Source organism: Puccinia triticina, chromosome 10A (genome assembly GCF_026914185.1).
Source record: "Puccinia triticina chromosome 10A, complete sequence".
NCBI lineage: Eukaryota > Fungi > Basidiomycota > Pucciniomycetes > Pucciniales > Pucciniaceae > Puccinia > Puccinia triticina.
Genome location: NC_070567.1, coordinates 661,947 through 731,212, shown reverse-complemented (window position 1 = coordinate 731,212; position 69,266 = coordinate 661,947). Strand labels below are relative to the sequence as shown.

General features: G+C 45.6%; 12 protein-coding genes across 12 annotated transcripts; 9 read left to right on the top strand and 3 right to left on the bottom strand.

Moving 5' to 3' along the window:
• Positions 1-1,752: 1,752 nt before the first annotated feature.
• Positions 1,753-3,461, top strand: PtA15_10A78 (uncharacterized protein; the record flags this gene model as incomplete). Its single annotated transcript, XM_053160950.1, has 2 exons — positions 1,753-3,210; positions 3,339-3,461. 2 exons carry the CDS (start codon positions 1,753-1,755, stop codon positions 3,459-3,461), a joined length of 1,581 nt encoding a protein of 526 aa, XP_053024214.1.
• Positions 3,462-8,670: 5,209 nt separating this feature from the next.
• PtA15_10A77 (uncharacterized protein) lies at positions 8,671-9,186 on the top strand (the record flags this gene model as incomplete). Its single annotated transcript, XM_053160949.1, has 2 exons — positions 8,671-8,687; positions 8,892-9,186. The coding sequence occupies 2 exons, from the start codon at positions 8,671-8,673 to the stop codon at positions 9,184-9,186; spliced, it is 312 nt and encodes a 103-aa protein (XP_053024213.1).
• A 2,372-nt stretch (positions 9,187-11,558) lies between these two features.
• Positions 11,559-12,292, top strand: PtA15_10A76 (uncharacterized protein; the record flags this gene model as incomplete). Its single annotated transcript, XM_053160948.1, has 4 exons — positions 11,559-11,599; positions 11,688-11,768; positions 11,849-12,131; positions 12,236-12,292. The coding sequence occupies 4 exons, from the start codon at positions 11,559-11,561 to the stop codon at positions 12,290-12,292; spliced, it is 462 nt and encodes a 153-aa protein (XP_053024212.1).
• A 501-nt stretch (positions 12,293-12,793) lies between these two features.
• Positions 12,794-13,316, top strand: PtA15_10A75 (uncharacterized protein; the record flags this gene model as incomplete). The annotated part of the gene is made up of 2 exons (XM_053160947.1): positions 12,794-12,888; positions 13,157-13,316. 2 exons carry the CDS (start codon positions 12,794-12,796, stop codon positions 13,314-13,316), a joined length of 255 nt encoding a protein of 84 aa, XP_053024211.1.
• A 3,332-nt stretch (positions 13,317-16,648) lies between these two features.
• PtA15_10A74 (uncharacterized protein) lies at positions 16,649-17,145 on the top strand (the record flags this gene model as incomplete). The annotated part of the gene is made up of 2 exons (XM_053160946.1): positions 16,649-16,651; positions 16,717-17,145. The coding sequence occupies 2 exons, from the start codon at positions 16,649-16,651 to the stop codon at positions 17,143-17,145; spliced, it is 432 nt and encodes a 143-aa protein (XP_053024210.1).
• A 4,185-nt stretch (positions 17,146-21,330) lies between these two features.
• PtA15_10A73 (uncharacterized protein) lies at positions 21,331-23,361 on the top strand (the record flags this gene model as incomplete). Its single annotated transcript, XM_053160945.1, has 1 exon — positions 21,331-23,361. The coding sequence occupies one exon, from the start codon at positions 21,331-21,333 to the stop codon at positions 23,359-23,361; it is 2,031 nt and encodes a 676-aa protein (XP_053024209.1).
• Positions 23,362-24,206: 845 nt separating this feature from the next.
• On the top strand, positions 24,207-24,413 carry PtA15_10A72 (uncharacterized protein; the record flags this gene model as incomplete). The annotated part of the gene is made up of 1 exon (XM_053160936.1): positions 24,207-24,413. One exon carries the CDS (start codon positions 24,207-24,209, stop codon positions 24,411-24,413), a length of 207 nt encoding a protein of 68 aa, XP_053024208.1.
• A 9,368-nt stretch (positions 24,414-33,781) lies between these two features.
• On the top strand, positions 33,782-34,305 carry PtA15_10A71 (uncharacterized protein; the record flags this gene model as incomplete). The annotated part of the gene is made up of 2 exons (XM_053160925.1): positions 33,782-33,795; positions 33,870-34,305. 2 exons carry the CDS (start codon positions 33,782-33,784, stop codon positions 34,303-34,305), a joined length of 450 nt encoding a protein of 149 aa, XP_053024207.1.
• Positions 34,306-36,439: 2,134 nt separating this feature from the next.
• On the bottom strand, positions 36,440-36,989 carry PtA15_10A70 (uncharacterized protein; the record flags this gene model as incomplete). The annotated part of the gene is made up of 3 exons (XM_053160914.1): positions 36,440-36,484; positions 36,561-36,628; positions 36,731-36,989. 3 exons carry the CDS (start codon positions 36,987-36,989, stop codon positions 36,440-36,442), a joined length of 372 nt encoding a protein of 123 aa, XP_053024206.1.
• A 17,347-nt stretch (positions 36,990-54,336) lies between these two features.
• Positions 54,337-58,440, bottom strand: PtA15_10A69 (uncharacterized protein; the record flags this gene model as incomplete). The annotated part of the gene is made up of 4 exons (XM_053160902.1): positions 54,337-54,719; positions 54,792-55,653; positions 55,730-58,137; positions 58,389-58,440. The coding sequence occupies 4 exons, from the start codon at positions 58,438-58,440 to the stop codon at positions 54,337-54,339; spliced, it is 3,705 nt and encodes a 1,234-aa protein (XP_053024205.1).
• Positions 58,441-60,925: 2,485 nt separating this feature from the next.
• PtA15_10A68 (uncharacterized protein) lies at positions 60,926-62,801 on the bottom strand (the record flags this gene model as incomplete). Its single annotated transcript, XM_053160891.1, has 8 exons — positions 60,926-61,214; positions 61,289-61,523; positions 61,627-61,710; positions 61,791-61,867; positions 61,938-62,342; positions 62,438-62,559; positions 62,631-62,678; positions 62,766-62,801. 8 exons carry the CDS (start codon positions 62,799-62,801, stop codon positions 60,926-60,928), a joined length of 1,296 nt encoding a protein of 431 aa, XP_053024204.1.
• Positions 62,802-65,486: 2,685 nt separating this feature from the next.
• Positions 65,487-65,798, top strand: PtA15_10A67 (uncharacterized protein; the record flags this gene model as incomplete). Its single annotated transcript, XM_053160880.1, has 3 exons — positions 65,487-65,504; positions 65,571-65,705; positions 65,769-65,798. The coding sequence occupies 3 exons, from the start codon at positions 65,487-65,489 to the stop codon at positions 65,796-65,798; spliced, it is 183 nt and encodes a 60-aa protein (XP_053024203.1).
• Between the last annotated feature and the right edge of the window lie 3,468 nt (positions 65,799-69,266).

Here is a 69,266-nt window from a genome sequence, read left to right as displayed (position 1 = left end):
AACTTTGAAAATTTTTGAATTCAGGATCTCCCTTGCATCAGGAGGATACACAGACTTCAGCAGACCAGAACCACACCTCCAGACAACCCAGGATCACCAAAACAAGTCCACTACACTCCCAGTATCACCAACAGGAATATTGACAGTTATTCCCCTTTTCATTGACCCTTGATTATCTCAGAGGAGTTCCTCTCTGTCTCTTTGACTGCTTTCTCTCCTCTCTTGTTTGCTTCTCTCCTCTTTGATCACAGGTACGTATACCTCTAGACATCTACTCTCAATGACAAGGATCAATCCATTGCATATCCTTCTTTTTATGTGGTTTTTGTCAGTAACAAACCACATAGGGATCCCTTTAAAGAACCTTGAATATCCACAGAGAAGTCTAAAAAAATTGTGGCTGATTAGACCTGTCTAATTCAGATACCTTCCACGTTTCCATTGTGAGAAGAGGCTGTTGCAATCTCTGGCACAGCTTGGCAGCACTCCCTTGAGGTATAGCATTGCTAGTGGATGTTAGTTCCCACCTACAGGTCAACATAACCTTGATTATCATCTCTCAGATCATCTCTTTCTTTCTCTCTCTTTTTCTCTTACTGTTTGTTATTTCTTTATCCCAAGAAATCCAAGCAGTGCCCACCCATTTTTCTTGTGTCCTGCTGTAACATAAGAGATACAGGCTCACACAGATATCTCTGGAAAAGAAAGAAGTAGTGATCACAATACACAGGATGCTTTGCTTTTATATTGACTGAATTTGCCAGTGTAAGCTTTTTACAGGAGAATATTTGTGAGAGAATGCTGAATAATTTTTAGCAATTGTGCTCCAACCTATTAATATCACTTGTTCCACCAAAGAGAAAAGAACAGAAAGCTGCACTAAATCAGCATAAATATGGTCTACATAATCAGTTCCAAAATCCAGGGTCACAAAAATACACATTCTTTCACAAACTCATCTAAGTCCCTCCTGCGGACAGCCCTTCGCGCTTCCCTCAGAGGGACTTACACCTAAGAGGTGAAAGTTGGTGTGGCAGGAAAATGTTTCAAGCCTCATGCAAGCAAGGAAAAAGGTTACATGTGTTCTCCCTCTGAGAGTTGGGCAAGTTGCTCCCTTGATTATACCAAGAAGAAACTGAATAAATAAATTTTTGCAAAGCTGGCGCTGTCTGCAACATGGGGATCCTTGATTTTATCAAAAAAAGAAAGAATCTGATATGATGAGGGAGAAAATGGCATATTATGGAAAATTTTGTGAATTTTGCAAAAAAAAAAAAAAAAAAAAAAGTTCCTTGTGTGCCAACATTCACCACTTGCCTCTCGGAGGGACTGCGTTAAGTTTGGCTCCTTCATGTTTCTGAGATGAAGCCCCAACTGCTGGGGAGGCCCTCTCTGATGTCAGGCTTTGCGTCGTAGTGAAGTCAGACGTGAGAAGATGTTTTTAGCGCAGTTTGATTTGACATTGCGCACTATAAAGTACCATCAGAACGGGCGGACCTACCGCCGACACTATAAGATGCCCTAACGGGCTACAAATTTTCCGACACAAGATCCAAAGAAGAAAATAGGCTTAGACTAGAGAAAGGGAAGGGAGAGAGACAATGGAGAAGATAGGGAAAAATGAAAAAGATGATATGACAGCCAATCGTTTGTGAGGATGTACATATTTATGCAGAGTGTGTTTATGCTAGTCATATCCAGCCCAGCGTGGGAATAGCAGAGGTTGAAGAAGCTGTCCATATCTATCGTAAGATGAAAACTGAACGGGATTATCTGCTTTATGTCTTACCACCACTAGCACCTGCACCAGCATCAGATCCAGTAGGCGAAGAAGGTCGTTCTGAGCAGAAGGGCGGATTGTGCTGGCTCACTTTTCCTGAGCGACCGCAACCAGGCCGACAAGAAGACCGAGGGGCTGCCGCCGGCGGAGACGGCTCGGCGGCGAATGGGGCGGGTGACGAGCACTTCCCGGAGTTCCATTCCGCCCCACCATCCCACCAGATCCTCAACATCGTCCGAGAGAACTTCGTGCCCTTCTTACAACCGCAAGGCCCATCGAGGTCCAACGAACGATGGATGGTTATGTGGAATGACCGAGCTGGACAAGGGCTTGCGAAGACATGGCTCGATCGGATCGTCTTGCCTATCCTCGACTTCGTCGGCACCCCCGCCTCTGATATCCGGGTCTACGAATCCCGGCAATCTGGCTGGGAAGACGATCTTATGAAGAAGACTGACGAGAAGCGCCCGACGAAGGTGATCATCCTCGGCGGCGATGGGACAATCTCAGATTTCTTGAGCCAGGCCTATGCTAATCACCAGGAACGAAAGAAGAGTGATCCAAGTGGCTGCATGGACCAGCTTCACTTCGACCTGGTCATCCTTCCCCTCGGCACAGCGAATGCGATGTTCTTCAATACCCATCCCAAAGTGAAAGAGCTGTCTAGGCCGAAAGACATCCTGGCGGGTCTGTTGGACGCTGTACTGGAGCCCACTCGGCGGGCCGATGGAGTGCCCGAGCTTGCACCGTCCAGGGCGACATTGACGGAGGTCCAGACGCTCGATCGCAGCAAAACGCTCGTCCAAGAATTGGTCGCATTCGTCGTCACCTCCACAGCCTTACATGCCTCGATCCTCGAGACTGCCAACCGATTGGTCCTCCAACCAGACTACCAGCCTGCAGGAACTGAGGTGTTCCAACGAGCGTTTCTGAGCAACGTTTCGCGGACCTGGAATGCCACCGTGAGCCTCCTTCCGTCTGCGCTCGATGGTACGATCCAAAGATACGATCCGACGACCGAGAGACTCTTGCCGGTCAGCATGGATGGAGGAGGAGATGGTATTGGAGCAACTCCCGAGGTCCGATTGGAGGGCCCGTTTAGTTACTTCACGGGGTGTTTAGTCGACCGGTTAGAGAGCAAATTCATCATTGCTCCTCTAAGGAATCCCGACCGACTGCCACCATCCCAACAGCGTTCCAGAGCTTCGACGATCGACCTGGTCATCCTCAGACCGACCCGTGACGCCAGGCTCAAATCCATCCTTCAGGACCCTCAGTCTACTGGCCCTGTTCGCGACGATGCTCTCACTAAATTCGTCAGCCTCGTCTTACAAACCGCGTATCATGAAGGCGACCACATCAACCTGTTGTCTGATGATGGGCTCCCAATCGTTGAATATTATCGCTGCGGGGGCTGGATTTGGACTTCCGTAAGCACTTCCTTCCCTAATTCACGTTGTTTGACTATCATCCAACTTTGTCTTCCCTCCAGAAAAGTTAGTTGTAAAACTAATGCGATCTCTATTAACCTAATGATCTCTGTACCCTGATGAGACAGACTGATCAAGACCAGACTCATCAAGTCTGTATTGATGGCAAGGTGGTCGAAATCCCCCCTGATGGTGGTTCAGTAAAAGTTGAGGTCTTGTCCCCGGATCATACCAACATCACAGTTTATTAAAAACACATAGGATACCGAACTGTAATCTAGTCCATCAAGACAGAGTTACATTTTTTTTAGCTCTTGCAACTCAAAAAGGCTTTTATCCATCTTCAACTCGCGCTCATCATTCAACAAGTACCAAAAATATCTACCTACCCAACAAGAAGTCATATATTGTATTAGAACAACAGGCAAAATAGATGAACGTTCGAAGACCCCCAGCAATTTAATCAACCCAACCCAGCAACAATGTTGACCCCCCTGTCTTTGGTTGCATCATTCCCTTCAGACCAGTGTACGCCAAAATTCATAACCTTTTTTATGATCAGCTTCAACTCGGCTGGTGGTGATTTTGTGTACTGACAATTAGAGGAGCTACTTGAGAATCCTTGATTGGTGGAAAGCCAATGGGAGAGAACTGCCTCACCCCTCTGAACTAGTCACCAGACACCCAGCACTGACAGTCAAGATGGCTTCATCACCGGGTACCCGGTACCCCCGCCCATGCCAGGTGCGGGTGTATATATTTGGCAAAAAAAAAAGATGGGTACCAACCCTGTTGAACTCAACACAAGTCTCTACATGCTTGTGGCGCACAAGCACCCACCTGTCAGGGAGGAACAAGTCTAATGTCCAACATATGCCTTGAGGCTGTTCAGTTTTTTGGCTGAAATTGCATTCTATTGCACTTATCACCCTCTACCCTGGACGGGCCTGGTTGTGTTGTTGCCTTGGGCACTATTGGAATCAGCTTCATTGTGGACACAATATCACATATCTCACAAAACCTATAATATCCCCATCGCTTGGAAGTTAGTGTGATGCAAAAGAGTGGCCTGTGAAGCATTGTATGGCTCAAAACAAGAGAAAAGAGTCCCACCTTGTCCTGCAAATAGCCCAGTGGGTCCACTGCATTACCCAGCCTTCACAGTATTGCCCCATAGGTGAGCTCTTTGAGAAAGGGGATTACAGTCTCTCTCCATGGACTTTAACTATATCTTATGTGCTCTGGTAACTCCTAATAAATGCAAGAATTGAGATTTCAATTTTATTAAAAATGATTTGACAGGCTAACAAATTGTGAATCTCTCAATTGTCAGAAGAGTGAAGGTCCAGGGAGATTATATTCACAGCATCCATGATGGTATTTTAAGCTGTTTCTGGCTAGCCTGTCAAGGGTAAAGAGGATTAAAATAGCGGGGGGGCAGCTGAACCTTTGATTTGCAGCTGCAAAGCTGTCTTGAACTCCAGTAGACTTGTCTGCATGCATTGGCACTAAAACTTAATGTCTGGGTATGTGAAAGCAAAATTTGATCTGCATGGTTGAGGCCATCAATAAGTGATTTGGTATTTTGAAATTTCCTTGGACAAAAGCAAAAGTAATTTTCTGAGCTGAACCCCTTCAAGTGCACTGTGCAGTGGTGTAGCCACCTTGAAGTACAATCATCATGAAAAAGATAGGTTTAATTTTTTCATTAATGTGTAAACAGACAATTAAATTAAAAAATGAATCTATTGATGGCGCAGGCTCCATTTGGTATTTGTATATTCTTGAGCTTTCTGGATTATCAAAAGAATGTTTTCTCTATAATTTTCAGTTTCCAAGGAAGCACCTTCTTTGGATGGCTGATTTTTGTACCAAATTTCTATCAATTCAAGAGCAAGAGAGAATGCTCCAACTATGTTCATAGAATCTTCCAAGTTGATATGTTGCAGAATAAGGACTTGTCCATCATGAAATGTTTGGCTCTTTGGTAGCTGGAGCTTGAAGGTATTGATTGTACCTAGAAGAGGAGGATGCTCTCGATTTTCCATGAAGATTAGATTGTAAAACCATTTGAGAAGTGTCTTGTGATTTTCTTCTATGTTTTTCAAAAAATTTGTGTCCAAACCATGCAGAGAAAACAAGATGTGACAAGAGTGTAAAGCCTCTCCTACTTTCTATATTTTTTTGATTAAAACTGTACTAATTCTACTTGCTGACATATTTGAATTTGCGGAAATCCTGATTTTATTTGTTTGATCAGTGATAGAATAGACAAAATTATTGGAATGTTTTTTCTCAAGGATCTTCAATTGTGGATTTGTCTTTCGAAGCGCGTATAAATCTTTAATCAATTCATAATTTCCTTTAATTTTTTCTTCCAATTTCTTCCATTCACTGAAATCCAGAATACTTTGCCTTCTGAGGGCTGTTATTACCTTTCTGATTATACTTCTCATTGAATAACCATTACTTAAGTATTTTTTGTCTGATCCTTCAGGGTTTTTCTGAATTAAATTCTGATATCTACCAGCTTGATTATGCATTTGTGACTCCAAATCATTCATCATCTTAGACTTGACACGCTTTTTCCCTTTTATTTTTCTGAGAAAGGGAACTGATGACTTCTGAGCAGCTTCTTTTGGTTGCACAACATCCAACTGTTGGTGAAAATCTTCCCTTTCTGCATGAAGGCTGAGTGGAGCTGCCTCCTTGTTTGCATGAGAAACGTCTAGACATTGAAATGGACCATCACTAAGTGAGAATTGGTTTTAGGTAAAATCTTTGTAACCAAGCTCACCCTTCTGTCCCAATCTACCACAATTTTCCACAGAAATAGATTCACTTGATTGGATTGGTTCACAATGCAAGGTACCTCCTTCTCCCCAAAGAGGAACATCTGAATCAGATAAATATAAGTCAGGAAGGTTTCCTGTATGATAATAGTAGAATCCAGATGTATTATTTATCAGTTTTGCAGGATTATTGTCAGTAAAAATTATCAAATTGATTAGTACCATTCTGGTTATATGTGGTTTTGATGCAAGGGCTAGAGCTTTCATGAAGCTGTGGATAAACTTCCACCTCCCTCTGCCATTCTTCTTCATTCACCCAAAGTAAGTTGGCATTATGATCTATGCAATTGGACTCTGGATGATTGTAGGAAAATCAGATGAGTATTTCATAAATCTTTGAAATTATGAATTTTGCAGATGATTGAGCATAAAATCAACCAACGTTTATCCATGATTCCACCATTGGTATTAGAGCCAGATGTTGATACTGATCCACTCAATTCCACATCATCAAAAAATTGAGGAACAAACTTGGGAATGAACATTCCAAATTGGCTTAAAAAAACTGAACATAACTTATGAGCATCCATTAATTTTGATCAATATTGTAACTTTTTAATCTCACCAACTGAATCAGATCCATCTTCACTTGATTCTTCCATCAGGGAGCAAGGAGAATATCCTGAGGTTTTTTGCTGTTTTTGAGGTCTCCAATTCTGATCAGGAAGATCAGCAATGTTTTTCAATGTGTTTGAATCAGTGATAGATTCAGCAGAGTTTAGTTTTCTGGTAAAACCTGCAGATGCAAATTTGATGTGATGAAGGGTGATCATTTCCACAAAGGCTACTCTGCACCATTTCATATTTGGATTGTACTGATTATAAGTCTTGTTTTTCCCAAAAGTAAAGAATCAGTCAGCAGAAAAGATGGGATGTTTGATTTTGCATTGATACACTGTGCCATTTCATTTCTTTTATTCTACCCCTGTCTACCCCTGCGGTTTTTGTGTCCCAGCAAGTAATCCAGACATCAATTCATTTGAAAATATGTAAGCAATTCTGTATAAGACAAGCTGCTACCAATTTTGATTCAATCCATTGATCTTACCTGTTCTACCAAAGAGAACAAAAAAATACAGAATGCTGTACCAAATCAGTTTGAATATGGTGCATAAAATTTTCAGAGCAACAATACTATCACAATTATACACATCAGATGTCTTGAAAAAAATGTAGTAAGAAATTGCAGCTAAAAGCCATGCACACCAGAACCTAGATGATTCCCAATCAAGTCATAAATCAGCATTAAGGTATTCAGAAATATTGACTGGCATTGATGGCTATATACTGGGTCTTAGAGCCATAGTAGATATTTTATTCTTAGTAGCTAGACTGTGTTGCCCCATTCAAAATGATCAGAATTGTCAGGAAACAAATGGCTCCACCAGGAATCAAACCTGGGTTGGGCTAACTCTAGGTTAGGAAAATCTGCCATTGTGTATAGGACAGTCACCCCGATCTACTCCACAAAAGCAAACTTACATAACATCAGGCTATCAGCACTGTCAGCATCATTTATGGTGTTCAAAGTTTGTTTGCATAATTTTATCCCACTTTCTTAAATCCACAAAATCCTAGACCTTTGGATCTAAGTTTTGGGGTGTTTTTTTCTCACAAAATGTCATAAACAGCTTACAAATCTCACAGTACACGTTGAAATCCCCAAAGGCCCAAAGGCCCTATGGATGACCCTCCAGCTGTGCCAAAGCAACAAGCAAAAGTGGGCCTGTTGTTACTTTAGAGTAGTCCAGGAAGGCCCTAATCAAGTGATTAGTGAGCTCCCAGGGAGGGGATAGGACCAAACCGGATCCCCTGGGGGGACATACCTGTGCAAGTTGCTCTCCTTTAAATAAGCACTCCGGTGAGTTTGCAACAAGCACTGATCACCGCACACCGTGCCACAAGTTGCCAATGCCTTGTTCTTTACCAGTAGCCACTGCTACCGTCACCCTACCCACCCAGCGCCTTCCAACCACTGTGGCAACCAACTCAGCTATACCTCCATTTACGCCTGGTTCATTTCTCACCACAAGACACCGCCTGCCTCACCCGTCATCACCCCACCCATGGCTCATTACTAATTCTCCACAATTGTCTTACGTGCCCTCGAGTCCACTCGCCAATACCTTGCAGATGCACAAGTCCGAACCTCACTGCTCCTTTTCCACCCTGACACATGTCTTGCTACTCCGTTGGTTCACCCACCAAATCCTCCGCCCTCAAACTGTTCACTTCTAAAGCCCTGCTCTCCTTGCTTTTTGATAAGGCCCCTCAAACAGCCTCCCTCCCATGCTCCTTAGTCAACGATGGAATCACCTGAAAAACCATCAACCCGCGCTCATACTCTGTGATCACCAAATATTGCAACTTGGACTCATTCTTCATCCACTCCTCCGCTGGCTCCGGTGCTTACGGGATCATCAAACATCCCCAGGAGAAGTGCGCAGACGGACAGCCAGTCTGCTCGCCGCTGGTGATCAAGTACATCATCAAACAATGAATCCTTGCCGACTGTTGGAAGCCCCACAAAGTACTTGGTCCGGTCCCGATCCAGATCCATGTTGTGGACCATCTCAGGAGAGCCAACCATTGCACATCCATCATACCCATGGCCACACAGTACATGTAAGCCAGAGAATCCAAAGGCAATAGTACGCCTGTTGAAACAGTCCCTAACCGGACTGACCTTATTCAGCTTTGTGCAAAGTACAACACCAGCAGAGGCACTCTGTCACAACCCCACCAACAAGCCGGACACCCAAACATCTGTGGGATCTTGGACTAATTCGAGGACTGGGACTGCTATTATCTGGTCATGCCCCAATTCAGGGACATGAAAGATCTATTCGAACATCTCGAGCTGGACCCCGATGGCCTGCCAACTGCCGAGGTGCGCAGGATCTTTGGCCAGAATGGCCTGCCAATCTCCAAGGTGCGCGGGATCTTTGGCCAGATTGTCAACGGCTTCTCCTTCTTGCACAAATGTAACATCGTCCATCAGGATCTTAAAGACAAGAATATCATCCTCCACCGGCATGGTAGTGCCCAACTGATTGATTTCGGAATTGCTGCCTACGTCAGAGAGGGCAGAAAGTTTGAGATGTTTTTGGGTAAATTAGAGTGAACATCAATTCCCAGGTTTTTTTAGTAGGCACATCTTTCTGGATAATTGTTTACAGTATATAATTCCTTCTTGAATATAAAAGCTTTGTTGCTCCAGAGGTCCTCAAAGGGGTCCCAAACTGCGGAAAATAGATTGATATGTACGGGCATTGGGGGTGATTTTATTTCTGCTGATCACCATAGAATGTTTGTTTTAGAACACCAAGGAAGCGGCAAAGTGGATTGGTGAGGGCAGTCAAGGGTGGCCAAAGCTCAAGACGCAACTGGACAGCATTTGTTTTTCATAATGTTCTTGAGCTCTGCGTTCATACTTGGTGATGCCCCTTCCTCTGCAGAAATTCATTGGAATCTGCGCAGTTGTCATGCAATTCAGCTTCTCAAGGTGCTTCTCTGTTGGCTTAATCTGATCCTTAACTGAATTGTGGTGTGTCATTGATAGTTCAGTTACTCTCCTGGAGCCACTCAGCTCTTGACAGTTATTCAAACTCTTTGAAATTAAGTTCACTTTTTTGTACAAGCTCAACTTAGCCTAAGCTGTTTCTTCATTATCAACAAAACTACAATCTTGCACTTTATTTTAGATTTTATTTACATCCTTGGACTATTGTACTGGCCAGATCCTTTCTGCAAGGATCAGTAAAGCCCTTCCAATAATTGGGACCTTGATATTTTATGGGTCAAGCTACAATAAACTGAGCTATGCTTCCTTGTTTTTCTTGATCCCTGGAGCCTATACCAGTTTGCCATCACCTTCCTTGGTTTGAAAAATCATGCTGTCAAAAACACTGCATAAAATTTTGCCCTATTGTACAAAACAATCTTCTTGGCCCCATTTGCATTAAGTGCTGCAGCGGTGCAGCTGCCTTGAACTCTAGTGTTGTATCACATAATCAGACAGTCATATCCCCTGCAAAAAAGATTTTATGATGTATGCATGCATAAAATTATGCAAACTAACTTTGAACACCTTAATTGGCTTGAACGGGGTTGAGGTTATCACAGTCAAACTGGAATTCATGCAACATCTCAGCCAAGCTAACATTGGTTAGGCCCCATTTTCCAGAAGTATATCATATATGGCCAGTGTAATGATTTAAACTATTGTGAAACCCGATCCATTTTTGGTGGAATTGATTGGATCTTATCACACATGATGTTATGCAAAAGTTACATTATTATGCTCACAATATATCAATGAAAAACAGGACTCTCATATCATTCACTCCTTTATACTCATCATGATATCATTCAAATTTGCAACACTTCCTTCTGATCTTCTTGTGGCTGTCTGCTGGGTCATGTCTCTGAAGGTTCAAATCCTAAACATGTAACAACTTCATCAAGAAAACAGTGGGGAGAATAAGCCAAGATAATTAGGGTGTTCAAAGTTGACTTACATAAAATCATAACACCATTAAATCATAAAATCTAAGCTGAAGAAAATATGTAGCACCCAAACACTCAAATTAGAGCAACACTTCTAAAATGGTACATATAAAATCATCATTTGAATTTTTTTTTGATTTTATGATTTTATGATTTCAAATTTGAACACCTTAAACAGTTTTGTGGACCAATTGGCAGAGAAAATGGCAACAGTCCACACTGAGTCTGGAGCAGCACAGCAGCTCTTGCAGCTTTATGTCTTTTTTTTTTTGATGGAAGAACTTGATTAACTTGAAAGATGGTGCTTGTTTGCTGATCAAAATCAGAAGACTGAGATGAGTAACCTAATTTCTGCCACTCCCTTATCACAACGGCATCTGAGGCTTTGAGCTGATCGGCAGCAGGAATGCAAAGTTGCATAGATAAAGGCTTTTGCATGTATTCAGTGTCACACGGGGTGCCCTGCAGGCTGCTGGTTTGATGATCTTCCTCTTGCGCCCGAAAGGTTAATTTGCTATGTATGTATACATATTTATGTAAATATGTCGCTGATACACATTCATGGTGCATGTATCCAACTGATGAATGGTTTGAGATGTGCGACAGGCTGTATGCGTCGCTGTAGCTGCATATAAGCATTTCCAGTGATGGGTATCCTTGTAGGCCGGGGCTGTCTCCACCTCCGAGCCCCCTGCCAACCGTGTCACCACCCCCCGGGGCCGAGCTCAGATATAAAAGGCTGCCCGCCCTCGGCCTGCCTCGCCACCCCTGCTGTACCACATCCGCTCCTGACCATCCATCGCCCGCTCGCCCAAGCCGAACAGCCCTGGGCCAATACATACATCATACACCCTCCCATCGATCGTCTCCAGCTGAACTTGCCTTGCGCAGCTCTTACCTAGCCATCCAGCCAACCTCCTTCCCCTCCTGCTTGCCCCAACACAACCAACCCATCTCCCCTTGTCCATCAGACACTCCCACCCGACCATGTCTACCGCTATGAACCTCGACCGACCTCTCGATGACATGTGAGCTATCAATCACCAACAGTCACACCCATTCCTCACATCAGTCGCTCACCACCAACCCCACCCCGATCCTCTTCTGCCCTTGTAGCATCTCTGACAAGCGCAAGCAGCACAAACGCTCCGGTGGCGTTGCTCGCCGTGGAGGCAGGACCAATGGTACAGGTCCAGTGTACGCCTTCTGGCTATCCCCATCGTTATCCCACTCCCTGCTAGCACTTACTTACCCACCATCCCGTTCGTCGCCCGCAGCCGTAATGGCCGCACGCCTCGGGCTCAACCTGCCGTCGCACCCGTCCCAGTCGCCAAATCTCTGCAGCTTCCCCCACAGATGGGGCAAGGAAGCAAGATCATTGTTTCCAACTTGCCTCCAGATGTGACTGAGAATCAGATCCGGGAACTCTTCTACACCACCGTCGGTCAAGTGACCCGAGTCACCCTCAGCTACGACAGCCGTGGCGCCTCGAAGGGTATCGCACAAGTCGAGTTTAAACGGAACGAGGATGCTACCAAGGCATTTCAACAGTACAACAAGGTTACTTACAAAGCACCCATTCTTCATTGTCTCGGCTGGCCTGTCTTTCCTGCGTACTTTAGTTTCCGAGACATCAACTGACACCTCTTCCTACGATCTCTCAGCGTCTCATTGACCAGAGTTCGTTATTTCGTTCTTTTTTCATGAGCTTTTTCCTTTAGGCTGCCCCTTCATCAGTCGCACTTGAGCTTGTCCCAATCCGAGCCGCACGGCCGATGGTCTTCTGCGCTGCTCGTTCCGAGCGAACCGAGGATCCGGCAACCTCAGCCCCTTGTGGGCAGATGGATTTCACCTGTTCCAACACGGTCCTTGGATGGAGCTGGCTCTCTGAAAAAAACCTCGGTTTCTTGAGGCGACCGCCAGTCTTCCATCCTGGCTGTCAACTACAGTGGTTCATGGCATCAGCAGACACTCGTCACAGTAGTGGTAGATCCAGTTGGCGTTGCTAAAGCTCCTTCGAACGGCAGTCGCAACTTCGAGCAATCTCTTGCCTCCGCTCTTGAATACCTGCAGCCAGTCGCATTAAGACCAGCCACAGGACACTGATGTCACTCTCCATCTTTCTCGTCCAATCTACCAACCTCACAAAACATCTGCCCGAAAATCACTCTTCGCCCTTGTATCGATTCAATTCTTGATTCTCACAACTCTCAGACCGACCCATGAAAGTTGAAATCGTTGTCGATCCAAGTCGTATCCCACCCCCACCGCTCTCAACAAGGGTCGCTCCTGCAAACAAGCAAACCGCTCCTGCAAGGTGATTACCGTCTCATGCTTTTGAAAGATCCAGGCCGTCTTGATCCCACATCGACCCGTATGATGGAATGATCGCGCCTTGGACGGTTGAGAGTAAAATACTGAAGACCCGATTGACTTATGCTGCCTACGTGTCTACCTCTTCGCATTCACATTCGAAATCCAATATTCTATCCAAATCCGGCACAATCGTCATCCTCTGCAACTTCCGATCATCATCATCATCATCATCATCATCATCATCATCATCATCATCATCATCATCACAGTGCTGGAGCAAATGGCCAAACGGTCACCAATGGCACCAATCGACGATCTGGTCGTGGACGAGGCAAAGGTGGTAACAAGGGCCCCCAGAAAAGCGCTGCTGAGTTGGATGCAGAGGTACGTCGTCGTTCTGGTATCTCTACAGAACATTCCCTTGGCTAATGCTCGTTTCTTGTCACATCAGATGGAAGATTACCAGAAGGCCAACGAGTAATTGTGAGGTGCTCCTAACTGCCATCGTTTAGTATCAGAAACTCGAAGACTGCAAAACATTTCTCAACAAAAAAACTTAATGGTTGTATTCCTATCTGAGCGTCGAATTGAGTCGTATCTGATAGCCCCCCACAGTGTGTGATCAAACACGGGGAACTGTTACAGTTTTTCTTAACTATTCCGGTTGAATTCTCGTCTATTTTAAATTTGTTCTCTCCCTCCCCTCCTCTCACCATGGAATCTACGCTCCAATATCGTGCAATTCTAGTTTGTTGTCCAAAAAAAATTCAGTCAAAAAATTGCTACATTTCCTCCTTTTTACTGTGTTGTTTTCGTCTCATTGCCATGATAAAGCTTGCCCCGTTCAGTTTGATTGGTTCGAAGGGGTTGCCTATGCGTATCAACTTTCTGAGAGATGGCTCCACGCGCTACTGATCATCTGCTTCGCCTTTTCGCCATCCGCTCAGTAATTTAAGCTTATCTTCCGACTTAGGCCCCGTTTGGAGCCAATATAGGTGATATAATCATTTGTAAATTCAATAAAAAATACAAAACTCAACATAAAGAATCCATTTTTTTTTTTTGTAGGAAACCTACAGTACTGGTCTCATCAACTATGAAGTCAGATTTAACTGATTCAGCCATCTTCAGCACCATAATACCATTATATTGCTTTGTTTTGGTCAAAAGCGATATAATGGTACTGCAGTATTGAATATGGCTGAATCAGTTGAATCTGACTTCATAATTGAAGAGACCAGTATTGTAGGTTGCCTAGAAAAAATATTTGGAGGCTTTATGTTGAATTTTGTAGTTTTCATTGAATTAACCAATGATTATATCACCTATATGGGTTATCAACATTGTGAACTTTTGTTCTTTCTATTTCTATTATTGTATATTCTATTGCCATACCTTTCTATTTGTTTCCTCACTCTGTTATTCCATATACCCATATGCCATAGAACCCAGTCTATATATCACCACAGGTGCACTAAAAGTTTTCTGATGGGGTCCAGAAATAATCTACAGGCTTTTGGAAATATTCAGGGAGATTGTTGAGAGAATATATTCCCAGTGTGGAGGCGCTGGACCAACAAAAACGGCCAAGTTTGTGTTTTTTTTGTGAAATGCCAGTGAATCCACAACAAAATGGACAAATGAACCAACAAAGCGGCCATTGTTATGCTTTCAGAGCAACAATCCGGCCACTTTGGTGTTGGTCTGACGGCGCCTCTGGCGCAACAAAACAGCCACCATGGCTCTGAGCCAACATTCCTAGCCAAACATGGTGCCTGAGCCGACACTCCTAGACATAAATGGCTCTGAACCAGATATTCTGGTCAGTCACGTTTCATGTTTTGAATCTAGCCATCTTTCCTTGCTTCCGCTTTGAGCATCCGCCAAACATGTGGGATCAGTATCAGTCTGTATCAGTGTATGTATACAATGGTAGCAGTACTCAGACACATGTCAGTGTCAGGATTGGTTATAAATCCTGTAATAGTACAAGTACCTTGCCAGGCAGGAGAGCAGCCTGATTCCTATATATACCTCTTCTGTTTTAACCCGCTCCAACCCCCCCCCATCATTCTTGGCAACTTCTTTATCACTCAACAGGGGGTTGGTTAGGTGCCCTGAAGAGTTGGTCAACTGTTTACATGCTGCCTTTTATGCTCTCTCTATCATGCTCCTCTCTGACTTGATTGGGGGTCAGTTAGGTGCCCAGGAGAGTCAGAACAGCATTTCAGAGCATATAAGCTGAGGAATTGAGACCACCTCTTCCTTTTATTCCAGCAAAAAAATCATTATTGACTGGATAAGAAGAAAAATGGTTGTCAAGTGATTTGCCAACTTACACCAGACTCTCTTCGGAGGGCCTGGTGCAGCCTGGCTGACGCAAAGTACCCCTTGCAAAGGGAGCCTCCGCAAATCACTCTAACTTAACTGAGTCAACGGGCCCTGTCCTGCAAGGACCCAAGTCCACTCAACAAGCCGTTAACCTCTGCAAGGACATCCAGCAAGCTGTAAGACTCGCAGGACATCCTCAGATGGCCTTTGTGTTTGGTAAAGGCATTGCTTTTGTACCCATGTGGTGCAGAAAGTAGGTACAGTTGCCACAATAGCCCTTATGTACATATTTATGTACATATTGGTCTGTATATGTAGCTGTGGCACAGTGTAAATCAATAACCCAATAGCTTCTGGCCATCTTGGAGAATCAATTTGTATAAAAAAAATGCCAATGCAAAAAAATTCAAGACCCTGCAAAAAACAAAAAGCTGTCCGACATGTTGGTCCAGCGCCTCCATATCCCAGTCCCTTTGTACATATTTCCTCCAATTTTTTTTTTTGAAATGGAATATTTCCCACAATATCTATGCAAAAGAAAATATTTCCTTCAAATGTTTCCAAAAGTCACAGGAAATATTTTCTTTCCTCTGGAAGTTCAAGCAAATATTTCCTTGCACCTACAAAAGTCCCCAGAAATATTTTCCATGACTCTGGAAAGTTGAAATAAATATTTCCACTAATTTTCACTCTTCATGCTGGGATAACTGGCCCAGTTCTCTCCCACAGAACACAACAGTTGGGTCTAATTGTGGTGAAAAACCTGCTGAAGTGCTGCAGGTTGCGCAGCTGTGACCATCTCCTTCTGACCGGAGTTTTGAATTGTGAGCCAAGCGCTCAGAGTCCTCCCTGTTGTGACCTGACACAGAAGGTCACAATCTGTGACACTTGCCCACCCTCAAGAACGGTTATTAGCGGGAAACTAGCTGCAGAGCTAGTTTCACTACTTGCATTATCATTCTCACTGTTCTGGTCATCTCACTCCTGCTCCAGCAGTACCCAATAACTTCCATCTCCTTGCTTCTACCACCAGCTGATCTCTTTAGAGATCCGCCCTCGAATCTTTCCATTTTTCCATTGGGCAGTCAACCGGTTGGAACACTTATTCAATTGTGCGGCCCACACACAGCAATCTCCTCGCCATCTCCGGCGGCGGCTACTAGCCTGCGCCCCTTGCGCTCCTCAAAAGACAGCTACTCGCCTCCTCCTCATTCTCCTTTGTTGCTCTAGGTGCCGCGCGCAGATTGCATCAATTGGTTGGAGCCGTCATATGAGCTTGGATCGCTACTCACTAGGGTAGTTGATGTATGCTGACTATTGATTGATGGGGGTACAGAAAAAAAAGTCTTACTTGGTCGTTGACAAACAGTCTGAGGCAGGTGAGTTAGCATTGACTGACTAACTTCAAGGTCTGGGGAGTCCCCACAACAATGGTCAGTGGAAGATGCGCCTCTAGCAATCACCAGTAATCTAAATTTGCCCACGATTTTATTTCCAGATGCAATGCAAATGGTTAGGAGAACAAGTAGCCACACCGTTGTTGAAGCTAGCACTGCACAAGCAAGAAGCGGGCAACTGGGGCCCAAATGCAACGCTCAAGTTCTCGGAGCATGGGGGCACAGGTGCAATCTGGAAAGCGGTCAGCCAATACATCCCGCAAGACCGGTTCCGATTCGGCCGCCAACTTGGGTCCATTGACGGCCAGAAACGTGTCCCATCCTTTGACAACAGCTTCCAAGTCTTGTACAAGAACATGATCAGCTCAGTCCCTTTGGACCTCTTCTGCGACTTGATCAACCAGGAGAAACAGGTCACTGCACCCTCCCTGAACACTTCTACCAACGGAACGTGTCAAGCATCAAGTCCTCCCCTTCCTTTGGATCCATCTGCTTGGCCTACCGATTACCCGCACTTCTGGTGGTGGTAGCAGTATGAAGGTGCTGGACCGACAAAAACAGCCAAATTCGTGTTTTTTTTGTGAAATGCCGGTGAATCCACAACAAAATGGACAAATGAACCGACAAAGCGGCCATTGTTATGCTTTCAGAGTGACAATCCGGCCACTTTGGTATTGGTCTGACGGCGCCTCTGGCGCGACAAAACAGCCACCATGGCTCTGAGCCGACATTCCTAGCCAAACATGGTGCCTGAGCCAACACTCCTAGACAAAAATGGCTCTGAACCAGAAATTCTGGTCAATCACGTTTCATGTTTCTAATCTAGCCATCCTTCCTTGCTTCCGCTTTGAGCATCCACCAAACATGTGGGATCAGTATCAGTCTGTATCAGTGTATGTATACAATGGTAGCAGTACTCAAACACGTGTCAGTGTCAGGATTGGTTATAAATCCTGTAATAGTACAAGTACCTCACCAGGCAGGAGAGCAGCCTGGTTCCTATATATACTGCTTCTGTTTTCACCGGCTCCAACCCCCCCATCATTCTTGGCAACTTCTTTATCACTCAACAGGGGGTTGGTTAGGTGCCCTGAAGAGTTGGTCAAGCTGTTTACATGCTGCCTTTTGTGCTCTCTCTATCATGCTCCTCTCTGACTTGATTGAGGGTTGGTTAGGTGCCCAGGAGAGTCAGAACAGCATTTCAGAGCATATAAGCTGAGGAATTGAGACCACCTCTTCCTTTTATTCCAGCAAAAAAATCATTATCGACTGGATCAGAAGAATAATGGTTGTCAAGTGATTTGCCAACTTACACCAGACTCTCTTTGGAGGGCCTGGTGCAGCCTGGCTGAGGCGAAGTACCCCTTGCAAAGGGAGCCTCCGCAAATCACTCTAACTTAACTGAGTTGACAGGCCTCTTCCCGCAGGGACCCAAGTCCACTCAACAAGCCGTTAACCTCTGCAAGGACATCCAGCAAGCTTTACGACTCGTAGGACATCCTCAGATGGCCTTTGTGTATGGTTCAAGGCATTGCTTTTGTACCCATGCGGTGCAGAAAGTAGGTAGAGTTGCCACAATAGCCCTTATGTACATATTTATATACAGTGCCCGGAAGAAAGTTTTCATTAAATTTCTTTTGACAAGAACACATACAAACCATGCCTGCTAATTTCTGATTTATTAGGAGGATGGACAGAAAGGTTCCAAAAGAATGAATATAAGTAATGTTTTTGGAAAAAATAAGTGCATACTAGCTGAAAATATTTTTTTCATTAAATGATAATTTTGGAAAATCTTTAATACTATTCCAAAAAAATTGTGAATAATCAGAATCAATAGACTGACATGTGACGTGAATGATAATAAATGAAAAAAATGAATCCCAAAATCCATCCTAAATTTTTGTGGGCAGGGAAAGTACCTCAAAAATTGCAAATTTGCACTGCAGGTAACAAAAAAACAGTGTCTGAGGTGTTTTCACTGCCAACTAAAATTTAGGATGGATTTTGGGATTCATTTTTTTCATTTATTATCATTCACGTCACATGTCAGTCTATTGATTCTGCTTATTCACAATTTTTTTGGAATAGTATTAAAGATTTTCCAAAATTATCATTTAATGAAAAAAATATTTTCAGCTAGTATGCACTTATTTTTTCCAAAAACATTACTTATGTTCATTCTTTTGGAACCTTTCTGTCCATCCTCCTAATAAATCAGAAATTAACAGGCATGGTTTGTATGTGTTCTTGTCAAAAGAAATTTAATGAAAACTTTCTTCCAGGCACTGTACATATTGGTCTGTATATGTGGTTGTGGCACAGTGGAAACCAATAATCCAATAGCTTCTGGCCATCTTGGAGAATGAATTTGTATAAAAAAAAGATGCCAATGCAAAAAAATTCAAGACACTGCAAAAAACAAAAAGCTGTCCAACATGTCGGTCCAGCGCCTCCATTGTACTTTCTGCCTGATTTGTCTTCCTTGTTGTAACCTCACCCTCCCTGAAAACTGCCGCAAAATATTTTACGCAATAAATTTGGTTCTCTTGAATATCTTGTGCAATAAAATATGGATATCAGAATATTTTGCACAATAAAAAGGGTTTATCAGTATATTTTGTCCAATAAAATTTGGTTAACAAAATATTTTGCCGGATATATGGTGGGATTGGAGATATTTTCCCAAATATTTTGGATTTTTCATCAAGAATATCTTCAAAAAAATTGTAAAAACCACTCTGAGTGGTTTCTGAGATATTTTCAAAATATTTGGCGGGAAATGGATGACTTCCCGTCAAGATCTGGGAGTCTCCCAGAAACAATCTAGAGCCCAAAAAGTAGATTTCCCTGCAAAAATCTAGACTTTTCGGGTCTAAAGCGGCATCTTGGAGGGTGCCAGATCCCACGGGAAGTCACCCAATGGAGGACTTCCCGTTGAGTCTGGGAGCCTCCCAGATCTCAATTTACACACCCAAATCCTTAATTTTTGACAAAAAGGGAAATGTTTTCCTAGCCCTACAGTTCATTACTTTCATGTGCACTGGTTGAGTTTTTGATGGGTGTCTTAATTTAGGATTTAGAGAGGCATCTAGAGCTCTCTAAATGATGACAGGAAGTCATCCAATATCCCAGAGAATATTTCCTAAATTTATGCAGAACATTGGAGGACTTCCCGTCGAGTCTGGGAGCCTCCCAGATCTCAATTTACATACCCAGACTCATAATTTTTGGTAGAAGGGAAAATGATTTCCTAACCCTACAGCTCATGACTTTCATGTGCACTGATTGTTGATTTGGTAGGGGTCTTAATTTAGGAGTTAGAGGGGCATCTAGAGCTCTCTAAATGCCGACGGGAAGTCCTCCATTGGAGGACTTCCCGTCGAGTCTGGGAGCCTCTCAGATCTCAATTTACACACCCAAATCCTTAATTTTTGATAAAAAGGGAAATGTTTTCCTAGCCCTACAGTTCATTACTTTCATGTGCACTGGTTGAGTTTTTGATAGGTGTCTTAATTTAGGATTTAGAGAGGCATCTAGAGCTCTCTAAATGATGACGGGAAGTCATCCAATGGACGACTTCCCGTCGAGTCTGGGAGCCTCCCAGATCTCAATTTACACACCCAAATTCTTAATTTTTGACAAAAAGAGAAGTGTTTTCCCAACCCTACAATTTATTGATTTCATGTGCACTGGAGGACTTCCCGTCGAGTCTGGGAGCCTCCCAGATCTCAATTTACAAACCCAAATTCTTAATTTTTGACCAAAAGGAAAATGTTTTCCTAACCCTAGAGTTCATTAACTTCATGTGCACTGGTTGAGTTTTTGATAGCTGTCTTATTTAAGGATTTAGAGGGGCATCTAGAGCTCTCTAAACAACGACGGGAAGTCATATTCCATTTCAGAAACCACTTTGAGTGGTTTCTGAGATACATATTCTCAAATCACAAACGCGGATGCTGTGACTCGTTCCTGGCGACGTCCGTTCTGAATGAACTGGAAAATATTTTGGTGCAGCTTGTACCCGCGGCTGGATGTATGAGTTTCCTCATCTCTCTTGGCTCATCCATCCAGTCGCGGACCATTAACATTTGTCCGACTCCTTACACCCCTCGCTGCCCGTCACCCGCCCGCTCGCATCCACTGCGCAACAGTCTGCAACAGTCCCTCCCCTATGTGCATATATGTACACATGTATGTAGAATGTGTATACACATACGGTCGTTTCCAGTCTACAGGGGTGCGCATACATACCCGCTGGTCCAAAGGAAACTATTATTTATTTTTGGAATGGAATTCCAGGAACCCCGGGGGAGGGAAGCGGACCTGAGGGACTGAATGACTCGCCGTCCTACATTCGGCAGCCGACCGGCCAGGTACTCCGGTTGCACCTGAGTTTTCAGGCTCAATCGAAATCGGTATCAGGCAGCGGACAAGACGGCCCAATCACTCGTCTGGGGCCTCATGCCCTGGATATAAATACTGAGAAGCTCCTCCTGGGGTGCCCCAACTTTTTGCATCGTTCCCACTTTTCTATCATCATCCTTGAAAAATTGCTTCACCATCATTCCAGTTCTGTCCCTACAATTCTCCTTCTGTCTATCTGTCATCCGTCCTTCGTCCAAAAACAACCCATCCTCCAGCCTTCTCCTCACCTGCGAACATCTACATCGAGGCAGCCCGGCTCTCACAAAACCCTCCTAACGTCCTTCAATATGACGACCGCTTCTGCCACATCTCCATCGTGCTATATGTCGGATACATCCAAGCAGGATGACTTCCAGAACAACTCGAGCCCGCCAACGTCGCTACTTAGCCTGGATTCAACGGATCCATTTGAGCATAGCATGAGCGCTGACACCTTCCTTGATTCAGACTTTGGAAGTCAAGGACGAAGCCCAGCTGGAAGCATACACTCCAGCCTATACTTGGATAACCAAGTCTTGTACCAAGATTACTTGATACTGGATTTGTTGGCCTACGGCCTTCCAGCCATTGAAGTAGATGCGCCATTGCCGACTCAGATGCTCCCCTACCCAAAATCTACACCACTAATCACATTGGGAACAGGTGGCCATCAAGTGCAAACGCTTGATGAAACTCCTCAATTAGATGTCCAGACATCCCTCAATGTGCTTGCACAAAGAGCTCCTGATGCTTACCTCCAATCTCAAGCCATCAAGGACTGGTCCGGGGCGTGTTCCACCGCTCTGTCGACTGAGAGTGCTCCATCACCCAATTCGTCGCTACCACAAGAATCGCAACACATGAGAGCTAGTGCTTCTATGGATCATCCGCCCCCAGCCACCTCCTCCCACGACTGGAGCACGAAGAACAAGCTCAACCTGACTGTTAATACGAATATGTCAGCTTTCAACGCCACCGACCGACTCTCTCCGAATTGCCTCAATCCGTTAACTCCTTATTCGGATTCATCCGCTTCTTACGTCTCGCCATCGGCCCCCTCGTTCTACTTTGAGCCTCAACATTCCAACCATGCCTCCCACCTGGCGCCCACGCCTCCGAGCATCGTTAACTGGCTACACACCAGTATCAATGCGCCCCAATCTGACCCGGGTGTGAGCTACTTCGGGGGCCTTCCGACGCCGTCCTCTGCGACGTTCTCGGCGGTACCTACTCCTACGGGAATGAGCTTCCCAACACATTGTTCTCATCTTCCCCTCAAGGAAAACCCCGCCATGGACTTCAACGTCAACCAAGGAAGGATTTCCCTTCAGCCACCCATCCAATCGAATGCCCTTCTTTCCCCCACAAACATTGACCTCACCTACGGATTGGGCTACCTTCCTGCTACCGGGGCAATTCCTCAGATGTCCTATGGTCAATATGAGAGCAGTGTCAATCAGTTTGTCAATAGCCCTGCCAGCTACACTAGTGCCTTGGATGGCCAGACGGATTACTTTACCCGTCGGCCTCAATTATCTTCAAATACTTCCAATTCACCATTCGACCACGCTTCCACCTTTGGACATCTGATATCCGGGCCGGGCTTCTGTGGCCGATTCGGACAAGGTCCTGCAAGTATTGACTCCGTGTCGATGGCTGAGCCCCACAGCGTGCCAATGTCACTCAACAACTCAGAGCATCTCAACCGTTCTGAGCAGGGCAAACGAGGTCTCTCGCAGCATACAGACTCGGAGGAGTACCCTGCCTACAAGAGACGCTGTTCCGCCACGAGCTCCAACTCGGCCAACGAAAACGTTAACCCCTACCAGGCTGGCGGATTGAGTTCCCTCATCAAGCGTGCCCCGCTCGTAGGCTCGCGGCTCAAGCCGGGGCCAAAGTCGAAGTCGACACTCGTCCAGCACCCCCCACCGGGAGCAAACGTCATCGGGTTGAACCCGTCCAGAGAGGCCAGTGGGATACCCAAGGATATCCTCAAGTGCCTTTACGACACCATCTGCTACCCCGCCGAGTCCGCAGATGGGTCAATTGCAAAGCGCTACGTCTGTAAGCTCCACGGCTGTGGCCGCTCGTTCCCCCGCAAGACGGCCATTGAGAGCCATATCCAAACCCATCTTGAGGACAAACCGTTCATATGTTCTGTCACTAACTGGTACACCATCTCGTACACTATTCATGCATTGCTTAATGAGTATCCTCACATCCTGATTATTCTCTTATTTCTCCTTTCCCCCAGTAACGCCGCCTTTGTGCGTCAACATGACCTCCGTCGCCATGAGAAGATCCACGCAAAGAGCAAACCCTTCAACTGTATTTGGTAGGCTTTTCATCTGAAAACTCTCAAACACCATTCCACGACTGACTTGTCTTCTCTACCCAGTGGCAAAGGTTTTGCCCGAGGAGATGCATTAATGCGACATCGCCAACGTGGTATTTGTGATGGAAGTCTTGTTCCCAGACGAACCTGAGAACCATCATAAGCTCAATCAAAGACAATCATTTCTCCTGGTAACTTTTATTTTGTTGAATTCATTCCTGTTTTTCATTATCTCTCTCTGTTACGGACCACATTTGTTGTTTTGTTTTTGTGATTGTCATGAGTGATTGCGACTGTTGGAGTTGCTCATCTCTTACCTCTTTTCCTTTCTTGGCAGTTTTATATCCTTGATTTTAATGCTTGTTTCACAAGTTTACAATTTTACAATTGTGAATCCCAGTATTCATATTGTACTGGATCAAGGCAATCAATGGTCTTCATGGTACTGATTGTCTTGCTACACAGCAGCCATGCTACAGGTTTGCGCAGCAGCTTCAACATCGCTGGGTTGTCAAGCTGCGTTTTTTCGCAGAAAAACGGTGTTTTTTAAGGTGTTGTTATTTGTTGAATTACATTCATTATGGCCCGAGGACCCCGGTCGGTGCAAATTCTCCAAACCCCGCGGGTTCCTCACTGCAGTTTACTATTGCCTCGACGTCCCCTTCCCTTTCCGCTGGGCAAAACCGACGCCACGCTCTCCGACTTTTACCACTTGAGGGTCTACTTTTCGAACTTCAATAGCATATTCAACTACTTACACTTATTTTAATAGGTTGCTGAGCAAAGGTAACTACAAGGTAGCGAAGGAAATCTTTCCAAAAAACAACAACTTTACCATCCTTTTCAAAGATGTTCGATGTGTTTCCGATCATGAAGACAACAACCCAAATTGCCCTCCGGTACGAAATTTTCACCAAAGTTTTACATCAGTTGGACGAGGTAGCGATCCTACTTCCAAAGAATCCAAGAAGTTGGTCTAATGGGTACAATCTACTCCGCCGAGGTGGTGCTAAGCTCGAGTCGACCAAAGCCAAAAAACCGATGGATGCCCCTTAAAAACTTCCACGTGATTGCTATAATGAAGAATACTTAGATGGAATCCTGCCCATCAAACACCGTCACCTTGAAATGAAAGACCCGATCAATCATCAAGACTTCCTTATTTCACTCTATCGATAAACGGTATGTGGTTACAAGAATCCGGACCAATCAAATGCTGCAAGTCAGGGTAAAAACACTGTTGAGGTGGGGAACTCGGGCCTGAAAGGTAATCATGGAGAATCAAATGTTTCTGGAGGCTCTACCATGCAAACCGATTGAACCGCTTTTCCTCTCACACTCCAATGATCCAAATTTTGAAAATAAATAAAAAAGGTTCTCAACATTCTGATTCAACTCCTGATCATTTTTATTTGCGCCAACAGAAATATTGAGACACTATCTGTAACTGCCGTCTATATATCAAGACACTATTTGTAAATAGATGTAAATAGCCTTATATGCCTTATTTTAATCTGAGGTCATAGAAGTCAAGCAATTGGGACCAAATATTACACCTCCTCATTTGAATTCAACAGTGGCATCCAGGCAATTTTTGCATCTTCTACTGCAACAACACCCTAACGTCCTTGAGCACTACTGGCTCAAGTTTTTTTTCTGATGAGAGAGATTTTCAGCATTGAGATGGATGGCTTTCATGTCAACAAGAGATCTTGTAAAATCTTTTTCTTCTGCAAAGACCTTGGCAGAGAAAGGTGAATAGAAAGTCTGGTTGTTGAGGTCAAGAGGCTGGGTCAGCAACTGGACTACTCTGCTTCAGGTCACCAACTGGAGGACTTCCTGCCACTGGAGAAAGCTGTGTATTTTGTTTTTTCTATTTCTATTTTATATTTTTGGTCAGAGGAGCTGCTTGAGAATATAAAATATCATTTTTCTGGCGTCCCAAAACCAAAGGGAAGTCCTTCACTGTATTGGGCGGAATTGGTCACACCAACCAGATTGTCAGGTTTGAGCTTTTGCCTCTGGCAGAAGCAGTATAAATCCTGACCCTCTACACACATCATTTGGTTAACCCTGAGGTTCTCAGAGTTTGTGCATATGCCTCCTCCAGAAGCAGCATGCAACACACAGCATTTTGTTTTCCCTGAGTTAACAAAATTGGTTGATATATAAGCATGTTTTTATTTTTTTGTTTTTGCATATTTGTTTACTGGATAGTGCAAGAGTCCCCTGGTACTCCTGAATAGTGCCTCTGGCACTATGAGGAGTCCCCTGGTACTCCTGAATAGTGCCTCTGGCACTATGAGGAGTCCCCTGGTACTCCTGAATAGTGCCTCTGGCACTATGAGGAGTCCCCTGGTACTCCTGAATAGTGCCTCTGGCACTATGAGGAGTCCCCTGGTACTCCTGAATAGTGCCTCTGGCACTATGAGGAGTCCCCTGGTACTCCTGAATAGTGCCTCTGGCACTATGAAGAGTCCCCCAGTACTCCTGAATAGTGCCTCTGGCACTATGAAGATTCCCCCAGTACTCCTGAATAGTGCCTCTGGCACTATGAAGAGTCCCCCGGTACTCCTGAATAGTGCCTCTGGCACTATGAGGAGTCCCCTGGTACTCCTGAATAGTGCCTCTGGCACTATTAAGAGTCCCCCGGTACTCCTGAATAGTGCCTCTGGCACTATAGTTCCTCTAATAGACTATAGTGCCCTGACAATTGTCTCAAAAATCATGGGTTTTCTGCCATGTCACCATTACTTTTAGAAGGTTTACAGTCACAGTAGAATTAGGGATGGCATGTGGCACCCGGTTAAATTTTGCAGGTACAGGTACCCCCCCCCCCCCCAAACAATTTCACTCATGCTTGAAATTCACACCCGCCGGTGGGTACCTGCAACAACAGACAGGTACCTGCCTACAGGCGCCCCGCGCCAGGTACCCGCCAGCTATTACCCAGGGCCATCCCTAGCCTGTATGGGAGGCATTTTGACCGCAGGTAACTGACAGCACCTGCCTCAAATTTCACTCAGACTGGAAACCCGCACCCACACCCGCTACCTGTCTGCAGGTACCTGTCAGTGCGGGTGGTAACCGCCCACAGGTTCCAGGTAGCCGCAAACAGGTACCTTTGTGCCATCCCTAAGTAGAATCAAGATTGATAAAGACAACTTTTTAAAAACCATGAGGGAAGAATATGGAATCTTGGGGTGGTGCCAGTCCCAGGTCCTTTGGATTCATTCCCCCATTTTTGCCCAAATTTACATTTGTCTACCATCCCTTAGGCTTAACCATTGAACATTTTCACCTGCAGGGATCTTCAAACGCAAATCAATACTTCAATTGGGGTTGAAATTAATTTTTCACAAGGGTATTTGCTTGACTTCTTTTGAACGGTTCCATGATCAATGGTTCTTCACCCCACCTGAAGATGCAATTGTGGACCCATACTATGAGTCCATTGGACGTGGTATCATCCATTCTTTGGTTCACCCTGACCTTACAGCCATGTTAGAAAAGCTTGCTTTTGGGCTGCTGATTCCAGCCTCAAAGCCTGTATGGCTCCTGTATGTCAGGAATGCCATTGGAAGAAAAAACCTAGTTTCTTTTTTTTTTCCACTTTGGGGCCTTGAGGGCCCCACCATTGGATTCCTGGAGCAATTTTACTTCAATCCATCATCCGGCCCTTCGCCGCCCCTGCCTCCCTCGCCCCTCGCCCGGCCCGGCACCCATGTCAAGCAAAACCGGCTGCACGAACGGGTTTTGTCTGCCTGTACAGTGAAGCTGTACAGGCCTGTGGCTGAAACGCTGAAATCGTTTCAGCCACACGAGCCGGCAAGCTTTTCTAACATGGCTGTACCTACAACTTGGTGAAATTCCAGTTGTCAGCAGAAGTGTACAAACACCTCCAATCAAAGTTTTGCATCATCAATTGTACAAAGCAGCTCCAAACTTGGGAAGACATGAAGAAAATATCTCTCAGCGACTATAATAGCTGCGCCAAAGCAATTGCGGCAGTCAACCAGTGTGCAAGAACTTTCCATGAACAAGGTGTTGAGCTGACTTGAGACACAATCATAGGCTTCCTTTTCCAAGGAAACCTTTGTGACCAAATTGGAAAGGTTGTTAACCAGAAGGTTGACCTTTTCATGGAAACCCATGAGTCTGAATTACTGATGTCCGGAGATATTCTCAGGTTTTGCGAGGCAGCCTGCACTGAACACCGGCTAGCAACGGAAACAGGACAATCAGAGCCATCTGCAATGGCATTGAATCTAGCTAGTCAGAACTGATATAACGTTTCAGGAGCCGCTTTGGGACCTGTTCCTGGACCCGTTTCAGGAACTGAAGATAATGAAAGTGTCTCTGTGTTGGCATTTAGCAAACCGCCAACCTGCTACATTTGCAAGCAGCTTGGCCACATGGCCAAAAACTTTCCATCAAGCCGGAAGAACAACCTTGCCCCCTGCACAATGTTGCAACGTCCCAACGGTCAACAAAACTTTCCCCCTTGCTTGGTCACATACAACTTTTACAGCATACCCTACGTGAAGCCAATCCAACCTGATTTGAGAGTTCCCAGTGGTCCCAGACAAGTGAACCATGCGTACAAAAAACGGGAAACAACCAAAGCAGTTGATACTTGCCAAATTGGTCCAGTCAGCTTCAGGTTCAATCTTCAAGATCAGCCCTCAAGATCAAGACTCAAGCCTCAAGACTCATCTTCCCAAGCCCTCTCATCTCCCCTTCCTTTTTCCTGCCTCATCTTCTCTTTCTTGGTCCTAACACAGACCTGTCTGTGGGTTTATTCCTAGTTGTTGTCTTTTTCTGGTTTTTGTTTCTTCCTTGTCTTTTTCAGTCATGCTTATTTCCATTTCTCCTGGTTCCTTTCTCATTTCTTATGGTTCTTATTGGTTCATGTTTTCAGCTCTTGGTTCTATTTCTCTTCCTTTTTCCTTCTTTGTGTTGTCTTTTTCTTTCTTTTTCTCTGTTGTCTGTTGTGTGTGCGCGGGCATGGCGCGTGAGGAGATGATGACATGCTTGTGACAGGCCTCCTGGAATCCAAGTTCCGGGCAAACTTGGAGGATGGGAGGCCATAGCATCCTGTTCTGATCCAAGTCAGGGGTTATCAAAATTATTGATCTTTTTCTGAATCTGAGTCCCAAGAATCCCCAGAGTCCCTTTCCATAATCCTTTTTCCCAAACCAACACAACCACCGCCGAGGATCCAAACCCCAGCAAAAAAACTTCAAAACCACTTCCACAACGCTATCCATTTGAATCTCTACGGCTTATCTACCGGACCATCCGTGAGGGCAGTCACTCGACACCATTCCCCTCCCAGCGCTGCTGCCGGCCTAGCACCAAGCGGAGCTCCATAACGTTAGCTACTGTATCATCACTTTCAAAACAGGGCGGCTGAGAGGTACAACAGGACTGTTTCCGACAAGGGATGCAGAATTCTCTACAATAGCAAACTAGGGAAAGAATTCTGGGGGTATGCTTTCTTGTGGGAGGCTTGGACACTCAATTGCATTCCAAACCGTGTTAGGGACCCCATACAAATTCTTCTTTGGTGACAAACCACAACTTGAATGCACGCGTATGTCTTGGTGGCTCCGGAGAAACAGAAGAAATTGGATAACAGGGCAGTTGAAGGTCTAGTAGTGTTGCGAGTGGTGGCACCTGTAGGGTGGAACAGTCAATCAAATAGATCACCCACACCGTTATTCACTTGAATATCTCCGGAGCCGGCTGGAGCTGAGTGGTTGTTTTTACCAGGGGGTGCAGAGCTCCTGCTTAAGTGATTGGAAATCACTGGGTTACCACTATGTTTGGACTGGAAAAAATTAAGAAGAGAAGTTTGACGGGCCAACACTGCAGGACGTACGGCTTACTGGTGACACTAAGCAAGTAATTTAAATGGAACCGTGGTGAAGAAAAACTGCACCACCAAGTTTTCTGTCAAAGAAAACTAGGAGAAACAAAACAGAGTGTCAGTTTATAGACGCTTGTTGGGTCTGGGAAAACTTTTTCCCGATGAGGCCCCCAAATGTCAGGGTGTGTCTCTAAAGCGGTGAAGCCCTGAATAGAAATGAACAAGATGTGAGTTCCTGAAGAGAAAAACACGCTCAACTCAACCGCGGTGCGGGAGAAGAAAGCCGCGCCTCCTGTGGAGGGGCTGGTAGAGCTGAGTCGTACCTGAACCTGAGAAGGTTTGTATAAAGGAGCTCTAGCTTACCGGGTACGGTAGCAAGCAGAAAGAAGCAGAAAGAAAGGATAGCGGGTAACGGCGGAGGTGATGGTGGAGGCGGAGGTGACGAAGGCAAAGAAGAAGGGTCTTTGAAGGTATGAGAAGAAGTTAGATGTAGCTAGATGAAAAGCCCCAGTAGTTTTAAAACAAGGGTGACGGGCTTCGTAATCCAAAAATAATCTGCTGGACCTCCAGTGGGGCGGAGGTCCCAGGCCCTTTATAGCCTAAGAGAATGGCAACTCGTAGAATCCATGTACTCACGGTATTCTTTCTTGAATTCAATCCACACGTGGAACATTTGCATGGATTATGCTCACTCAAGCATGACAACCAGTGAATTGTGATGGTTACCCAGCCAAGTATGAGGCTTAATGGCAGGTGTTCACACGCGGTTGAATCCTCCGCTCAGTAGCGCTGGCGCGCGCACGCGTTGTCCTGGATGCGTGCTGTGCCCTGGGCGGCATTATGCGCACACAAGTCCCCAGGTGTGCGCGCCGTGTCAGTATTGGCGCTTTCAGGACTAGCCAATGGCTGACAATGCGCCCACCCCTTCATCTTGCATTTTTTATAGAGGGCGCGTACACCCCATCTCTGGCCATCAGACTATACATGCATGACTGTACATAGCTAATCTGTCTGCCTTCTAACATGTATCTGTTGGCCTAGTTATGCCACCCACACTGGGTCTGAGCACCTCTTGGGACCGTTGTTGTTGTTTCATTAATGTTCATCCTCTTTTCCCATGTCCGAACTCCCACCTTGCTTTTCCCGTTATTACTTTTTTTCATCTCCATCTTTGTCCCACCTTGCTACACCTTGGCCATAATAACATTGAGTCACTTTCCACATTGCATTGCCCACCCCATCAAACCTTAACAATGCCAACCTACACAATATCAAGCAACAAGTACAACACAGTTGTCCTGAAGTCCGTTTGGCCTAAGAAAACCGTGTCAATCAAACTGGCCCTCCAAGAAGACTGCGGCTGGTTTAGCAACATCGGTGTGGTATGCTTTATGGTTACCCATCTAGCCCATTTCAAAATTTCCTTTTTTCTCATATGTACACTCTCAAATCAACCCATACGGCTACACCACTGGATTCTACGGCCAAAACTACACAGGACACCATGGACAACGCACCTTACACCCCTCTGGATCAGAAGATACAATCCCTTCAAGACATTATCATTCAGTTACATACACACAAAATACCATACTCAGGTCATGTAATCCGTTACATGAACCACACTTACCCAGGACATGTAATCAGTTACATGTACCACCCTGACAGTTTTTCTACCCTTTACATATACTTTACCTCATCAGCTGCACCGATTACATTGTGCTATGCACATGTCATGCAGTGTCATGCAGTGTTATGCACACTTGATGCAGGCTTATGCAGTCTTATGCAGGTGCATGCAGACTAGTGTAATAGGAGCTGCAGTCTGACAGTTGACAGATGACATCATGCAGGTGTCAAGATAGCAAAAACCCCTCATGCAGCTTGCAGATGACATCAGTTGACAGGCCAGGCCAGCTAAAATATCTCACCTCCTATTTCTCACTAGCTCAATTCCCTCATATGACATCATGACCTCATGTGACCTGTCAACCCCCAGCCAAAATACCTCATTGTAGTCTTCAGGGCAGCTAAAACCCCACATTCTCTTATTCCCCTGGAGCTAAAATGTCTCACTCTTTTCTATTTAAGGAGGCTCTCCTCCCCCCCAGTTGTAATTTCTCTCAGCAAACTACTTGCACTCAGCTTACCCCATAACAGTACAATACTTGCTCACTCTACAGTATTAGCCCACTCTATATTGTGGTTTTACACCCTTACATATAATTTACAACCTCATTACCACACTTACACATCAGCTACATTACCATAACCCTTAAGCCACCTGCTCAAAGTAGGCTATCTTTTGATACACCTCCACTATCACTACATAAACCTTCCAATCGTAGATTGGGGGGCTTGTTTTAGTGTCTAGTGACCCAGGAAAGGCAGAGGTAACCTCATTCATCCCTTTCCGCACTCAGCAAAAGGTTCTCAGGAACAATTTTGAGCTTTACATCGGCCCTAACAGTTTTTTCCTTATGCACAGTGGGCAGAAGATATACACCCCTGAGAGCATCCGCATCCGTGGATAGATTAGCCTGGGCTAACTAGCTCGGATTATGATTGGAATAGGCTAATCCAATTGGCCATCCGCATGGGTGGGGATTAGCGGGTCCGAGGCTGTTGGAGGTTATGTGTTTAGGTGCCTATATGTTATGTGTTTGGCACCTAAACACGTAAAGTTCATGCTAACAAGCATGATGAATATTCATTTTGGGATTCTCTGTGCCGTTGTTGGCGATGATTTGCACGTAGCCTTCTCCTATTGATTCAAGGTGGTTACTGTCTGCAAGTGAAATCTGAGTCGACCTGCTGCAGTAGTTGGTGAAGCGCTTCTTATTGCTGAACATGTGGTGGCTGGTGCCACTGTTGAGAAAACAGATGTTGTCGGTCTGAACCGCAGATAGAGCCTTGCGAATGCAGAGAAGTCCACTGCTCGTGGTGCTGATTGAGGAGGTATCAGCGGCGTCGTCGTCGCCGCTGACTGATTGTTTAGAGGTTGCTGCTTTAGAAGTTGGCTTCTTCTTCTTGAGAGCCTTGCAATCGGCTGCCAAGTGCTTAGTCGCCGGGTTGTGAGTCCCGGGGGCACAGAATAGAGGTGTGGTGGTGGCCGACATCGCCGACTCTTGTTTGATAACCGGAGCTGCCCCAATCAAGGTGGTGTGGTGAGAGACCAATAATGACCCGGTGCGTTTGTTTTCAAGAGCTGTTTTGATCAAGTCAAGGGTGATTGGACGTTGATTGAACAAACTTGCCTTGAGATGCTTGTAGTCTTCAGGTAGTTTTTTGAGGATGATTTTGCAGAGCAGAGACTTTTTGAGATTGGCTTTTTCTGGTTGGCCAATGATGAGACCAACCGAAGCCACTCGGCTCAGACCGGCGTTGAGATTGTCAATGAAGGTGGACACGCTGCCCCTGTATGGAAAGGTGCAGAAGTCGAGGTAGACAACCGACTGGTTCTGGGCCGAATGGGATTTGTAGTACCCCACGAGTAGAGCCCAGATGAGGTTTGGTTTCTTCTCATTCTGCGGTGTGACAAACCATTGGTGATTGATTTTTCCAATGGATTGGTGGAGGATACCAGCGACCTGTTCTTCTTTATCGAGATGATCAGCCCGGAATAGCACAGCCCTTGAGGTATTTGGCCAGCTTGTGCTGCATGCAGTAGCCGCGGATTTTGAGCTTCCAGGCATCCCAGTTGGTGTCGTTGAGGATTGGAAATGACTTGTTGTCAGACATGATTGGCGTTATGATTTGGCAAGAGCTAAATGGAGCGCGGGCTCATAACCTAATGCACGACAAAGGGGAGTGCAACTGAAGCAGCGCAGAGGCTGTGAGTAACACAAACACGCTGATGAAAAGCTCAGATAGGTGGAGGCACACCTGAAGCAGCGCAGAGGCTGTGAGTAACACGAACACGCTGATGAAAAGCTCAGAGAGGTGGAGGCACACCTAAGACCGAGTGAGAGATGTTTGAGTGAGTTGATTGATGTTGGAAACAATGATGAAGATGAAGGAAAACAACTATACAAACCTGAAGCAGCGCAGAGGCTGTGAGTAACACGAACACACTGATGAAAAGCTCAGAGAGGTGGAGGCACACCTGAGATGAAAGACAGTGAAGATGTGAGACCACGACAAAGTGAGTAGAATGAAGGAGAGCATACCTAAGACCAAGTGAGAGATGTTTGAGTGAGTTGATTGATGTTGGAAACAATAATGAAGATAAAGGAAAACAACTGATGGGAGTAACGGTTGAAATACTAAGTCTACCATTAGGTTTCACAGTCTCATCAACTAGGTTTGAACTCAGTTGGTCTAACTCCGCAGCACGGCGCATGAGAGGATGCCCGGCCTATGCCTCAATAACAAGAACTTGAAAGATCTGGGCCCAGCCGGGCGCTTTCGAGCTATCGGCACAGCACGCCGGCTGTCCGCCAGAGTTATCTCCGCAAGTTTAACCAGCTGATCTTTTCGAATGCCGAAGACCTGGGCCCGCTGATTGTGACGGAGACTCTCCGTCACAGGGAGAGCAGGAAGAGCTGGAAGGATGCGCTGGGCGAGGTGAACTGTGCGGCAAGCTTTGTGGACTGGTTCGTCGAGGAGGCTCTTCGGACCGACGGGATCATCGTCCCCAGCTCTACCCCTGCCGTCAGAAATCTCGTCATCAAACAGCCCATCGGTGTCGTCGCTGCTCTATGTCCCTGGAACTTCCCGGCGGCTAATATCACCCGCAAGGTTGCGCGCACTGCGTGCACAATACGACCTCCAGCAATGGCACCTCAAGCGGCCCGGCTTCCTCGCCCGCCGCTCCCACCACTCGGGCTCCGACTCGGCGACCCAGACCGAGCCCCGCAAAAGCAGCAGCGGGGCAAGGAGAAGCCGGGGCCGTCGTCCCGGACACGCCCAGTGGTCGCCGGCTCCGCGACCAGTCCTAGCCTTGACAGACTCTGGGAGATGTACGGGGCCCGGACGGTGGAGATGGGGATCCGCGGGAAAGAGTGCTTATTGCGCGCCAAGGAGTGTTTCAAGTGGGCATGTGCGTGTCTCCCTGGAAACAGCGGATTTTATTGATGTACTTTTGGTATGCAAAGGCATCATTTGGGTTTCACAAATTATATGATGGTTCCACTGTTGAATGTAATATTTCTGCAAAGTAAACAAAGTTGAAAATATCCTCTTCTTTTTTTGTCAGAGCTGTTCATTCAAATTACAAGCATTCCCAGTCACAAAGAGAGAAAGAAAATGTCAGCCAGTATTAGAGAAACTAACATGTTTTTGAAAAAAAAAAAAAAACATTCCAAATACCTTGGGGAAATATCCTGAAATATGGCCAGTAAAGGTGGTCAGTGAGCCTTCCCATAGCATATATTTTAGCTTTTGAAGAAGCTTTGATTTGGAGAAACCTCTTGGTGTAGTGAACATACTGAATCACCATTTCCCCCTTGATGACGGTGTGATAGAGATGGGGCGGTGCAAAGAGATGGGCACCTTGGTCAAATCTTACTGTTGATGGCACTGAGACCCATGCTTGGCCAATAATTGGTGGGCCATTGGGCTTGGGGCTCTAGATGGAACAAACTGAAACAGAGGAGAGATAGCAGTGAATGTTAGTTTTTTGTTGTGAGATTGGATTACAGACTATCCATGGCCTTTCCTGATTGATGATTGGATGTTATGCTAGGTTATATCTGGTTGTATTGGTATGAGATTCGAGAGCACATCAATGACAACCCTTTGACGGTTTGCAAGTGTTCAATAGTTGATCACTAATTACTGATTGATTGATCAAAACTTTGCTACATACTCCCTTTCAAAGAGCCTTGATCTTTGTTTAGGGTTGACCGTGGCTAGCAAGGCTCCCAAGCCTCATCTTTACATAATATGAAATCCTGTGTTGAGCTGAAATTTATCCCTGGAACTCTCTCCTAGCGCTCTATTGTTTTGACCCTGTAGTCAATTTAGGGACTTTTTAAGCAGTGCCCGGGGTTTTGTTTGCTACGGGCCATTTTATGGAGGCTGATAAACTTGGGGTCGCCTGCGGGCCTTGCGGCCACAGCAGAGGCCTTGTAAGACCTTAATGAATGTTAAATTTGTTGTGTGGCCCCTGTCTGTATGCCCTGCAGCGGCGCAGCCGCCTTGGCCTCTAGTAGATTATTCGAAACATGGAAGATATTTTCTTTTAGATGTCGTTTTTCTGAATTTTGCAAAAAAAAAAAAACATAGCTGATTATTAAAATTGAAGGCAACTAATTCAATTCATCTACTGAGTGAAGGGGCAAAGCAAAATCAGGAAGCAGGAAGCGGTTGTATGGCCTGACTGCTTGAGAGATCAACTGAAAATATCTTTCCTTAGAAAGTTTGAATTTATTTATTTTTCTGAATTCTTCTTCATACCAAAATTCCAACAAGTTTAAAGCTATTACACGGGCCTTTTCCTGCTCAACTATGCTTGAATCAGTCGTAACTCTTGCCAAATAGATCTGAGCATGGCTGAATGATTCTTTTGAGATGTTTTCTAAAGAGCTGACTTGGACCTCGCCTAGGAGAGGAAAATGCCCGTCTGTATTTTTGAATAAGAGACCTTCAAACCACTCAAGGCACTCTTTATGGTGATTTTCTGATTTTCCAAGGATTTCATCATCGAGACCATTTAAACTGACCAGATTGTGAATAGAGTTCAAGCCCGCCCGAATTTTTCCAATTTTGTACTCATGATGCTGCTTCCTCCTAACTCTCCCCCACTTGTTCAGCAAATCATATTCAATGAGCCTGATCCAGGTATTTTGATGGTGATCATCATCAGGAGATTCTTTCAGTGCCCCAACCAACACAGGTAAACCTTCGATTTGTCGCGAAGATGCCATGGCGCACGAAGATTCAAACAGCTGCTCCACGTTCTTGAATTTCTCAGCCAGGCAAATTTGAAGCTGTTTGCTTGCTTCTGCATCCTCCGAAGCCTGCCTGGAAAGGGCTCTTTTTGCGCGGCTAGTGATCAGTTTCAGAACATCCGGCCCAAGGGCAAGCTGCAAATTTTTCCTCATTTTGCCTTCATGATTATGATTATCTGTTGCTCTATCATTGACATTTTCTGTGGTAAAAGCTCTCTCAGAATCCTTCTCGGATTCCTCTATAAATTCAGGCACCTGGGCTTCTTCCGTATTCAGTTTGTTATTTTGATCAACCTTGGCACTCTTATCAATTTGGTCTACTCGTTGTGACTTGGCAGTGCGACGTGTCCCTGAGTAGATTTCTATAAATCAAACACTTTTCAGCAGCCAATTCCAGGTTGTGTGAGGGTCTGATTCTGAAGGGGGGTGATCTGTTACCTTTTTCGCTAGATTCACGGCTTGAGATACAACTGTGCGTGGATTCATTATCTGGTTCTCTAGGGTGACTAAGTAAGGTATTTGCAACCAAATTTAAGCCTGCAAAATTAGCCCAAATGTCAATTGCCGGGAATTTCACGTCATGCGGCTTGCCTACTGGAGTATCTCACCATCCTGGTCGCAGTTATGTGAACGTCGGTTTGGGACAAAATAAGACTCGTCATCAATCAACTTGCGTTTGTGAGTTGGAGCCGGTGAGGGCAAATCTAAAAAATCGAAACCGAAGTCTTCGAAATTGTATTCGAATAGCTCATGGGTATCGTTCCATAAAGTTGCCGCTAATTCGTCTTCAGGAGTATTGGCAATCGCTAATTTGAAGGAACAAGCAGCTACCTTCAAGCAGAAGAATCCGCGCCGCCGCCAAGTCATAATCGGATCGCAAGAATCAGGCTAGGGAGATCTGCAGGCAATTCCTGTTAAAAGCAAAAAGTGCCCATGGGTACGCTTCAAGTCTCTATATACATACAATAGTACAATATACATACAATAGCACAAGCCCTCGGCGTAGGTCTACCCTATCAGGGCAGCGTGATTTTTTCGACCACTTGACTGCTACCAGTTCCAGAGTTGAAATCTTTCTTCGCTGATGTTGACCAGCTGTAAATACACAACATAATACTGTGTAGCCGCGCTCTTTTGTTGAAGCAACATTCTGATTCATTTCTGAATGATCTTGAATGCTGTCAGAGAAACGTACAAACCAGGATACAGGGCAAAAATTCAAGTTAGATAGCAATACTGAGGAAAAGCTGGACATGAAGTTCCAGCTGGGTCGATGAAGAGGTTAGAATCAAGTCAACTTGTACCTGACAAAGATGAAAATGGAAAAAATGTTGTTTGCTGTCAGCTGGCTACTATGTCAGAACCACCATGACATAATATCAAAAGCAAACAAGAAATATCATTACATAAGAAAGAGACATTATTACTGCTATTACTTATAATTACACATACTAGAGTCCAAGGCGGCTACGCCGCTGCACTCACAGGGACCAAAATAAAAGTCACCCACTCCAGGCCACCACCCCGCCGCGCGCCCCTGTCTGCCCAATGTAAAGATGCAAAGAGTACCTGGAATTTCCTCAGCAATGGAGGATATTGAGCTCTCAATTTGTTTGTAGAGTCCAAAAGTATAAGTATCAAATTTGTCAAACAAGAGTAAATAAAAAATGAAAACATGATAAACCCCATGAAGACAAAACCAACCAAGACTAAAGACACTGGAGTCTTTATAACAAATGATACAACAGTTCTTACTCAAACATTTCTTGACAAATCCTCACAACTGAGTTTGTAACAAAAAAGGAACTACTCTAACAATCCTCAATTTGTAACAAAAGAGCTACTGTACTGTTTAAACAAATGTGTAAAGAATAACTACACTGTCTGAATTTAAATACCAGAGTCCAAGGCCACTACGCCACGGTACTCCCAGCGTAGCTGCAGAAATTCACCAAAGCAAATAACCTTGTAGCTCCCAGCCCACCCTCAACTTGAGAGCACAAAAATTTTTCAAACTCAAGTGCTGCCAACTTGCAACACAAAGGGAAATTGCCAATCTAAATCCTACTCATGCTGCGCATACAAACTTTTCCCGAGTCAAGAATGCAACAAGAAAGATGTTGTCTGAAGAAAATTTTCAATTGAAACTCGTCCCAAGTAGACGGAGTAATCCCTATACACATCCAATTGCGGTCCCTACACCAGAAGAATTGATCATGGAAATCATACACATAAAACCACCACCCGTTTACTCCTAGGAGTGTTGAGAAAAGAGCCGCCGTCAAAATTGGACATCAAGTCAGCTTGAGGTCCCATCGGAATCATTGTCCAGCACATTGTTGGACAAAACCACAGCATGGGTTATAGAGCTGGCCCCTAGTACCCATTGACGGGTACTAGGCACCCGTGGGCAGGTACCTGTCGAGGTGCACAGGTACCCGCCAGCGGGTGCCAGGTGCGGGTGCGGGTGTCTGGTTTTACCCCCAAAAAATGGGCAGGTACCCGTCCAGGTACCCGCCAGATACCCGCCCAGCTCACTGGGGAATACAGCTAGCTGCGCGTCTTGCCTCCTACGGAAATTTTCCGGTCTCAGCACGGGGGAAAAGCAAGCCCGCCACCACCCCAATCCATTGGGACCTCTGCTCACAGCCTCGCCCGATTGAAACACCTCACCTCGTCATGGCGAGAAGCAAGAAGCAATCTCACCCCTCACCTCGATCCCCGGAATCGAGTGAATCTCGCGTCCTCAGCACACATCCTCGCCATCAAAAAAAGAAAACTAAAACAGTTGACGATTTAGTGGACGATTCCGAATCCGACGAAAGCAACAAACAAGCAGCCCCCACTGAACTTTGCAGCACCAATCCTGGAAGCACTCAAGCAACATTGTCTTCTGGAGATGTTTCTGATGAACAAGAGCTGGGTAAGTGTTTCTGAAATTCTGTCTTCCTACATGCAATTACTGAAAAAAATTGGCACCTTTTAGCAAAGGCGCGGAAATTGCATCAGAATCAACTCAGCTCCAGCTATTTGTATTACGACAGCCCCCAGCTTTCCGACCAACTAGACAAAAATGGGCGGAAGATGATTGCATTTCCATGCAAAGCGTGAGTCATTTTCCTGTCACTTTTTTTCTTTTTTTTTTTTGATTGACTACCAATCATTTCTTGTTTTTAAATTTCAAGCTGTGGCACCAGGATTCACCGCCCTACGTATGACACTTCTCCAACAAATCTCTCAAAGCACGTTGCAAATTGCCTCAAGAAACAACAACAGGTCAACCAAACTAAGAATCTTGCCGCGCTGGGGGTATCCGGAACCGGCGATATTGATCCACCTGAGGTAAGTGTGATTTGCTTAATTTTTCAATTCAGTCTACTGAAATTTTAATGTAAAAAGGTGGCCCAGCTATGTGCAATCTGGTGCGCCGAAGCAGCTCGCCCTTTTTCGGCTCTTGGTGAACAGGCGCATCGCGGCATTCTGCACCCGACAGTCTTGAAAAATCTGCCCACACGCAAGGCAGTTTCACGTGACATAAACATCCTACATACCGCCGTTCAGGACTCGTACATCAAATCACTTGAGGTTTGTTTTTTTTTGCTCTTGATTTCAAATTAACCATTTCGTTTTCTGAGGTTATTTTTGAGCTAGGATCATAAGGGAGCGATGTATTTGGGACTTGATGCCTGGCAGTCGCCCAACGGCTACGATATTTTAGGAACGGTTATATACCGATTGATTCAGCACGAAGGTAATGTTTTTGAGTTAGAGGCAATGCCCCTTGACTTCTTCAGGTTGAAGGAAAGACACACCGGTGTGTATTTGGCGGAAACAGTCCGAGTGATTGTCGAGAAATTCCAAGTGCAGAATAAGGTAAAAATTTCAGTTTCACTTTTGCTCGGGACCATTTTTGGATCTTTTTTAATTATTGCTCTCTCAGATTTGTGGCATTGTAACAGACAACGCCACAAACAACCAGAAAATGATCCAGCAGATTGCGACTTTCAGATGGCCTTGATTCACAGGCGAGGCGCAATGGGTTCAATGCTTTGCCCATATCTTGAACCTGATCGTTCAAGTAATTCTACGACCTTTCGGAAGCCACAACGCGCAGAAAAACATCAACTGCCAAGATGCAGAATGCAACTCTGACTCCGACGAGGACTCAGATCCAGAGGACCCACAGAATCAGATCCAAAGGTATAAATTTTTATCTCTGTTGCAATATTGAAATCTGCTGATAATTACATGATTCGACCTAGGTTTAACGAAGATACACAATATTCTGAAGATGAAGAGACAGATTGTGATACAGGCGAAGATCGAAACATCGCAGGCGAACTGATCAATGACAAAGAGCTGGAACTGGAGACTGATGATATCAACGATCTGAGCGATGAAGAGGATGATGATATATATACTACCAAATCCTGCAAAGAGACATTGGCCAAGGTAAGCAATCATCCCCCACTCTTGAATAATCAAACAATTGCTGACAATCTAAGCAATTAGTTCAGGGCCATTGCTCGGAAGCTCAACAAGTCGCCGACTTCAAAGACTCTTTTTGTTGAACTCTGTCGGGAGAATGATTGTTCTAGGCCGCATTCGATCGAGCGTGATGTCAGGACAAGATGGAATTCCACACTGGTACAACTTTTGAGCATCCAACGATGTTCAAAAGCGATGTGAGTCAATATTTACCCCCTTCCAGAAATCAAACCGGTGGTTAACAATCTCTTTTCAGTCTTGAATGGCAGAAAGATAAGCGCCACGAAACTCGTCGATCATATCACATCAACAAGGCTGATCTCGACCTAGCTGGCCACATGATTGACATACTACAACCTTTTCACGACATAACCCTCCAAGTATCAACTCGCGGAGGTGCTCAAGTAGCCCAGGTGGTTGTCTTCATCGATCAGATCACCAGTCATTTGTCGACTGCCATTTCTGATCGACGAGATGTCTACCCCCCGGCCTTGAGAAACGCATGCCGCGCTGGGCTTCAACTAACAAATAAATACTACACTCTAACAGACTGCTCACCATTATATCGAGTTGCTATGGGTGAGCTTCCTTCATAAATTCATATCGATTAATTTAAATAGATGCTTACTCCTTTTCCGTAGTGCTACATCCTTCATTTAAAGACAAATATTTCAAACTAGCAAAGTGGAAAACTGAATGGATTGAAGAATCCATCAGACTAACCCGTGAGATGTGGGAGAACCACTACAAGCCCGATTCTCAGCCAACCATAACAAAACAGACAACTTCGCGTCCAAAGGTAAGTGGAATCGCGAACTCTTTTCTTTTTCTGTCTACCTTCGTTGAGGCTCAAACTCTGCCAACTAGGCACAGATTGGTGTGCTTGCTTGACTCAGCAGCGCTTCTCAAGCTCGTTCGGGAGGTAGCACAAATGATCCGCTCAATGCATGGCTTGCAGGAGGATTGGCTTTGGATGATGATGGCCAGCCAGTCAACCCTCTCAAGTGGTGGACTCAACAAGGGCGGGCAGGTAATGACCACGGCGGTCTGCTCCAGATGGCACTTGATGTGCTAAGTTGTCCGGGTGTGTTTTCTTTCAATCTTATTTTTTTAGTTTTTTATGAACCCTAACCAAATTTTTCTGCAACAGCAACAACCGTTGACGTCGAGTGATCTTTCAACTTTGGGAGGGACTATGTGTCATCCAAGAGACACAGTCTCAGCGCTTCATCTGTCAGTCAAGGGATGACAGTTGCTTTTTACTCGAAGAACGGAAAAATTCCAAGTGGAATTCTGCGGAAGTGGAAGATAAAGCGGAACAGCGCCAACAAAAAGGGTAAAAGGAACTAGATTTTGTTCCTATTTATATATGAAATGCATCCAAGCACGATTTTTGCAGAGAAAAATCAATAAAAGTGCCTCACACCCGCGGGTACCTGCCACCTGCACCCGGGTACCTGCCTGTGCGGGTGCGGGTGCGGGTGCGGGTGTCCAGTTTGAGGGAAAATTCAGGCTGGTACCCGCACCCGCCACAGGTACCCGCGTGCAAAGTGCCAGCTCTAATGGGTTACCTGCAGCGGACAAAGTTCAAGTTCAAAGCACATCACCTTGGACTCGCTTGACACAAAGGGCACACCCTTTTTTTCCTATGCCCGCCCATACATTCCCATTGTTGGGCGTGGGCGTGGGAGTGCGGGGGCAAGTTGGGTCAAGCTTAACACAGCCCCTCTGGAGGAGAGCCCCGCAGGGTCTCTGTTTCACAGAGAGGCTTGCCTCCAAGCCGCCAATTCTGGCGTGAGAGCTGACGGGCCTGGGGCCCGGCCAACCCCCCATTTTCACTTTATTCACAAACAGACATTGCTCTTTTGCAAAATTGATTCATGAGTGGTACGGCCTTATAGCCTACCTTCTTGCGCAGCCAGCCATCCATCCAGCAGCCATCAATCCCCCCTTAGTGCTGCAGGACATCCTTTCAAAAACCATAATGATTTCTTTTCCAAAACCCAAATCAGGGGTTATTTCACCCCTGTACACCGGCAATTTATCAACAAATTGGCTGTATACATCCTTTGGGGTGACAAACAAAATAATTTTACAAGCTTTGTAACTTCATAACCGTTTGAGTTAAAAATGGGTGGCCTATGTAGGATTGAAGGCAAGATCCAGGCCTTCAATCTGGCACCAGGGCGGCCTGATTGGCCCACAGGACGCAATTTTGGTGTGGTGTCAAAGTTTGACACCAGCCAATTGCCGAGAGGGACTCTCCTCTGGGTCGAACCGGTCATCCAGAGCAATACACATCCTCTTGATGACCGGTCAAACAGGCCATCAAGAGGGGAACACACCCCCTCCATGGCCGGCTTGGCCGGACATCAAGAGGAATCCTCTCAATGGCCGGCTTGACCGGACATCAAGAGGAATCCTTTTGATGGCCAATCAAACCAGTCATTGAGAGGAATATAACAACCTCATGATGCCCAGTTTGACCGGCCATCTTGAGGAGAAATGTCAGCCTACATGATGCCAAGGATATTATCCTTCTAGCTACACGTGGTGCAAAGCTAAAGATTAGAGTTATAAAACTCTAAGACAAGGTTATAAGGGATAATTCCAACGTAATTGTTGGGAATTATGGCGTAAGAAATAAGGCAATTTGGGCCAATTTGGGCCAATTTGACGTAATAAAATGAATATAATTAATTTTAAGAGGGGCCTGATAAATCAGGGGTGTTTAATCCCTCTAGAATGAAGAACTGGGGCCTGTAAACAGGTGTGGTTTAAATCCCAGAAAGAAATGGCAGAGAATCTCAAGAGAAGGGGCTTTAAACTTACTAGTATAAGACCCTAGAGGCACTTGAGGTTCTTCAGGCGTGAAGTTGGGCAGTTGGAGGCGCTCAGAGGAGGTAATCTTGAGGGCAGGGTGGTTACTGGGCAGCTTCAGGGCGGAAATTGGGGCTAAAAATCACGAAAGTAGGTATTTTACCTGGCAAATCACAGGCTAATGAGGCTGTTGAAGGCGGGTGAAATTCTAATAGGTAATGTAAAGCTGGGGAATCTCCTTTTGGGCGGAGAAAGGGCCCTTTATATAGCCTAGGCAGGCCTCCAGGGGCGCCCAGGGGACATGGGGACACTTGTGGGCGCATTCTGAGGCAATTTGGTTGCGCTAGAAGGCGCTGTGGGTCGTGGAACCTTGGGGCTTGGATACAAGGGTTGCCAAGGACCTTTTACAGAGGTTCTGCGTGATTTTACACGTGCCTTACACGTCATGGGGGCTGGTTTGGGGGTTCTGTGACGCTCATTTCCGTGAAAATGTGCCACAGAAGGTACTAGAACTGGCTTCTGTGTACTAGTACACGTGTAAGCAGTGCTTTATACATGTTCTGGAGGCGCTTATTGATTGCTCCAGTTTATTTGACCCCTTCTACATATTTACTACAGTTGTAATTTACGTGTAGTGAGGCTTGGGAGAAGCTGGGGCGCTTTCTAGTGTCTCCTGTGCACGCTGCAAGAGCTCTTTTCAGTCTAGAATGTTTTTATATTGAATGACGTGGTAATTACATCTTGTTTGGTGATTAATTACATGTGTACAAGCCCTATAACACATGTAATATTGTTATTGGGGCGTATTCTGGCCCATTCTTACTTATTGGTAACCTGAGCGCTTTGGTTGCGGGCTAGTTTATGCATTATGCATATATTTACACTAGGAGCGCGGGCTTGAGCTCTAGGCAACAAAGCACGCGGGCTTGGGTGCGCCACGCAACAAATAAAGCTATCTTTTGAACTGTACACAACACCTCAGTTACGTCACTGAAAATGGTTGTAAATATATGTACTTATATATATATGTGCATACAAGTGCATCCACGCGGGGCGTGATGCACTTGCGTAAACTTTGAAGTTAGTTTACACAAGGAAGGGATAATAATTAAGGGTACATGTAAGTGAGGTACCCTAGGTTATTTTACCCGTAGAATCAGAATCTTTCATAACATTTTACTTATTAATTACACAAAGCTAAGTAATTAATTATTTATAAGTGTTTTTAATGTTTTTTGCATAGTTTTACATATGTAAGAGTAATAATGTCTCTTTCATATGTAAAACTACTTTTCATATTTTATTTGTATATTTTTATGTCACAGTGGCTCTGCCATAGTAGCCAGCTGACAAGAAAACATCCTATTGATGGTTGGTTTCACGGGTCATCAAGAGTATATTGTATTCCTCTTGATGACCCTCAATGACCGGTTGACCCGCTGGTCATGAAGAAGATGTGTCCATCAAGATGGCCAGTTTGACAGGTCATTGAGAGGGTGTTTTCTCCTCATGATGACCGGTCAAAATGGTCATTGTTAGGATGTGTATTCCTCTTGATGACCAGTTTCATGATTGGCCATCAAAAGGATTCCTCTCAATGTCCAGTCAAGCCGGCCATGGAGGGGGTGTGCTTGCCTCTTGATGGCTGGTTTCACCGTTCATCAAGAGGATGTGTATTCCAATTGATCACCGGTGCAATCAGCCATTGAGAGGATATTGTATTCCTCTTGGTGACTGGTTTGACTGGCCATTGAGGGGATGTGTTCCCCTCTTGATGGCTGGTTTGACCGGTCATCAAGAGGATGTGTATTCCTTGTGATGACCGGTTTGACCGGCCATCAATGGGATGAGAGGGGGTGTAGGCTGGAGTCTTGTAGTGAGGGGTGTTTTTTTGGTTTTCTTGGAGTCCGAGCTGAGAATGAGATCCTGAAGCTTGTGTGAGACTAAAGCAGCCCAAAAAGAGTGGTCTTGCGACCGTTTCCAGAAGGGTTGCACGCATGCGCTCCTGTTTGAAGGGCGCATTGAAACAGGAGCCGCTGAAACTGTGCATTGGGAGGACGGTCTGAAACGGGAGACGCTGGTTCCCGAATTGGGCAAACCACACCAAATGCAGGTTTACATGCTCCTGCAGCGAGTTTCCCGCCGGAGTAAGTAAACAAATATATAATGACCCCCCCTCACCAACTGTTTTCCCCTCCACGGGTTGAGCTCTGCTGTTGCATTTGCACAGTTTGAGCAGACCTTGTCCTCTCCCCCTCCGCCTTTGAATTTGCATTGGGCCCGGGGGGGACATAACCCCTTTTACTGCCCTGTCGCGTTTGCACAGGTTTTCAGCCCCTTCCCCATCATTTGCAGTTGCAATTGACCAAGGGAGGTTCTTTTACTCATTTTGGTTGGCGCTGGGCGCATTTAACTTTTGCCCCCCTCCTGCCCTTGCATTTGCAACAGGCACAAGGGGGTTGAATCCTCCCCCTTTTCATTTCTGGTTCAGGAATTGGGGGGCAAGTCCAAGGCATTTATGTTTGGAGACTTTAAATTAATTTTCTTGCGGTATTCAGCGTAATATGCTGATACCTGAGAAAATTGGAGGTTGGAGGCAAGTGCCAATTTTCCATTTGCGCACAGGGGGCTCAATTTTAAGCCCCTTTTCAGAATATTGCAGGGGAAACCCTTGGTCCCAATTTCCACGAAAGTGTGGATTTAATATACTTAGATAAAACCTGGAATATTATTCCATATTCTGAATCTAAGCCTAATTTAACCTAGGGTACCTCACTTCAAGGTACCCTTAATTGTTATTCCTTCCTTGTGTAAATTGACTTCAAAGTTTAACAGGTGCACCACGTCCCGTGTGAGTGCACCTATATGCTTATAAAAATAAGCACATATGCTTTTAACCCAGTTTCAGTGACAAAACTGAGGTGTTGTGTATAGTTTAGACACCTATGACACTGGAGAGCTGAAATCTAAAAGGCGGGCTCACAGATGTCTGGGAAGGCACGTTTTAGATGCCCTTCTCAGAATTGGTGGGCGGCTTAGAGCCGCTCAAGCTGCACGGAGCGCGCCTGCGAAATCCCAGCTGCCCCTCCAGACTCCATTCCTGCGCCACCAGCCCCTTCCCCACCGGACACCTGACACTCCAAACTTGATGTAAATAGTACACCCTGAAACAAGGGGCGGGGGATAGCCAACTTGTGCATGGTGTTATTCTGGCGCCTGGCTTGTTTGGCCGAACTCACCTACGGGTTGGATGAGGGGCCGATTCAGTCAGATCAGTCCCTGCTGTCATTGGATGTCTTGTTCTTGACAGATGCTGCTCTGCCACCGTTACGCCCCACGCGGCGAAGACGCCTCTGCCTGGTAATCCTCAGCTGCTCATTTTGAACAAACAATGGAACATACTTTGCCCAGTTGCAGCAATATTGGGTCAGCTACGTGAGACAGGGGATGAACCAATGTCTTTGTTGGGATACAATGAGGCAAGTACTTGGCATCAAGAAGGAAAACCACCGCATTTTAGGCCATAGCTTTAGAGTATGTGGCGCGTCCTTCAGGCACTCTTGAGGGATGAGCAAGGAAGAAGCCTGCTGGTAGGGTTGCTGGGTTTTGTCCAACAAAGAGCAGCACCAGCACCAAGGGTGGGCAGTTACATTATGGTACGTTACGGAGGGCTAATTGGATACCGTAACTTTTTTTTAGTTATCCAAATTAGCCATTTGGGTAACGTAATGTAAAGTAACTTTTTTTATTTTTGAGTTTTGGAGGTTTTGGATAACGTAACTTTTTTGGGGTGGAAAGTTTTTGTTAAATACTTTCCAAAAAATTGTTCATTTGAATAATGAAGTTAGCATAATGGTTAGTGCTTGCGTCTTGTATGTTTTGCAACATTCAGGTTGCGGGTTCAATCCTCACTGTTCACCTATTTTGACCTCACACCCTGGGCAGAAACTGGCATCAGTGGCTGTTTTACATCAACTTGAGCCCAATATGTACTCATATTGAACAAAAAAAACCCACAGATAGTCATTTCTCTTGGCAAGTTACGGCAAAGTTACCCAAATTTGGGCAAACCTGTAACATCACCCATTTTGTTGAAAACTTTTGGATAACGTAACTAGAAAATAAACAGCCCTTTTTCTGCGGCAGATATTGTAACTAAAATCAAGGTATCTGTAACTACTGGGTAACGTAACTTTAAAAGTTATGTTACAGTTACGTTCCCAATTATGGGTAACGTAACGGCCCACCCTTGCCAGCACTCAAATGAGCACACACAATCTTGCCCATGCAGAACTGCCAATCACAGCATCACTAGAATCATTTAAGAAGGACTCTATGGTGTTGGGATTCTTGGGACTCATCATCATCATTGACTTGTTTAGGTCCAATTGGTAGTATTTATCTGTTTGCATTCCTTTTTAAATATATCTCCCAGTTGCTTTTTTATGATGTGAGCTCAGATCAGTAAATCTTGGCAATTGAAATGTGTAGAATTTTACTGCAGAAACTCTGTTACACATTCACCTGTACTGCTAGCTGCACATAGGTTTGATAGCAAATTTGGATGTCATGAATAGGTGTAGATCACATTGAAGTTTTTGTTCACATGGTGGTTCAACTGTCAACACCAACTTGGGAAATCTTCAAGATTCATTTCTATTTGAAGAAAAGTTTGTTTTTACAGCCTTTCTGATTTTCTATTAGGTGAGATAAGAGTTTGTAAATTTACAAGCCAAATAGCATATGAAATAATATGCCTCCATGTGAACTGGGAGTGGTTAATCATCACTGAGTAATTCCAAAACAAGGAGTTATGATTTTTATATCTATGAAAGATCAACTAATACTTTTGCATGAATCATCTATATTTGTTCACTCTCAAGTAAAAATTAGATCACTGTAAGTAGTGCACACTTAGTTTAATGGAAACCCAATGTAACTCCGGTGTGAACCAAGAAAGCTGGGGAGTCAGGACATTTTTTTGTTCACTCCCAAAGTGCAATGAATATATGTTCAGCATCAAATGAAATTTGCACTAGATTTTCTGGAAGAACTTATTTGTTATCATTTCATTTTTATAATACCTGAAAATAGTTTGAACAGCTCACTATGTTGGGTTACCCTCAATTAACATGTGGTTACCATTGAATTATGAGTACACCATTTACCAGGGCCTCATGCCACTTACTAGTAAACCAACATTGGTATGTCATTAAAAAGCATGATTAATTAAATTTTGGATAAAGAAACAATAAATGATCTCTTCTATATTTCTCATTTTTGTTGGTTCACTGTCAAATAAGGCTGATTCAAGTAGAGTGAATTAGTCATTCAAAATATAATTTTTGAATGTTTTATAGCTACACAAATGAAAATTCATTGCTTTGTAATTTCTCAGCTATTTGTATCACTCCCACCTACTCCCACACATGGGTTCATATTATTTCATGTGCTACATATTTAGGGAGGACCCTGGCACGCGCGGCCAGAGGGTACGCACGAAAATGTATGAATGTTTCAAGCCACTTTGGCTCATAACCAAAAATGATAAATGTATTCTGAAAAGATGGGCACATGTACGCTTAAAGGGAGAATAATGTACTGCTAATTTCTCCTCAAAATGTGGTGAAAGTTGGCAAGAAAAGCCGAAAATATTAAAAACAGATAATTGCGTGGATATGACTTTTTTTTTTTTTTTGGCAGCAGTCTCCCTATGGAAGCTCCAACCAAAAAAAGTCAAATATCAACGCAATCACCTGTCTGAAGGCACAATTGCAGGGGAGACGATAATTTGGTCAGAGCCAATCAATACACCCCAGCGGCCTTGGGATATTGCTGGTCTGTGTCGCCTCCTTTTATGTCATTTGAAAATGCGCTCAGCATGCCCGTGTCATCTCGCCGCCACACAATCTGTTGCATTCTTCCTAAGTCCGGTACCTGGCTTTTGGTGCTGTTCAGTTTCCTTTTGTGCGTTGTGCATTTCCACCTGCTAAAACAGGCAGTTCACACTTCCTTTTTTTCTGTTATCTAAAGAGTTGATGCTCCCAGTCACCAATCAAATTTCCTAAATAATAACCTCTTTTTCCCTACATCCTGAAAGCCTGATCTCTTCATTATTCACATTTCTTTATATGGCTTGGCCTCAGTTGCTTTGCCAGTGCTTTCGTCCGCCCATAAGAAATACTAGCTATTTTTGTGTTCATGAACTCATGCTGCATTTGCTTTATTTGTCCCGGTACTGTCTGCTCCATTTGCTTTATTTGGCCCGGTACTGTTCGCTTTTGCAGTAGTGCTCGTGAATTATGCCTATGGGCTTTTGTTTTGATCTCCTCAAGAGAGCGGGTGCCATTTCTTTTCCCGGTTCCTTGATCTGCATAAGTCAAGATACTTCTGGTGCTTTTCAATCTATAACCTCGGCTGTCCATGTGACCGAAGCTACATATCCTTGCGGGGGAACAAGCTGGGCACCAAGAGTTCCCCTCTGTCCATTGAGGCAGCTAAGTGGGTGGCCCTGAGTAATTGAAGCTGGGTAGGGCTCGGACCGACACAACGGAGCCCGACTCATATATTTACCGTTGCTTGTTGTCCCTTTGTATCACATCCTCGTTTTTACTCTTTGTGTCTCTATTACGTTCAGCATTTACATTTGTTCCTCGTTGTCCTTATGCCACTCGCGCCATGGCACTCAATCCCTCAAGCTCTCTGTTTCCCTTCTCAAAGATAATGGAATTCTTATCAAACGGGTCCATGCCCCACACCCCATCACTAGTAGACCTCGTGATGCTTGGGGGCTGGAAAGAAGCGACAATTGTGCAATAAATGAATTCTTCAAATTCTGTGACTCTTGCGACGGGCCCCTCGGCACACTCCCCACCTCGGCAGAAACTCTTGAACGATTTTGTGTGGGGCAGGTCACAACTACTACATAAAGAACGGTGGAAATATTGAAATCCTCATCGTTGCGCAATTAAATATCCGGCCTCAAGGCCTGGCACATCTTCCACTCTGCGACGTTCCCGACTTGGAACAAAGCCCGGATTGAACTAATTCTTAAGTCGTCGGCACGGGTCGACACCACGTTGACCAAAAGGGCAACAAAACCCCCTGTCATATTGTGGCAGCTTATTGCCATAGCAAACATCCGTTTTGGGAGTAGCAATTTCGACCGTGCCGTGGCAGATTTGGCCTTTGTAGCATTCTGGGGCTTGGCCCGCCTGGGAGAGCTGACATACGCAAAGCAACACGGCCAGCTCTCCCGGGCGACGTCTCTACTGACGACGGAAGTCACCTTTTTGGTAGACGACGCCGCGGGAGAAGTAGCAACCCTCACTTTGCGTTCGGCGAAAACGGCCAAGCCAGAGACGCTGCAACTCATTGTCCTCGCCAAACAGGCAGGTATTATGCGCCGGGAAGTTGGTTCCCCGAGAACCTTCCTGTTTGGCTACCAAAAAGGCCAACTGTGCCTCCACCTCACCAGATGCAAAGTCCTCGCCCACATCCAGGCCGCTCCCATGGCAAGTGGGCACTTGAGCGTCCTAGGCCACATTTTCCGAGTAGGCAGAGCTTCCCCAAGGCACCCGTTGGGCATGACGGCGGAAGAAATTTGTGCCCTAGGCCGCTGGAATTTCAGATGTTACAAGTTGTATATACGGCCATATGGGCCGTGGGATCTGAAACGCACATGTTGTGTTCTCGCAAACTTCAAGGGAGATGGGTTGGAGATTGCTGGTTTTTGGCGCCTTCTTTTCATTCCTGCAGCATTTTTTCCGGAGTTTGTGGGTTCATGCGCGGCTCAGGCTCCCTCAAAATCCCTGAGTGGTGGGTGAACACCTGAAACCCAATCCTTTCCTTTGTTGCAGTAGGTATGCTGGTGGTATGCCACAAAAGCCTGACAAAAGGGACAGGCCTGTGCAATGGGACTTGACTGCTGGTTACCAGCGTTCAACCACATGTTTTAAAATTTCATACATGACGGGCCTAACTGCAGGGATTGGAAATTGCTCTGCCAAAATTCACCATCATCCATGAACCGGATGAGGTGTTTGCTACCAACTTTTCACAATATCAGTTCCTGGTGGCCCTGGCTTTTGCAATGACTTTAAACAAGGCTCAGGGTCAGACCCTTGGGTGTGTTGGAGTATTCTTGCCAAGTCCAGTGTTTGCACATGGCCAGTTAAATTTTGCTTTGTCAAGACCACCAAACCTTCAAGGTTTAATGGTAGTCTTAGTTGAGACAAAGCCAAATTATATTTAACCTCAAATTTCATTCATTTGGAACTTTTCAATGATGCAGTTAGGAGATTGGTTTGGTATGTGAGAATGGCCCTAGCGTGAACAGGTGTGGGGGCATTTCATTATTTGTGGTAGAATTTTGTTGACTTGAGTTTTTTTTACTGTATTTGTACTCTTGTTTTGTGAGGTTTTTCTGTGAACTTTAGCTATATGCATTTGCAATTGGTGTGCACTGGAAAGAGTGCGGCTTGGGTGTGGCCCGCGGCGGAGCCGCGAGTTCCCTAGTCTTTTAAAAATGTATGAATCCCACGATTTTTGAATTGATTTTCGTGCGTACCCTCTGGCTGCGCGTGCCAGGGTCCTATTTAGGGTGTTCAAAGTTGGCTTGCATAAAATCATAACACCATAAAATCATGAAATTCTGAGGTGAAAAAAATATGTACACCCAAACACTCAAATTAGAGCAAAATTTTGAAAATGGTACATATGAAATTATCATTTGAAAGTTTTATGATTCTATGACTTTATGTAATGAAAATTTTATGATTTCAACTTTGAACACCTTAATTATTTCATGTGCTACATATTTATTTTGCCTACAAATCCACAATACCAATATATCACATGATACATATTCAACAACTTGAAAAAGGCTGAGGAAGCCCAGTTTTTATCAAAAAAGAAATAAATCATCCATCTACATTCCCCACTAAATTATTTTCCAATCCTGACATTGGCCAAGACCACAAATTCCAAATCCCAAATGCCAAAAGGTCTCAGGTAATCAGAATCAACCCCTGACATCACGAAGCTATCTCAGTTCTGTCTCTTGATACTGATCAATATTTCTTCTACATCATCCAATTAGAATGATCTGTAGCCAGATAGTACTCAGAAACATTGGGCAGATTCAGATCTTGGGTTTTATACCCTGCTTGTTAGACCATCAACTTTAAGTGTCTGCAATGCTGCCATCTCATCCTCAAGTGTTGTCCGCATGATATGCTGCTATCTAATCCTTAGCTTCATGTTTCTTTGTGATTTGGTATTGCTTTTTTATGGCTACATCCATACTACACTCACTAAGGGTGTTCAAAGTTGAAATCATAAAATTTTCAATGCATAAAATCATAAAATCATAAAACTTTCAAGTGATGATTTCATATGTACCATTCTAGAAATGTTGCTCTAATTTGAGTGCTTGGATGCAACATATTTTTTCAGCTTAGAATTTTATGATTTATGGTGTTATGATTTTATGCAAGTCAACTTTGAACACCCTAACTGCATAAACCAACTGGCCGGACAGGACTGCCCGACCAGTGACCAGTTGTCGTACAGAGTCTGTCCGACGAGTTCCGCAAGCAGACCTGGAAAATCGCGGAACTTGTTGGACAATTGTTCAAAATCGCCGGCCTAATCTCGAGTTACTGTTGAGACGCACCACACTCCTGGTCCTTACTCAAACAGTAGCGAGGGAAGCTCAGGACAAGCTTGCTTCACAAGAGATCTCTCAATATCTCTTTCTGCCCACCCCCGGAGCCGCATACAGCCGAGTAGAGCAGATTTTCAGGCAGTTTTACGGTCAGAACATGGGCTTCCAAGTACCCCCACGTTCCAGAGTACTATCCATCCTATGACGAACTCGTTGGCAACTTCCGCAAGATATTTGACTTGGATAAAAACGACAACACCGCTTATGTGGAGTCTATTCTAGGCTCTTGCCAGCTTCAGGCCAACAATCCATCCAGGTCTCTGACATACAGCTTTCACACCAATGATGGCTTGTTGAAAAGCATACTGTTAAATGCTCTCAGCACTCCCGCAGGGTACGCACCTCTGCATCGGGATTGTTTCCAAGGAAGACGTTCAACGTGTTCAAGTCATTTAAGAGCATCCATTCTTGCTTAATCTTGCCAACTCTTCTCCCTCCCGAGTATCTGATTCAAGTACAAAGAGACAACCACTTTTATCGCCTCCCATCTACCAGCCTCATCTCTCTAGCGATTATTCGATTCAAACACAGACAGACAATTACTTTTATCACCCCCCCACTCAGTTCTGGTCTCTCTACTCAGTCTCCCTCTGTAGCTGAGTTCTTTTGATAGTTCTCACTCTTGTCTCTCTGACTGTTGTTTCTTCTTTTGATTTCAATTCTCAGTTTTGGCCTCAATTCCTTTTCTCTATCTTAATCTCTCTTGCTATCTCGGCCGAGTTATCTTATCTCATCTCAATTCAATTGTTATCACACTCATCTTTCTCTATCACAATGTTACTTTTCTTTTCATAATTTGATCACTCACACTTTCATCGCTCAATTTTAGTACGTCGAAAAATATTGAACACAGAAAAGTAAATGTGATTGTCAAAGGAAAGATGTGTGATAATGTAAATAGAGGGCTGATAAATAAACAAGTTTCTAATAACTGAGAAGGAAAGAGAGGACAGCAAGTGCAGGTATCGCGGAGAAAAGGGAAAAAAATGTTGTCACAAGATCAGTATAAAGATACATAGTCTTCTCAAGCGGTACAGATGAATAAAGCGCAGGCCGAAAGAGCAGAAGATGGGAGACGAGAAACCGACCAAGAAACAAAAAAGAAGGAAGCAAGGTACACATGATAAATTAATAACAAGAATTGTAAGTGTGAAGGTAAGAAAAGAAAGATGAATGTATCTAATCAACCAAGTTACTCATTGAACTAGACTTTTTAATAGCAAGGTCGATTCTCCCGGTAGTAGACCTCCTCCTTTTCTGCTCAGAGTGTTTGAGCTGACGATGAAAAGTATGATGAGTGAGCACCTCGAGTTTCCTGAATTCTTTGAGCCAGTTCTTCCAGTCCTTTTCGGCGCCGAGGGAGCTAGGGGCCGAGGGTGCGAGGGTGCCCCAGATCATCGGCGATGAGTGGGGGGCTGGGCCGCTGCTCAGATAGATCGAGTGCTCTTGGGCTCGAATCGTCTCTTCCTGGCACGCGCTTGGCGTCAGTCTCCTTTGGATCTCTGCGCGTGGGATTCCTCCCAGCGGCTTCAGATCCAGCTTGACCAGGTCGTCGAACTCTCCTGTAGAAGCAAAGACAGGGAATACGCGTTAAGGACAGGTCACTCGGTTAATGTTGAGCGGATTGTGCTTACCCAACTGACCCCCCAGGTCTTCAACGCAGGTCAACCGGCTTAACCCAATACCGTCGATGATGCGGAAGCGGTCAAGATCTTCAGGCTTGCGCGAGCTGGACCTCCAATTCTTCTTGGGTGGTGCTTCGCGCGTGCATAGGATGAGCATGTCGGTGAGGAGGATTACCTCGACGGGCTCGGTGGGAATCCCGCGTGACTTTCTGAGCTTATGGCTGCTTCGTTTGGACTGCAGAGAGCGCGGAGGCTTGAGCTTGATTGGATCGGGGTCGTTGGACGGCTCGGAACGGGGGGCACTCTGAGTGCTGCAGCCCGAGAACGACCTGGGTTGGTGGGAAATTTCGGATACCAGGGGCTGGGGTGAACTGGTCGCGTCAAAAGTAGTTTCGGTATTCATCGAATGGAAACTCGAGCGAGAATGGGTCGTTTCGCTGGTCTCGCTCGAGTCTGAGACTGGCGAGAGTGACCTGATGATCCCTTTGGTGGTGATCCTGCTGTTGAAATCACTGCGCAAACCGAGACTAGAAAGGTGCGAAGAGCTTGACATCCTTCGACACGTCGGCGCCATCTCGCCGAATGTCTCCCTCTTGGGGTCGGGAGCGGTGAGCGAAAGCTTCAAGATATCTTTGTGCGATGGGTAAACCATTTGCAGCGTGCCTCGGATTACGATCTTCCTCCTCCGATTGGCGAGCACCAATCCCTCAGGTAGGCCCAGAAGTTGTTCTTCCAAACCTCTGAGTGACTCATGATCATCCTCAAGGCCTTTGATGTCCTGCATTGACCGGATGATGCCATCTGTTGCTTTCCAAAGGTTGGAAGTAGACTGATGATCCGGATGACCCAGAGGTGTAGTCTCGCACAATTGCTGTCGGAGAAGAAAGGTAGAGCAAGATGAGATTCGGATTATATTTGCTTTCGGTGTACGTAGAAATCTGACTTACTCGAAAAAACAAAGGATACTTCATCAGACGCTGGATAGGTTTGAGGAGATGACTTGTCAATGTCATGGCACCGAAACCGGCAATGTGACTTTGCATCCTGACGAAGGAGCCAAAGGGATCGGCTGGGTCGATCGAGAGACGGTCGATCAGCTGAGAAACACGTTCGAAGCACACTAGATAGCGCTCATAAATCCGCAACCGAGGAACGAAGCCGGCCATCATGTCCGCGAACTTCATCACCACCGGAGCTTTGTTGCGCTTCTTCTCGCACATGCGATTGTAGCTCATTCCCATTACTATCTCCGAATGGAAGTTTGCAATTTGATCGAGATCGCCAAACAACTTTTGGACTGGTTCGGGCACGCCAACCACCCATGTTCCGTACTGACTCTCCTCTCTCAAAGGGATGATGAAAAGATCCAATACAGCAGCGATGCTATCGAGAAAGGCGGTCTCCGTTTGGCAAAGCTCCCAGATCAACTGCTGGCGATGAATTTCCGTAGGACCCCATGTCTCGAGGATGTGCCGGTATTCACGGTCCGAAAGTGTAGTCCGCCAGTTGATGATTGCCATTGGTGCCGCGCTCGGTTTCTGAGAGCTGATGACCTGTGGCGTGCCAAGCGCCGTAGATGAAAGTTGGCGCGATGGCACCTCGGAGGACGCCTCGGAAGATAGGCCAGTTGAAGACATCGGTCTGGCTTCCATGGGAGGTGATGGGATTTTGGATTTCGAAGAGCTCGCGGGAGTATACTTAAGGGTAGGAGATGGAGTAAGAAGCTGAGCAAGTCGACTAAGGTGAGTTCGCACCGACTTGCGAGGGGGTGAATTACCACCAGTCGACTTGATGGGCTTGCTAGCTAATTCCGCCTGCAATGAAACACCTGATAGGTGGAATGCAGCGGTCGGGCGGAAGTTCAGGCCGGGTGTGGATGAGCCTGCACGCTGGTGCATCTCATGCGCCGGCCGTTTGCCCATCGCACTTTGGCTTCGGTTACCGCTCAAGGATTTCTTGTGATATTGTCCAGCCATGAACGGCTGGGAGGAGGAAGAGCGTAGAGGAGGAGCAGAGTGAGCGGGTACACCACGGTGATCAAGTAGGGATTCGACCTCGTGCTCAGCATCTAGCATGTTGAGCGGTGGAGCAGGGTCGTTCGTAGGGGCCTGAAGGTTGTCAGAAGTATAACTAAAGGGAATAGAGCGATAACAGCCAACAGTTGTAGACGACTGATCAATCTCAGTCTGGCACAGTGGCGCTGCACTAGAGTACACGGAAGGAGCACTGGAGGGGTGTTTATGTGCGGATAGTAGCGATGAGGACCAGGAATGGGAAATCGAGCGGCGGGCGGTTTTTTGAATCTTTGACTTGACAAAATCCGTGAACCTGGTGGGAGGCGAGGTGACGGGGTGCTGGGAAGGGAAGGGCACAAGCTCAGAGGGGCATGGATGATATTCATGAAAATCAGGCAGTTCAGAGGGGGGATTGGAAAGAGGGACCGGTTGATGAGAAGAGCTATTGTCCAAGGGTGATGAGGTGAGTGGGGTGACTGAGCGAGACTGCGAATTGCTGGAGTGATGTTGGTGAGCAGGATGACGAGACTGAAAGCCAGTGTTCTGTTTGGTAAAATGGAGCGATTGATAACTCCTCAGAGGAGTTGAAAACCTAGAAGATCGACGACTCGACGAGGGGTATTGAGGGGGTATGGATGGAGCAACCTCATCTGCTAGGGAAGAGCACGAGGAGGCGGATGATGCAGAGGAGATGGGCGAGAAGGAATTCGCCGGGGGCGGGCAAGGAGCCGGAACAGGGGGGCGGCGATAGGTGGATTGAGTGCCGCGATGCCTGATGGAATGAGAGGAACGTGCCTTCTTCAGATGGTGCTGGTGCTGAGGCTGAGGCTGATGCTGATTCTGATGAGAGCCAGCGCCACGCCCAGCACTTGAAGTCGAGGGGATGGGACGACGAGTAAATTTAGCAGATAGCGAAGAAGCATATGAACCGGGCAGCTCGTGGTTGGCCGCCCGAGCCGAGTCGGAAGTCTGATCATCCTCAACATCATCCAAAGCTTTGAAATTCTCGGAGGTGGTACCACTGTTCGGATCCAAAGCCAAAGCCAAAGCAGGGGAGGAAGTAAAGGAGGGCAGGGTTGACCTGGAGGAGGGTTGACGGGTGTGAAGAGGTCGAATGGTGTCAAAGTCGGTTTCGCAAAAGTTCCGCTGTTGATCCGAGTCGAACGAGCCAGCAGCCCCGATCAGGGTGATACCCAGGCCAGAGGCAAGCAAGAATCTGGGCTGGCCCTGAGTCCGACGGCCATATCGGTGTTCTTGGTGGTGGCGAGGAGACCAGGTGCGGGCAAAGGTTTGATTGCGGAGAACAGGCTGGAGGGCTACCTGGTTTGAATGGCTGATATCTGACGCGTGGAAAGATTGAGAAGGTTTTTTGATGGGAAACAAAGAGCTGGTCAGCGACTCACTCAACCAGGATAGCAGGAGACCTCTGAGCCGAGTTCTCTCTCTCTCTCTCCTTCTCAGCTCGTCCATCGACACAAAGCCACCAAGGCTCTGATGGCAATCTCATAGCAGAGCGGCCTCAGGCCAGCCAGCCAAAGGATGCCGACTTCCAAGAAGGGAACGAACGATCAGGAGAGGAAGATTGACTGACCATGGTTGAGGATGGCTCTGAGTAATGAGCCGGGAAATAATCTTGCGGACATGGTTGAAGGATTTTGAGGAGGATGAGGGAAATATGTATGCAGTCCCCAATTAGTGGGAAGGAGAGGTGCTGGTGAGGAGTGAGACAGATATATTCAAATGAGTCAAAAATAGGAGGGCGCATCGCGGCACCCACCCTTAGAAGCAGTGGGTCCAAAAGCAGACAGCCTGGATCAATACTGTGAGAAAAAAGAAACTTACACGGTACTAGCGCTTGGGTGTTTGGAGCTGATTATGATTATCGAATGAGAGTAGGTCGTAAACCGCCCAGAGGTTGAATAGTTCGTTTAGTGTTCATCTAATTATGGGAGGGGACTCTATGGCAAGCAGAGGGCTGTCGACTCTGTCTTGAGCTGATGGGGGCAGCGGGATGGATGGTTGAGGTTTGTGAATGCGGGCTGATTAGGAAGCAGTCTGATAGAGCCGTAGAATACAAATCCAATCTTAGTGCTTCCCAAATAGAATCGGCGGCAGCGTGCGTCAAGACACAAAAAAATCAAAATCTCCGACCCGCGAGATGGTGAGGAGGTGGCGGGAGAGGGACGGGGTGGGTAAGAAACGGGGCCTCTGTTCAAGAGAAGATCTAGGACAAGCAAGCCAGAGTGCTACAGCAAGAAGACCTTGGGAAGAAGGGTCGAGGTAACAGACGCGCCGATTGGATGTTAGCCAGAACTCCAAACTCCAACAACTATAGGTGGGTGTAGATGGATACGGTGGGTTTCTAGTTAGTTACAAAGGATAGAAGACGAGCATTTGTATGTATGTACTTTAGCGACTGGAAGGCGAGCAGACTGTCTCATCTTTGAATCGCCGCCGACGGCTCACCAACTCTTAATGGCTTGAGACTGCAAGTCGTCCGAAAAAGATGATCAATAATTGGGTGCAAGGGACTCGAACAGTCGAGTCGAGCTTGGGAGGGGCCGGTGGGCCTCCGTGTTTTAGGGCTAGCTGGGAAGGATCTAAGTTGGACTAGAGGGAAGCATGATTGGCAATGCCATCGACAGCTTATCAGCAAGTTTCTAAATCTGGAAGGCCGCCTCCGGCCTAAACAAATTATGTGTGTGACGAAAGGCTGCCGAACATACATTACGATGCACTGGGACCCACCCCCAATGGGGATCGATGGGATGGGAGAGAATTCAGTGAATCTTCGATGGCCAGTGGGCAGCACTCCCTACAGCTTCGCAGAGAAAGAGGGGGACGACCGGGTGTGCAGCTTGAGGATGGCAGCGCCTGGGAGGGACAAAACAATAAAAGGGCTGGGTAACGGGATGGGCACCGGAGTCGAGTGGGGTGATGTGAGGCGGGGGGTGGTTGATTCACTTGGGGAGCGAGCATACATCCAGCCGGCAACTGATTGCAGCAAATCAATTGGCGAGCTAAGCGACTCACAAAACTGCCCGCTTCCGGCACCAAGCTCGAGGGAATACCACGCAGTGCACCCAAGGTGTGGGAGCGATTCCTTAGCGCAGAGTTTCGGCCCAGGGGGCACACGGCATTCCAGAACACCAGAAGACCGACTGTGAAAGACTCCAAAAGGCGTGCTCCCGTGGGGTCCTGGGCTCCCGGTTGACTGAAGATCCAGCCGGTTTCATATGAAAGCCACCCGTGTCATGGCCACGACTGCAGAGCCGAAGCCATCCCGCTTGTCCTCAACTCAACCACCCAACACGTCGTCAGCCAATAATTATGCAGCTGTTGTGGGTACATCATGCATGTATGCGCTGGTCTCCTTGGCTCTTCAGGAGCCTCCGGTCCCCATTGAACTCCAGTGGGAAGCCGCGTGGGAAGCAGACTGACTTCATATCCACGGCCTTCACACAAGGGAAAATACGTCAGGCTTTAATCTGCGATTCTGCGTTGATCGGAAACATAACCTTGATGGAAGGTGCTGTATGCTTCTATAAGTCTCAAATTATGCCTATGCAACCTCTTTGGTGGTGCGCCCCTGGGGGACAATTGTACACCACACCCTGATTCGTCGTCGAAATTCTGGGAGCCACCAAGCCCGAGACCCGCCTGAGGGGGAAATGGCCCTTAAGGCTCGGGTGGTGAGCGGGTTGCGACGAGGGGTTGCGAGCCGGCTTGACCGCCGTGCAAGTTTTTGTTGGCTTGACCTAACCGTCCGACACCGGCTTGCCAAAAGCGTGTTGGACACCAAAACCGCCGGCTCGACCTCCACGTCGGCCTCAGTCATTTTCTTCAGAACAAGCACAGATTGCTGCTACCTGCAAAGCCTGCAGAACTGCTGACGACTCCTGTGCCAATCTCATGACACACTTTTGCATCCGCTGAATTGCACAATCAGGGCAAAAAAAGGAAACATTTTCATGCATTGGTTTGGAATCAGATGGAATTGATGATGATGATGATGATGATGAAGACTGCGAAACAAAGCAAGATCAAGAAAGGAGAGAGAGAAAGACAATGCGACGACAGAGAAAAACACAAGCCAAAGAATAAAAAAGAATAAAACCCAGCAGGGATTTATTTCTTGTTTTTCTTCGCGCCAGCGGCGGTCATTTTGACAGACTGGGAAGAAGACCCGAGGCCACCGGAAGTCCAGCCTTCATCTGTAGGCTCGAGCTCCTTAAACCGGGTGCTATTCTGGTCTTCCTGGGCCGACTTCTTGGACTTCTTGTCGTCTTCCTTACTGGGCTCGTCCTCTTCCTTCTTGTCATCATCCTCTCCATCCTCCCATCGCCAATACTCCTGTGTGTCTCCCTTGAGGATGGCTAACAGAAGAACACTTCCGGTACATGCGGGACTCAAATACCTAGTGTTGTGATGTTAGCTTGTTTTTTTTTTTTTTTGAGTGACAGGCCAGCGCAGAGGAAGGGAGATACTAACAATAGAGCAGGTTGGGCGGCCTTGAAGATGTGCATGACAGTCATGGTGATGCCTAGACCGAGGACATACGAAGCCATGCAAGCGTAGAAGTACGGTCTAGGGAAATTGCTGGCAGGTGATAGAACCGTCTTCTTGTTGATAGGCCCGGTGGTCGACTTGACGATTTTGTCATAGGCTTTCTTGTAATCATATCGCAGCGAAAGGGCGACGAAGATTCCTGGCATGACGATGTCACCTGTTAGGAAGGAAAAAAAAAGTTAGCTTCCTTGTTGGCCACTCTTATCTGAGGTCGCAAAAATTCTTTGGGATTCTCTGGATCTGTGGAGACCAAAGCTGACCTAATCCCAACATAGCAAATTTCTTCTCGTCGTTTGAAAAGATATCGGCGATCGCACGAGGCCAAGTAATCTTGATAGGAGCGGCTAATCAATCATAAAAAAAACATGATTGATAAACCGAGCGGATCGCACTGCTAGTAGTGTTTGAAAAGGGTGAGACTTACCAAAGTTCTTGGCGACGCTAACCATGACACTTTCACCGAAAGCATGGGACGATCCGAAAACCCACCAAACATCATATCTAGAGGGACGAGGTTCGTCAATTAGTTGCATGCTTGACTGAGACAAAAAAAGCGGTGGAAATAACTGACATGAACAGACCAGCAAGTAAGACGGTACCAGTTTTGAAGCTGTCAAGCTTCAATAGCGTGATAGCGTTGAAGGCGAAGCTGAGAGCGAACAAGTTGGAAAGCATCCATTGTTTGGTGTACCATTTGACCGCGGAGAGGATGACGGAGATGGCGATGAAGCCGATGTGCCAGTTGGTGAACCGGAGACTGAACAAGACATCCGCCGTATTCCGGGTCAATCTGAACTTGTATTTTGTCTGTTTCGCCCAGGTCGTCGGGCCGAGATTCGTCTTGGCGATCGTCACCAACATCGTCGCTAGCGCTCCCGAGCCCATCAGCGAGAAATATCCGGCGAACAGGGCATTGATGAGGTCTTTGTTCAGGTACTTGAACACGAGATACAATCCTAATAACGCGCCCGAGCCCCTGATCATCGAATTTCAGATGTAAAAATAGATATGCAGGGAATACGTTAGATTGGCGGAAGGAGTGGATAGCATGGGATGTGCGAAATGACTTACAAGACCGGAAACCAGTAAGCGTCTTCACTGGTCATTCGCTCGATAGCTTCCTCTTCCTCATCGGACGATTCAATGGAATCAGCAGAATTTTTTCCTCCCTTTTTCTTCAACACGATTGGAGCCTAAGTCAAAGCAGAATGATGAGATCAGCTCGGTGTTCGGGGTCGGATTTTATGCTCGATGTCTGACTGACTTTTACTGATGCATGAGAGGCATACCAGATGGGGATGACGGCTGAAATCTGATGGTGGAGAGAGGATGTAATCGTGGAGTTAGTTTTCAAAGGTGTTCATTTTTTTGAGTTAGTACCAAGAGAGGAAGAACTGACCCCCAAGGCCAAATAGGCCTGAATGATTGGGTCCATCGGAGTGTGAGGTGGGCGAGTGAGGGGTAATACGGGGCGTGGTGTGTGGTGGTTGTTCGGCAACACTTCCTAGGTTAAATCCAGATGGCCGACAACGTGGAGCAAGTCGTGTCAACTTCCAAGTCACCAACCACGACGTGTCAAGTGTCTCGACTCCGCTACCTGTATTAATATGTACACTGCCATAGTCATACCAACAGTGAGCATATACTGATCCTAAGACTCGACATGACTATGAACATGCTGCAAGTCGCAACCAAGGTGATCCCCCAAGTTCGCGTCGTAGCTGGCCCTACGCACTTGGGTGACTTCCTGTCGAGATCTGAGAGCCTCCCAGATCTCAATTTGTGCACCTAAACTCAATTTTTAGTAAAAATGAAAATGTTTTCCTAAGCCTGGGGTTCATTGGAGGACTTCCTGCCGATCTGGAAACCCAGATTTTCCCAGATTTCGCAGGGAAATCTGGGAAGATCTAGGATTTGGGAAGATCGAGCCCAGATTTCCCCGCAAAATCTGGAAAAATCTGGGTTCCCAGATTGACGGGAAGTCCTCCATTGCTTTCATGGGCAATGTTTGTTGTTTTGGTAGGTGTTTTAATTTAGGAGCTAGAGGGGCATCTAGAGCTCTCTAAATGCCAACGGGAAGTCATTCACTTGAAGGACTTCCAGTTGGCTAAAACACTTGATCTGGAGGAAAAGGCTAAACCTTCCTGGAGGACTTCCTGTCAATCTGGGAACCCCTTCCAGATCCAGACCTGAGCCAAATTTTTCAGGGAAATCTAGGCTTTGGGACTCTGGGAGGCTATTGATCCCAGATTGCAACGGGAAGTCCAATTTCCTGTCATGCAATGGAGGACTTCCCGTCAATCTGGGAGCTCAGATTTTTCCAGATATTGTGGGGAAATCTGGGCTTGATTATCCCAAATCCTAGATCTGCCTAGATTCCCCTGCAAAATCTGGGAAAATCTGGGTTTCCAGATTGGCAGGAAGTCCTCCAATGGAGGACTTCCCGTCAATCTGGGAACCCCTTCCAGACCCAGATCTGAGCCCAATTTCGCAGGGAAATTTAGGCTTTGAGACTCTGGGAGGCTCTCAGATTGCTCCCAGATTGCGACGGGAAGTCCTCCAATGGAGGACTTCCCGTCGATCTGGGAACCCAGATTTTTCCAGATTTTGCGGGGAAATCTGGGCTTGATCTTCCCAGATTTCCCTGCGAAATCTGGGAAAATCTGGGTTTCCAGATCGGCGGGAAGTCCTCCAATCCGTGACCCCCACAGATGTTGGTTTAGACCCAAAAAGTCTAGATATTTGCAGGGAAATCTACCTTTTTGGGCTCTAGATCACTTCTGGGAGGCCAGACAAGAAGTCATCCAGTGGTGCTTTGTAATCAAGCCACAAAAGCAAGTCAGGGGTCAATTCACCAGGGGAGATATGTTCCCACTCCCCAGGGAGTGCCAGAGCTGAATTTTATGTGAGTTTTGGTTGGATGTGGGCCTGATGTGAATTAGTAACTCATCCCTAAATGAATTTTAAAGTGGATGGAGAAGTGATTCAAAATTCAGTCATAACTAGGGAAATTGCGGCTGCGCCGCGGAACATAGATCACAACTGTACAACGAGAACAGTCCTCAACAATCGACGGGAACATAATTTACTGTTGCTATCATAGCTGAACAGCCAAGCACCTGTCAGGATGAGGTTGTTCCCTGGTCTGGTAATGTGACCCAATTTGTTTTGGAGTTGTGATTCTTAGATTCAACGGTGAACATAACTTTCTGTATGATGCCGGCCTGCCGCCCTGCAATGGGGACAATTCCTGTTTACTGAGAAATCAACAACCAAGTCACGAATTAAGCCAAAACCTTTTATGGTGCATTATCTACCCAATAAATGTATGTACGTTGTTTAAGAGCCGTGCATATTGCCTGATCGCTGTGTTGAACAAACAGGGAACAGTCCAAATATACTATGACAACACCACGGTGTTGGAGGGGAACAGGGGTCCTCAACTGGAAGCTTCTCCGTTTTTCCTGATTTGTGTTACTTCTGAACAGGAGGAATGGTGCTAACTCATCCATCAGACTCGACGTCAGGGCCAGTTCCAGAACACGTAGCCTATTCCCTTTGCATGACAGGTCCCACACTGACTCCATCCGGCCAAACTGGGCAACTGAAACCTGTGAAGCCCTGGAGTCGGTTCAAAACAAGATCCTTCTTAGGCCCTGTCTCAGACAGTTTTGCTTTCCTATAGGGCCTCACAGGGAAAGATTGTATTTCATCTTCCAAGCAAAGGTAGACAAATACACTCCGCATCGAGATGAAGATTCAAGGCTGTGAAATATTAGAAAACATAAAGTACATTCCTTCAAATCAAACATATGTCTTAACTGTTCCAAAACAAACTCGGCGCAACAGTGATGGGAAGTTTCTAGAATACCAATCCCCAGAATACGATTTAATCTTCCACTGCAAAAATGAGCTTGGAGTCAAACCAAAGCGGAGCACTTGGATTTCCTACAGTGGAGAGTTGTTTACAAAGCTTGACAGTCGACCGATTACTGTTCTAGCTCATGTGGTCCATATCTCTGACGGACCGCCACCCAATTTCGTCGAGTACTCCACCGCTGGGCCTACGCTTCAAGGAGAGATGAGATATTTGTGCAGCGGCATACCTCCTTTTGATGCGATGCTTGAGAAACCCAATGTGAGTCGGGACCGTTATGTATAAAAATATTCCTGCTTGATGCAACTAACAAGAATAATTTACCAGGCCGGAACACTCTTCCTGAAAATTCCAAAGGTTGTATTGGACTTCCACAAGAATCCAATACCATTTGAATCAATGGTCTTCCTCCGGGAAAAGCTCATTGATGTCGAGCAAAACCTTGATATAATACCAGTCTTGGTTAGTGACAGTCCCAGAATCAGGTCTTGTTCGGTCTTGTTGATTAACCCTAATTTGTGTCAGTGTGATTCTATCTTACCAACAAACACTTGAGGCTCAGGTTATAATCAATGCTTCTTCCGGATATTGGCAAAGGCAAAAGCTCTGAAATAGAACTGTCATCACTTTTTTTGCTTTGCTTCATTACAAGCCTCTTCATCAAAACTTTTACAGGTCTACGACCCATTGTATAGATTGAGTCAACCACGTGTATCAGGCACTTGGTTAGGATCCAGTCAATAATTATTATTCATTGGATATGGTTGTTTTGTATTGGTGCTGCACCTGTCTGTTGAACCTGCAAATCATAATTGAAATTACAGTGCACTAACATTTTACCACCTAAGGCTTTTTCATAGGACAGATAAAAGTCTCTGCGATAAAACTAAAATGAATCCTTCAATGTTCACGGCATATTTATCGGTTGAGATCCTGAAACAAAAAATTTCCTTATGGCCTGTCACACTGTCATCAGTGTACCCGAACTCACCATTCTATGCTTGTAAATAATTGTAGAAAGGGGGGGAGTCAGACAGGGCTGATTCAAGATGTGTAGACCAAAGAGGAACTATCCTGAGCTCAGGTTGCACAGGGATGGTCTTGATAGAGGATGATTTGGCCACCTGCCTCCCTTTCGGTGATGAGTAGATTTTTATTTTTTTGCATTGGGATTTGTATATAGTACAACGAATGTGAAAGCTACACTTTTGGAAACAACGGGCAGTTAAAATAGTCGAGGGAAATGAAGGAAATAATATCTCTGGGACTGATTGATGGTATAGAGGTCTTGTGCTATAATTCAAATGCTATGTTACAGGAGTTGAAGGACACATTGTGTGTTTATGAAGAATGGGGCCGAAGATTGTAAGAATGAGGGGCCTGAAAGTTAGAATAGAGGTGTATGGAATGGACCTAAAAAAGCAGGTAACGCATAGATGAGTCCGATGAGTGGTTCCAAGAATATATGAATAGGTCATGGGTAGATTTGTAAATACATACTATGATGTGGAGGCTTCGTCCAACGTCACCGGCGATGATTCAGGTGATATTGATGAGGTTAGCGGGCTCAAGTTGAATCGTAGTGTTGTGAATAACTTCGGGGCCAAGGTGGAGGACAAATCGGGGACCTTTCATAGAGAGGATGTAGAGTTGTTGTTGTGGAGGGGTGAGTATTGGCTGCAGATTTGGCATATAGAAATAAGAGGGATTGGGATTGGGAGTAGACGTGGCGGAGGGAAGACAGAGGAAGGATAGCGCTAATGGTAGGTGGAGAAATCTGTGGCGTAATCGGCATAGCTGTGTGGAGTTTGGCAATGGAAAACAATGATTGTACGTGCAGGTTCAAATAATCCTTAGACGTTTGGGATTTATGCGGGGAGAGAATAAATTGTGCGACTTTTAGAATTAGAGGCGGGTAATCAGCAATAAATTGAGTGTCAAGTAGTTTGCCTGGAAGGTTGGCCGGAGGAGAGTCGGAAGATGAAGCGGAAGGCTTGAGATGTGGAATTTGAGGGTGAGTATTAGAACAGTTTCCATCCCAGTCATGATTGGGAGAGAGTCTACGGAGGTACAGTTGAGTTTAACGGTAATTGTTTGAACGTGGAATGAAGAATTTCCAGTCCTGGTTTTGAAACGGAGGAGAATTCCGGTCGGAGGAGGGATGAATTACTATGGCCGGTTGGAATCGGAAGCGGGAGAGAGTCAGATATCCGACTATAGGGTGTGAAACCTGTTGGTTTTAGCTATAATGGTTGGTGACAATGAGTGAAACGGCTTCGAAGTCGGGAAAGGAATACGCTGCATTATTTTAAGCTGAAAATTGTTGGATCAGGAAATGATATGTAATGAAAATGTCAGGAGGAATTTGAATCGGATACATTTCACAATAAAATATACTAAAATCGGTTTGAATCGGGTGAAGCTTGCGGGCAATAAACAAATGTATGTTTAAAGAACAATAAACAGAACAAAGAACTGGGGCGGACAAAAGAGATGAAAGCGCAATAGTAGATGTGATCAGGTGCAGCGATGTGGTTTTGAAAGGTATAAATAGAGGGCCTTGATGAGGAGATATGGACCAAGGCTCCGGAGTTTCAGACTCGCTATGGAAGCCTTCAGTATGGGGAAATGCTGCAATTTTTTTTTTTCAAAAACTGGGAAATCTCTGTTTGGGATTTATTTGGGACTCAACATAATGTTATGTAGAATTCCCTTGTTTTCTAGGTACAACTGTAGGAAAAAATATGATGAAATGATATTTCACCCAAATCCAACTCATCAATTGCTCCTGTTTACTGATGTTGAAGGATAGCAAAGCAAAATTGACATTCTCAAATGTAATTCCTCTGAAAAAATGGGTTTCTTGTAATTCACATAATATGCCCTCATGTACAAAATTAAAGTAAAATTCAACTTGGTACTATTGGATTTAGAATTTTGGAATGTGGTAATGTTGCAGTAAAATTAGTGAAACCCATTTTCTTTGAAATGTGGGAATTAATTTGAATTTGGCTCAAAAAAATGGTGAAAAACTTTTTTAATAGGGTGAAACTCTAAGTTAAGTCAAGGTTGGACTGCGGTGCCACTCCAGTTTGGCCAGATATCCTTGCCTCCTCACAAAAATGATCTGGTGAATTTTGCTTTTCAAAATTCACATGTGCACATGCAAGTGAACTTTTTTGCACTTTGCTAATAGTCACCCTGATGTATGCGCATACATTTATGTGGAAATACCACAGGATGGGCCTTTCACGGCCACATGAAAAGTGAAACCTTTGTGTTGAGACACCATTTGTCCCCCTGATCTACGCAAGTACATGAGGGGGACAATATCACAGGCTGGGCCTTTCACATCTCCATGAAAAGGACACACTGGTCATGGAGCCAAGAAATGCCTATATTCTGGATGAGTTCTGGATGAATTCTAGATGAGTTCTGTATTATTTCTTGGCAAGTTATGGTTTATTTCAGGCTGATTTACAACTGATTTCCACAGCTGACTTCCATTCTTTTTCATACCTATCCAATTTTCATTTACCAAAGGCCTCCAGCACAGTTATGGAAAAAAGTTACGGTAGGGCACTCCCTGGGGAGTGGGAAAATATCTCCCCTGGTGATTGGGGTTATAAGTTGGATGACATAAAATCCTGGCATCATACACTCTTTGAAAGGCCTTTTTAGACACCCCATTGGTTATATTAGAGGGGTCCACAATTGAAGTTGACAAATATTTGGAGGTCAATTTGAGGCTTTTATGAACAAAATTTTAACATTTTGGCAAGCTGTCCAGGATGGGGTGTTGCTCATCAATCAGTGCAGTTTAACAGTTTTTTTTTTTTAAAAAAAAAAAACATAAACAGGTTAAAATGTGTCCGGAAAATTTCAATTGTGAACTGCCCTATTCAACACCCCATCCTGGGCAGCTTGCAAAAATGTTAAACTTTTGTTCATAAAGGCCTTAAATTGACCTCCAAATATGGCAATGTCAAAAAGTTATGGATGAAACTGTTGCTGCTGGTGACT